Genomic DNA, 70,785 nt, shown 5'->3' on the forward strand with positions numbered 1-70,785 from the left:
AAAGCCACACACACCTGCCTCCCTTGCCGATTACATAAGTAGCCCTGGTGATACACTGGTTAAATGCTCAGTAGCTAACCATGAGTTGGGTGGTTGGCCAACCCTACCAGCCACTCAAGGGGAGAGAGATGGGACGGTCTGTTTCCAGCAAGATTCGAGAGTTGGACAGCTTAGAGGGCAGCTCTCCTGTGTCCTATCAGGTCACCAAGAGTCAGATTCAACCCCAGGAATGGAGAGGGTGAGAGACTGATCACATAGGAAGTCCTACTTCTAGTCAACCCTGCCGGGACCCCTTCCAACCACGGGCCTTGACAAAGTCAGCGCATGAAGGAGGGGCGTTCAGAGAAGGCTCCACCAAGGAAGGTCTCTTCCGTGAACCCTTTCAAATTATTGGCCTGATATCATTATTGATCATTGCAGCTGCTCTCTGGTTCTTGATAATTTTGATCACTTCCCTTTTTTGGGAAACAACTGATGTCAGCTGAGGAATATTCCCCAGAAGTTGAGGTTCTCCCCTCCCTATGGCTTTGAAAGATCTATGTCCTGACTGCGTGCAAAGTGGATTGTATAATAACACTAGAAACTGGAAGCCAGAAACCCCCTTGAGGAATTTATGTTAGATCTTGAGCAGGCTGCGCTATTGCAACTGAAAACCACGGAAATCTCAGAGGCTCGTTTGAAAGCTTTTGTGCAAGACTCTAAAAACGTTTATCATCCTCTTCCCACGGTTTTTCCCTTTCCTTATATTGGTTACTGCATAGGGGGTAAAATACGGCATCCCCCTCCAGGAAATAACCCAAAGAGAAATAGAGTTCCTGGCCCTGATTTACCTTATACGGGGGCTTGTAATAAAAATGGCATAAGAATAGTTAACAAAGAAGGTGTACAAGTTCCTTTTAGTAGTTTAAGTTTTATGGAATGGTTAGCAAGAGGAGGGCCTCCGTGATGTTTGAAGTCCACTGACGCAAAGCTACCTATTGTGAGGCAACTCATACCTTGGCACAGAAAGACTTTGGGGAGTTTAATTTATGGGAACTTAGTGGAAAAGTAAGAACAAGAAATGAAAGCCCTAGAGGAACAGCCTAAGAAAGAACAGAAAGACCAGCCAAAGCCTGTCAAGTAATGTTTGATAATGAAATGTATTAATGCTGGATTGATTTCATAGTTAGAGCGATGCGCCCTAGTTGGATGAAGTGTGCTCAGTTATTGTTAGAAGCTTTATGTCTATCACCCTTGTAGCTGAGAAAGTTTTAGTTTCAAGATGTACTAAATTTTAACCAAGAATCCTGATGTGATTTATGTAACTTGTCATGGTCTTGTGGCCTGAGAATTTCCTGATGTATGACCTCAGGCCATAAACTTTAAGCCAAGAAAAAGAATATATAAGTTGAAGCTTTGCATGAATAAAATTGGAACAGTCACCGCAACCTTTGAGTCGTGTGGTTTCTGTCTCCCACTCGCCGACGCCATGACCCACCTTGAGGGACCCCCGGACCTTGCTGCAGCTGGACTGCGACACAACCCCCCTCCAACCTCGCCAGACAAGCAGCCTCCAATTAGGGCTCACAGAAAGCCTTCCCTCTCTTGCTGTAAACCTCGTCCACTTCCCCTGCCTGCTTTTGAGTCTCTACCAAACACCAAACGACCGACCCCTTGCTACCACAGGATCTGGGTAAATAGCGTTTGTGGGACCTTGTTTGGATGGTGCTTTGGTCCATGCTCACACCACTGACGGCCAAGGCCTTGGGCAGCCTGGGGTCTTGGGTCACCAAGCCATGGAGTGCTCGGAAGGAAAGCATGGGGCAGAAGGCCGGCCCTTGAGCGAGGCCACCGGCCAAGGCCTTCCCCTCCTCCCCCATGGTGAGCACAGCTGCCCAGTGGGTAGAATTTCCCCATGTGAAACTAGAAAAGGCAGCTGCCGCCTCCCCCCAAATGTAGGCTCAGGGGCGCACAAAGCTGCGTTCCGGGGTGCCCGTCGTTCCACAGCAGGCTGGCCAGAAGCCCACCCATCCTGCCTCGAGCGGAGCTCTTTCCGGAACATTCTAACGGACAAGCTCATGCATCCTCTGTCTTCCCTCCCGGTGGAGCTCAGTGCTGACCTCCAAACTTGCAACCAGACGCAACTGGCCGCTGTCCTCGGGGCAAAGGGCAGGTCCACAGGCTGACGACACCCTTACACTGGGGGAGAGCAGATAGGGCTCACCTCCTGCTGCGAATCCCTGGCCCTCCTGGCGTGCTCGGAGATGGGGGAAGACATAGCGGCATGGGAACGAATGTTCCAGGAATTGATGCGGGAGGTGAGGCCGTGGCACACGTGGACCCTGACACTGGACAAGAGCCTCCTTCCCAACGTCCTGAAGTCAGGGTGGAAGCAGTACCAGCAGTGGACCTTCGCCAGGTGAGTGGGGCACTCGAGGGGGGAGCTCCCAGGAAACGCGTACTTCTTCCTCGCCCTCTGACTTGGGTAAGGATCCCCCATGGCACAGCGGTGGAGCACTTGGCACAGTCGGTGGTTCGAACCCCGCAGCGCCCCATGGGAGAGAGAGATGGCTTCCGCCCCCAAAGATTGCTGACAGGCTCGGGAACCTTATTGGGCAGTTCCGCTCCGTCCTGTCATGTCGCTATGAGTCGGAATGGCCTGGACAGGGGTGGGTTTGGGTGTGGGTTTGGCAGTATTGTTTACTGTGCTTGGGTGCTAGCCACCCGCCCGCTGTTCCGTTCTTTCCTCCGTGTCTCCAGTCCTATCGTCTTGTACTTTGATTCGGAGCTGTTGGATTATTGCTAGCGATTCATTCATTTTTTCAGAATGGTCTTGGAGAGCATTCCTGAGTCTTGGGATTGCGGCTTCTGGCCCCCCACCCCCACCCCACCCCCACCCTCTACTTCTATTTTTTTTTCTCTCCCTCCAGTTGCTTCAAGTAGTGAGACCATCGCTGTCATCTCCTTCGTGGGAGGATCTATGGTCCGTCCCCCACCCCCTCCAGGAGCTCTTCGGGGTCCACATCTGGTTGCTGCGGCAATTGCGTTGTTTTCTCCTGGTTCTGCGGCAAGGCAGACAGGGATTGACCGCAGCTTCCCAGAGATAGTGTTACTGCTTGTTCATTTGGTTTTTCACATTTGTCTCTAAATACAAAGCGATCCCCCTCCACCCCTGTGGGACCCAGGCAGTCAAAGGTGGCCCTGAAATTTGGTACCTACCCACCCTGAGCAGCAAGCTATGAAACACGGCCTTCCTCCAAGTACTGGTTTCCAGGCTGGGTCCCAAGTGGTCAGGGTACATCTGGCAATGATTGACCAAGCCGGTGTGATGCAAGAGCCCGCTGGGGCCCTCCAGGCCCAGGGCCTCTCAGTCCAGAGCCTGTGAATCCTCCTGGCCAAGTTCTGACTCAACCTCTCCCCAGCACTGTTAGGGGAGCAGAGCTATTAAGCGAAGGGGGGTGTGCTGTCGGCTTACTACTACGGTCCAGGAATCTCGGGCATCAGACCGGGTGTCATAGAAATCCCAGCTTCTGTTGGTCACTTCCTCCCTGCGGATGCTGCCGCACTGGGGGTGATTGGCTGTGGTTTCCAGGGGGAGGCTCTGGAAGCCAGGCTGCTGCAGATCTCCTGCAACGTGCCCGGATTTTCTCCGGAGAGTGATCAAGGGTGGCTGGTGTTGGAAAACAGGATGGGGTGCTGACCGGAAGGTGGGTGGTTTGAATCCACTAGCGGTGCCTCAGGGGAAAGACCAGGCGATCTGTAGCTGAACGAATCAGCCGGTGACAGTGCCATGTGGGTCGCCGTGGTTCCCAACCTTCCCCATGGCAGCTGGTTTGGCTTTGGGAATTCTTGTTGCGATTCCTACTGTATTCCATTCTTGCAAATTAAAAAAAACATAAACAACGACAGGAAGTATAGGACATCTCATTCAAGAAGTTTAGCTTGGATAGAATCGTGTTTCTGATGACAAGGACCCCCCAAAGCCCTTGCAGGCTCTCAGGGCCTGGATCCAGAGAGATGGGGCTGGGAGGGCTGGGGGGGGGGGGGTGGGGACAGCCTGGAAAAGAGAAGGGAAGAGCAGTGCATATCTCCATCAAGCGTCCGGCGGTCCAGGCTTGGCACAAAGCTCTGGGTCTTGGGACACTCGCAGGCCCCCCATGGAGCCATGAGGGAAGACCCACCCCCACCCAGCCACCTCCCTCCTGGGGAGCAGGGGATGCTGAGCCCCCAACAGCAGGCTTTTCCTGAGCTGCCCTGAGCACCAGAAGCTTTCCTTTAAAGGAGCACTCTAAGCGGTCCTCCAGGGAGCCAGGTGGCACGATGGGTTAGGTGTTGGACTGCCACCAGTCGAGTCGGTGGTTCAGACTCATCAGTTCTCCTCACGAGAAAGACGGGATGATTTGCTCCCACAAAGATGTCTGGCCTTGGAAACCCTCTACAGGGTGGTTATGAGGTGGGCTTCATTTGATGGCAGTGGGTTAAGAGCTCACTGGAAGTCTAATACTCTCGCACACAGAGGGTGGGGTGCTGAGACACGCTCCCAGGACCCTGGGGCTCGTGTTCCTGGCTCCCCTGTCGCTCCACTCTGGGAGCAGACCCGAGAGACAGAGCAGAGCTCTCCTGGGCCGGGAGCTGGCATCAGGAGCCTCGGAGGCACGTCTGGGTCCATTCGATTTGAACTCTGCGCTGGCCCAGGAGCAGAGCAGGCTCCCCCAGGGCTGGGCAGGAAAACTAGGCTCCGACCCCTCCCCAGCGCTGCCTCTCTGAGCACCTCCAGCAGGTCATACTCTGGGGGATCACAGCTTGGCATCTTCCTATTTGATCCTCACAGTCCCCCCTTGGAGGTGGTGCTGGGATCCTGATACAGGGGTGAATCAGCACGGACCAGCCCCCTCTGGCTTTCCATCCCAGCCTTCAGGGTACCCATGCATTAAGTGTGCAAGGCCAGGCGAAGCCAGGCTGACGTAACATACCCAGGAAGAGCAGTCGCTCCCTCACAGCTTTCAAGGACAATGAGGAGGGAGAGAGAGCCAGAAGGATTCTCACATGGGCTTCTAAGGTCAGATCCAGAAGTGGCATCGATTTCTTCTGCCCACATCCCAGGGACCCACTGGGAATGGTCAGGAGCTGGGACATGTGAGGGCCTGCAGAGGGAATGTGGGCTGCAGCCAATTCTGTCGTGATGCCAATGCCCACCACACCCATCACTCCAGCTTCCCTGCCACCTTCTCCATCGCCGCCCACCTGCCCTTACAGACACCTGTCCAAACCTCTTATCACCTCCCCGGCCGAGTGGAGGCGCCCTTGTCTTCCTGTACCCTGTCTGAGGCCGGGCCCCATGCAGCATGAGAAGTTTCCCGGGCAACCTTGAGCAAAGGCATTGGATGAGAGGGAAGCCAATGGAGAGCAAGCCTGACTCTGTGAACTCCCTGGGGCCCTGGTTATGTCAGAGAGCCCTGGGAAGCCCAGGTAAGGTGCTGCTCTGTTCCTAGGACCCAGCTCTTTTAGGCTTCTCCCCAATCAGTGGGTCTGTGGCACCCACTGGCATGTACTGCTCTGAAGCAACCTCGGTGTGAGGTCGGGAGTGAGAGCGCTCATCTGGCCTCTGCCTCTTCAGCTCCCTGGGGTTCTGACCACGCTGGGTTTCCTGTGCCTGCCTCAGCTCTGCCCTGCCCGGGTGGGATTTTGGAGATGCCCCAGGCTGCCGTCAGCTTGTGACTCACTCCTTTCACGGTAAACACCTGGGAGCCTTCGACTGTACTGGTGGCAGAATAGAGATGGAACAACGGGCTGGGTGATTTCTCTCCTGGCAAACCTAGGGCCCCAAATCAAGCTCTCTCCCCATATTGCTCGAGCTCCCCTCTTGCAGGCCACCAATACCTCAAGCGTTTGGTCACCCGGAGGACAGGTGGTGACGGTCATCTTTTCTGGCCCCTGCAGGTTTCGCTGCTCCTCTTGTTCTCGCGACTGGGCCTCTGCCCAAGTTCAGATCCTCTTCCACATGATCTGGAGCAAGGAGCTGTCCAGGGGGCAGGTGAAGATGAGAGTCTTTGCCCAGAGGTGTCAGAAGTGCTCCGAACCTCCCTTTGAGGTTCCAGAGTTCACCCAGGAGAACATGTCAAGAATCCTGAGCAACCTGGTGCTCCGCATTCTGAAGTCCTGCTACAAAGAAGGATTTAAGTCGGTGGAGGTGATCCCTACGATCAAGGACGTCTCTCTGGAAGGGCCACATGACAGTGGTAACTGCGAGGCGTGTCTGCAGGGATGTTGTGCTCAGAGCAAGTTAGAGCCACGCCTGCGGGCTCCCGTGCAGTCACCACCTCCAGTCCCCCGGCAGGACGCCAAGGAGCCCAGGGTTGCCGCTACAAGGATCGACTTCACCCCCGTACCCCCTAAGACAGAGGAGATCCTTAGGCCAACAGTTGGCCCCAAAGTTTCTGAGTATCCCAAAGCTTCCAGGGCTCCTAAGACTGGAAGCACCTCAAGACCCCCCGTTGTGTCAAGATTGCCAACCCACCAGGTGCCGTGCCTGGGCTCGCCCGTTCCCAAGATCCCCACTCAAGTGCCTTCCTCCACAAACAGAAGCACGCCATGGGGTATGGTGCCACAGAGAGCTAACTGGGAGCGAGGAAAGGCGCTCGCGAGGTCCCCCTCATTTGCAGGGCCCTCTCGGGCTACAAGTCTCCCTGATTCTTGTTGCTCAAGAGCGCACACCAGTTACTTGGTGGAGCCAAGGGAGTATTCCGCCCACTATCCTCCCCCATCCCCAGTTCGCACACACAGGAATGTCTTCAGCTGCTGCTGCTGCTGCTGCTGCTGTCTCATCTTGATTGTGGTGGGGGTGGTGGTGGTGGTGGTGGTTGTCAAAACCAATATGTGAGCCCGGTGAACAGTGTGCTGAGGGAGAGAAGGCGGACACAAAAGGCTGGGTCCCGTAGGATTGCAGCAAGCTGGACTGACCAGAATAAGTGAATCTGCAGGGGCAGCGTGGGGATGGGAGGGTGGAGGGGAGCAGCCGGCTCTTCATCTGTACAGGGCTCTTTATGGGGCGGGGCGGGGGGCAGGGAGAGTGCTGAGAGGGTGGCAGAACTCGATAGAGAAGCTGGTCGCCCAGCACAAGGCAGGTGCACGAAATGCTTCGGCACTGCCCACTCTAGAATGGGGGAGGTCGGATGCCATGTGACCTTCGCCCGGATTAAAATAAAGAAATCTCTCTGTGTAAATCAATGAGGGCCTTTGTCCTTCCTTCTCCGGAGCGCCGAGTCAGTCTGCTGTGTCTGGACCGCCAGGCTAAAACCGGGGTTCTAATTTGGTGGACAACATGGCAGGACCACCCACGAAGGGCAGGGAGCTGTTAGTCAAAGCCCCTTGGCTGAGTGTCCTGTCTCCCCACTCAGAAAGGGAGAGCGAGAATTCTTGGAAAACTCTGAGGATCTCATGAAGGTCGTTAAATTGTAGGGGTGGAAATGGCTGTTCTGGTCCAGGTGCTACTGGGTATGCATGCCCTCAACAGCAACATGGGCAATAAAATGAATTCTGCTCTTCAAGATTTGGGGTGCAATCAGCCTTAGAGATTGTCTTTCTCCAAGTTCATTTTTAATAGACAGGGAGACGGGGAGTAGTTTTCCCTAAGATGTCACAGTCTGTTCAGGAGACGCTGGCCTTGCACGCCTGGTTCATGCGTCCTGCCGGCCAGTAGCAGAGGACGGAAAGGAAGAATGCAGAGTGCATGTGTGTGTGTTTGTGTGTGTGTGTGTGAAGAGGATGAAGACTATGGTGTGTGTGTGTGTGTGTGTGTGTGTGTGTGTGTGTGTGTGTGTGTGAAGAGGATGAAGACTATGGGGTGTGTGTGTGTGTGAAGAGGATGAAGACTATGGTGTGTGTGTGTGTGTGTGTGTGTTGAGAATGAAGTGTTGGTGTGTGTATGTGTGAAAAGCATGAAGAGTATGGTGTGTGTGTGTGTGTGTGTGTGTGTAAGAGGATGAAGAGTATGGTGTGTGTGTGTGTGTGTGTGTGTGTGTGTGAAGAGGATGAAGAGTATGGTGTGTGTGTGTGTGTGTTGCCTCTCTTGCACATGAATCCAGAGAGAGGCTGATTCACAAAAACCAGAAAGGACTCTCCACCCACAAAGAGTATTTTCAAGAACACAGTGACATTGTCAAGAGAATCTCTCTCACTGCCTTTGAGTGGATGCTGCTTCATAGCGACCCACTGGGGGTGACCAAGTAGTAGCTGTTTACAGGAGAAGGAAGCCCAGTCTTTTCCCTCAGAGCTGCTGGTGGTTTCGAACTTCCAATCATGAGGATCGCAATCTAACTCATAAACACTACATCACCAGGGCTCCCGGCAGAAGGATGGAACCAATGAAATGGAAATGAATAAATAAGCTTTTGAACTCTCCACTTCTGGTTTTTTTTTTTTCAATCTCCACTTTTACCTCCTTTTGTCCTGTATCTTTTTTGCCGTAGTCTAAGAAGTACCCCTTGAATTTAAGGCAACAACTACATGAACACCCTTTTACAACCAAAGGGAAAAGGGACCATGGAAATGTCCATCGCCACCCAAACCCCGGGCGGTGGAGGAGTGAGCGGGATGTACACTAGATCAGCCGGACAGTCTTCCCCGGCCCTGCCATGTCCAATCAGCAAACCTGGACAGGCAAGAAGCAATGCAGAAAACCAAAGTACAGGTAAACGAGGCGCTCCACCTACCTCTGATCTCCAGCCAAGAGTCTGGCAGGACAAAGCAGAGGGCTATGAATTCCTTATCCTCGCCAAGCGGCATATGTTTCGATGCATCCCCCTCACACGCAGTTGCCACCCGGCAGGTTCTGACTCAGGTAGATCCCATGTGTGTCAGAGTGGGACTGATGCCATGAGGTTTTAGAGGATGGCTTTGTTTTGTTTCATTTTTAAATATGGTTCCCCTGCCCTCTCTTTTGACACATCTCTGGGAGGACTCCAACCTCCGACCTCTCGCAGCCAAGCATATTAATCACGGGACCCCAACGATCATCAAGTACGACACGGAACAGCATCTAACAAGAGATGTGTCTTTCAAGGAGAAGACTGGAAACATAATTTCTCTGTTAAATAGAGATGTCTCTCAACAGAGACATCTTAGCCTCTCCTCATTTTTCAGGTTTTATAAGACACTGATCATAACAGAGAAAATCTGAAAACTGTTAGCAGTGGCCAAGTATTAATAGATTAGTAGACAAATATGGTGAGGTCTGCATGGATCTATCAGTGTATAGGAAATATTAGTCAATAGATCTGCCTCTTTCACGGCTTCAAAAATGTATATAGATAAGAGATATAGAGAATTCTGTAAGTAGAACCTCCCCTCCGCCCAGGTATTATTTTCCATGGGTTCTTTGAACTTGGATTGTCGGAGCCATCTGAGGTCAACCCTCTTCATGGAAATTAGATAATAATGTTGCAATTCACCAGGGAAGACAAGAGAGGTCTGGCCCATTGAGACAATAACCTGGTCCCTAGGCCACGTAGTCCCCCTGGCAAATTTCACAGTGAAAGCGAGGGTATTCATTTAACTCTGTATCTTCTTCGTTTGATCCCAGTGTTTGGTCGTTCCTTTTGTTGGATGTAAGGGATTTGGGAGAAACGTTAGTTCCCTTCCATCTCCACCAGTGGTTCTCAACCTTCCTCATGCTGCGACCCTTTAATCGAATTCCTCATGGATTTATGGTTGGTGACCCCAACCATAAAGTTATTTTCATTGCTACTTCATAGCTGTAATTCTACTACTGCTATGAATTGTAATGTAACTATCTGATATGCAGGACGTATTTTCATTGTGACAAATTGAACATAATTAAAGCATAGTGATTAATTACAAAACGATATGTGATTCTATATTGTGAAATATTTATGTGTTTTCTGGTGGTCTTAGGCGACCCCTGTGAAAGAGTCGGTCGCCCCCCCCAGGGGGTCGCGACCCACAGGTTGAGAACCGCTGCTCTAATCCAGCCTTTAAGACAGAGTCCATGGTGAGCAGCAGGAAGCAATGAGAAAGGATGGGTGCTTTCATGACCAGCTTCTGGGGAAACCATCCTGCAGGCTACTGACGAGCTTCCTTGCTTTATTTCCGAAGTTACCCCTTCTTGCTTCTGAGATTTAGTCTCCCAGGGGAGCCACGATGCACTCCGCCGGAAGCTGCAGTCAAATGACGCATGCGCCGAGAGTTTCATGCAAACACAGTAGCTAGAGAGGTCAGGGAAGACGTGAGCGCTGCGCCATCAGAAGGCGGTTTGGAGCTGTTTACATTTCACAGGCCTGACTTTGAATCCGAAATGCTTGCGATCAAATGCAGTAAGTCTCAAATCTCCTTTTCACTCAGAAGCAGCAAGATGAGTTGAGGCAGGAAAGACAGAAGTGGACCGAAAGAGGGAGAGAAACCCAATTTCTTGCACTTATTGTCAGCAGTCTTCATAACTTGATTCCGGGTTTGGCAAGCACCCCAGATGGCCCTTCGGTTCAGCTTATTGCTGCTCCTTTGTGCTTTGAGAAATCATGCTTTGGGCTTTTCACTGTGGTGTGGGCATGCTGTGTCTCTAATTGCACCCCCTTCCTCCATTTTAACTGATGTCTACGCCTCGCTGGAGTATCCTCAGGTGCCCAGGTGACGCAGTGGGTAATATACTGGGTTGCTAATCGCAGGGTCAGTGGTTCTAGGCCACCAGCCGTTTCTGGCGAGAAAGATGAGGCTCTGCTCTCGTAAAGACTTACAACCTCGGAAGTCCAAAGGGGCAGCTCCACTCCGTCTTGTCAGGTTGTTATGGGTCAGAATCGACTCCAAGGAAGTTGGTTTGGTTTTCTGTTGAAATCTCATGTAAATGATCAGGAAACACGCAGCTAGCTCTTTCTCTAGTCTTTTCCCTCTAAAGCTCTTTTACAAAGATGAGCGATTATGTGATTTCCTGCTTTCGGGTCATTGGAATCGATAAATAAGTAGCCAAATCTTCAGAAGAAGGTCAATGGAGGTTGGAGTGAAAGTTAAGAAGCTTTAAGACAGAAAACTAGCAATCCGTCTCTCACCACAACCCAAACTCATGGCTGTCGCCTAATTCTGACCCATCGTGACCCCATAGGACAGACCGGGGTTCTTGGGGGAAGCAGGGTGCCACACCCCTTTCTTCAAGGCAGCAGAGGTGGTGGGTTGGGACCACCTCGCTCTCAGTTGACCGCAGAGCGCTTTAACCACCGCCCCACCAAGGCTCCTGCCACCACACCCAGGACCAAACAGGAGAGTCCCTGCCAGGGAGCCAATGCTGCCTCACAGTGACCTTGTCTCAAGCTTCTGAGACTGTGTGGGAGCAGCCAGCCTCGTCTTCTCTCCTGGAGCAGATGATGGGTTTGAACTGCAGACTTTACCGTTAGCAACCCCAACCCCTAACCCACAGCCCCACGAGGGCTCCTTCCACCACCTCCAGTCACGAGAATTATAAAGACCCCCTCTCTGTGTCTCTTTCTGTAAGAAGTTGGGTCCTCTCACAGCTCAAATGAGGAGGAACGTGGGAATAAACATGTCAACAATTGTTACCTTATGACGTATTGGTTTCAGAGGCATGCCAATTGAAACAAAGGAATGTGTGAATGAGAGGGGTGGACAAACCGACCAGACATAAAGTGGATTCCGGTGGGAGCGATATTAAAACTGGGCTCCAGAAAGCTGCTACGATCTTGCTACTGATTAAAATGATATCAGCTAGCTGTCTTTATTTCTAACTTAGGGACAGAATATTATTTTTCTTCTAAGAATTACATTTAAGGTAAACAAGTGGCCACCTAGCTGAGAAGCAACAAAGCCCACATGGAAGAAGCACACCAGCCTGTGTGATCACGAGGTGTCGAAGGGATCAGGTATCAGGCATCATCAGAACAAAAAAATCATATCATTGTGAATGAGGGGGAGTGTAGAGTGGGGCAGGCCAAAGCCCATCTGTAAGGCAACTGGACATCCCCTTACAGAAGGGTCGAGGGAAGGAGAGGAGCCAGTCAGAGTGCAGTGTAGCAATGATGAAACATACAACTTTCCTCTACTTTTTTAATACTTCCCCCACTATCATGATCCCAATTCTACCTTACAAATCTGGTTAGATCAGAGGATGTACACTGGTCCAGATAGGAACTGGAAACATAGGGAATCCAGGACGGATGATCCCTTCAGGACCAGTGGTAAGAGTGGTGATACCAGGAGGGTGGAAGCAGGGTGGGGTCTAAAGGGGGAACCAATTACAAGGATCTACATATAACCTCCTCCTTGGGGGACAGACAACAGAAAAGTGGGTGAAGGGAGACGTCGGACAGTGCAGGATATGACAGAATAATAATTTATAAATTATCAGGGCTCATGAGGGGGAGGGGGAGGAGGGAGGGAGGAGAGCCAGGGGCTTAAGTGGAGAGCAAATGTTTTGAGAATGATGAGGGCAATGAATGTACAAACGTGCTTTATACAACTGGCATATGTATGGATTGTGATAAAAGTTGTATGAGCCCCTAATAAAATGATTAAAAATGAAGAAGAAAGAAAAAGTTCTAGAACTAATTGTAATGATGATTTTACAACTTTTAAAATATGATTGAATTATTGAATTGTATGATATGTGGATTATATGTTAATAAAACTATACTTTTATTAAAAATAATTACATTTAGTGGGGGAAGAAAGGAGGAGCAGACCACAAGGAACCACATATAACCTTCTCCCTGGGGGTCGGACAACAGAAAAGTGGGTGTAAGGGAGACATCGGTCAGTGTAAGACATGAAAAAATAATCATTTATAAATTATCAAAGGTGAGCGAGGGAGGGAGGGAGGGAGGGAAGTGAGGAGCTGATAACAAGGGCTCAAGTAGAAAGAAAATGTTTTGAGAATGATGATGGCAGCAAATGTATAAATGTGCTTGACACGATGGATGGATGGATGGATTGTGATGAGCTGTATGAGCCCCCAATAAATTTTTTTTTCATTAAGAAGAAAAAAATTACATTTATTCTTGTATCCATATTGCTTTAGTGTTCATACATGTATTCTCTTAAGACTTTTCCAAATTATGCACCTGTCTATATGCATAATGTGAAATCTGTGATTACAACTTTCAAATCTATATATGTCCACTAAGATGCATCGTCTACGTTGAAATCTTTCAGCCTTTTTTACATTTACAAAAGCGATTACAGAAATATTCTCACTAAGAGCATTATGTTCAAATGATATATTTGCTTGGGGATTCTGAAATACAAAATAACTCTGTGTCACGACTACAATATTGTTTTCATTTACTTATTTGTAACATCGAGGCAGGTTCTTACACAGACTCAGTTTATTGAAGTAAAGTTTACATCAAAGGTTACTGGCTAGTTTGCATGAAAGTCCACCCTTCTCCCCGTCTCAGAAGCCATTTTTGATTACACAGAATCTATAACGTAGCAAGCACGGAATCAAGTTCCACAGTTGTTCAAGTCTACATTTGAATTACATTTTTAAGGATTAAAAAGGGAAATACTATCATTTAAGATTCAATGAAAATCACTTCCTATTTTCCCACTCTTTTTATTCCCTTACTTGACGACTCAGAGTTTATTTCTCAGTTGAAGCAATCCTCTCCTGACGCTTCGGTCCGGTGACTTACAGAAGGCTCTGACTGGGACACACCTGCCCTTGACAGAGCTCAGGATCCTGCCGAGCCCCCCCCCCCCCAGATAAGCTATTGGGGGTCAAAGTAATGCTTCTAAGGACACACTGGATCTTCAGAGAAAAGAAAATGTAAAAGTCATCGTTGAGCTCTAGCTCAGATTAACTTCTAAAAATCCCAAACCGCCAGCTAGATCTGTGCCATCCGACGTGAGAGTCGTATCCATTTCAATGAAAGAAAATTAAATCTTTCATTACACTCACCACGTTTCAAGTGCTCAAGAACCACACGTGTCTGATCACAACGCTATTGAATGGTGTGGGCGTAGCATATGTCCATTGCTGTGGCAGTTCTAGACGAACACGTAGTCCAATCAGCTACAAATACATCTGAGGTTGCATGTGTCTTTCTTCCTTGCTGATGAAAATGTACTTGGTTAAGCTGTTAGTCAGGAGAGTCCGTCATAATCCTGTTAGTTTCATCCCAAGACCAAATTCATTGCCATCGAATCAAACCCTACAGACCGAGAAGAGCTGACCCTAAGGGTTTTTGAGACTGCACATCTCTATGAGAGCAGAAAGCCTCATCTTTCTCCTGAGGAGCAGCCCGTGGGTTCGAACTGCTGACCCTGTGGTTAGCAGCCCAGCATGGAACTCACTACACCACTAGGACTCCTGACCTATTTATCCGGTTCTTCTAATGCACGTGTGTTGATGTAAGAGTGCAAAGGTCAGTAACAAGCCCCATCTTTACCAATGTAAACACAGTCTTCAGGGTTGCCTCTGCGCTGTAGCATCCTGGTCATGAGCAGAATTCTTCGGATAGGGCTAGGAATTTTTCCTCGCGGGGGATTCATGATCCTGATTACCCTCCATGGCCACTGTGGGGGTGAAATGAGGAGCGGACCCTGAGAACATGACCCCAGCTCCTTGCTCTGAGATGGCTCCCAGGGTTATCTGGAGCAGAGATGGCTCAGAGCAGGACGGCCTTCCACGTAGGCCATGGAAGGTTTGCTGTGGCCATCCATGCCCATGCATCATGGACCGGGGCTGCCAACCATCGTCTGAGCATCACACATTCCAGCCCTTCCTACCTTCATCGCTGGCTTATACGGAAAAACTCTCCTGAGGGCTCTAGGGACAGCCTCCATAGAAATAGTCCTGAATGTACAAATGTCTGTATGGATTGTGATAAGAGTTGTATGAGCCCCTAGTAAAACTATTAAAATTTTTTAACAAAAGAATATAAACACTAAAAAAATAGTCCTTTGTATTAACCTAAGGAACATAATTCTTAGTAAAAGAAATAATGCAAAATAACAAAGTAAAACAAATCTGATTCGTCCAGGAAACGCTCATGTCCAACACTTTCATGCCTTGATTTCTGGACACCAGGCTGCCCACGTCAGAATTCGGTCTTCAAATTATAATTCTGTACGATAGCACATGTTCTCAAATATTAATGGAGCGCTGCTTGGGAAGAATGGTGTCCGGATAAATGAACCTGCGGTTGTCAGCAGGTCAGCCCACTTGCCTGGTCTCTAGTCGACGCAGGGCGGTGTTCCTGGGTTAGAAACAGGAACATCATCTTCTGAGCAACGAGGACTATCATTTCTGGGCTTTTTCCTGAAGCAGCAGCTAGCATCTCTGTACGCCACGACGCACGCACCCGCGTGCTTTCACACGCCCTCTTTGAACAGGTGGTCTCAAAGTTGGAGGCTAAAGGATACTTTGGTGGTATAGCTGGGCACGCTCCCTGTAAGAAAAGGAGGCCGTTTGACTCCTGTAAACACAAATCACGGCCTACGGCAGCACACAAGTTGGCACCGCTCCTTGTTTTCAATGTCGAGCCAATGCATTTGTCGCATTAAGGTGGTCACCTTAATGCAGCCAAGCCAATATTTGCACCTAGGCTACAATGAACTTTTAAGACTGATTTTATTAGCAAGCTTCCCAATTAACTTGAAATGCAAATGAATACAGCTGCACAAGGATCTCAGAAAGTGTCTGACTCTCGGACAATAACAGTTGGCAATACACAAATGGATGACCAAGGACAAAGGGCTAAAGTGGATACAATTTTAAAGTTTGGGAAATTCCTAAACCAAGTGCAATTGATTTTTTTTTAAATTTTTTCACAGTACTAAGCTTTTTTTTTTAACTTTTTGTTGTCAATTAGGTGGAGGTTTACATATCAAATCGATATATTGCAATTCAAACAACGCACCAAGTACCAATTGAAGAAGTAAGATAGTTACTGCCTCCCTTCACAGGCCAAATTTTGTAAGAAAAATATGACAAGCTTTCTTTCTGCATCAGCATCACCTGGGGGCTCACTAGAATGTGCATGCCTGGGCCCCCACCCCAGAACTGCTGTGTTGGGGCCGCCCACAATCCCTAAAGCCTAAAGACCCCTGGGAGCTTCACTTCCCCAATGTTCTTGAATCACAAGAGGTAAGAAGCCCATGGGGACTGCCTAAATCTAACTTTCCCCCTTTTTTCACCATAGATTATGTGTTACATGAGTGACCCGTTTACTAGTATGCTGGGGAGGAGTGATGGAGGAAGGGAAAGAGAAGAGATGCTCATTGAAGAAAAGAAAGAGTTTCCTTTTAATGAAAACACCCTCCTTGCCTTATGAAAGTTAAGCTTTAAGAAACCGTCATTCTTGTAGGTTAAAGCAAGCCAGATACTAGCGATATCATTTGGTTCAACTTCATATGAATAGATGAAAGACACGGTCGCGATTATTATTTCAAAATAAGGGAACAAATTCAAAATTTGTCATCACCGAGCTTAACTTTTAAAAGCAGATTATTTTATTTCTGGCCATCTAGATCCCAAATTTAAAAGCTATTTTCTCTAATTCTCTTAGTCTCCTTGCATAATAGCACTTAACTATAACCAAGAGAAATTAAAACAAATACTAGCAAGTTGCTGGGGTCTTTTTAGAAGAAGAAAATCAAACTGCACACAGATATTTCTATATTTTGGATTCGCTTTAACACCGAATTCTAGTTGATTTCATAATGTTCAACAGCAGATCCTATCACACTCTGACGACCATCAAGTCAATTCCACCTCATCCGAGACCCTGTAGGCTATATGTCTTTAAGAGAGTGGAAAGCCTCATCTTTCTCCCGAAGAGCAGCTGGTGGTTTCAAACTGCTGACCTTTCGGTTAGCAGTCCAACCCGTAGCCCACTACATCCCCAGGGCTCCTATGCAGTCAATACTAGAGACCACAAAATAGATTAGCATTATTTATATAGAATTTTTCTCAACTTAATTTTTTTGTTCATTTCCTTAATGGCTGGCATTTTTCTTCATCTTCACATAGCTGAATGCAGCTCATCAAATTCGGACCCCTAACAAGGTGCATCCCTGTGCCGGGTGAGAGAAGGTGAGAGAGGGACCCTGCCCGCGACGCTCACCTTCAGCAGCAGCAAGGGGGCGCCTGCCCTGCTGCCTCCCTAACCTGCCTGGCTTTTCAAAATGGCGGAAGGGGAGGAGGCGCCCTTGGAACAAGGGCGGGAGGAGGAGGAGAAAGACAAGAGATCACTCTCTGGCTCCCCCAGGCCGAGAGGAGGCGGTGGTGGGAATCAAGGCTGACTTCCGCCATGGCTGTGCTTGGGACCGGAAGAAAGGAAAACGCCATTGCCATCTTGTCCCGGCAGGTGCCATGGCATCACTTCTGACTAAAAATGCTGTCACTCAACTCTTTTAAAAGAGCCCTCTTTTCCCGAGGTACTTCCACTACCTGCACTCCACAACCCGTGGATACCAGAGGGGACCCTCGTGGCCCAATGGGTCAGATATTGAGCTACTAACAGCAAGGGCCACAGTGGCAACCCATCAGTTGCCCCGAGGAGGAGCGATGAGGTGGCTGTCTGCTCCCGTTTTTTCCATTGAGCTTTCTTTTCCCAGTAGCTTAGAAAACTGTTTGGCAAGTGCGAGTCTGGTTAAACACTCACGCCTCGCTTGCATGTAAATGCGCTTCCCAGCCTCTCCGTCAAATAGTGGATGAACTAGCCTATATTCAAGTGCACTAAGGAAATCGGTATTTTAAGAATGTGTCTATTTCTAATAAACGGAAGGGCAATCTATAGAGTGAAGCAACTTGTGCCCCAGACAATTGTGTTCATTTTATTGGTATGAGTGAATGAGTAAGCAGATTACTATATATTCCTTTTTAATAAGAATAACTCACCTCGCTCTTTAAGATCTTCAATATAGGCTTTCATAAATTCTTTTTCAAAATGTTGGCGATCTTGTTCGCTTTCCATCACCTCATCATCATCTTGACCTTGGGTATTGTCGATAGGATTGTCCATAAGACTGACAAATCTATTCAAGAGGAGAGAGAAAACAATGGAACTTAACGATACATGTTTTTACTTAAAAATTCCTCACATAAAAAGGCTAATTGCCTCCTGGGACAATCGCCTCCATTGCCATGAAATCAGAAGAACTGAATGGGGCCAAAGCGCCATTCCTGAAAATCTTGATCAAAGGTCTGTGGAAGAATCCTGAAAGAGAATCATTATTTCCATCCAGCAGAGGAAATCCCATGAGTGGTCTTGATGTGACTGCAGGCCTTGCTGTCCTGGGTGCTAGCATTGCTCTCGTTGGTTTGCGGAAGAGTGGGGGATAGATGGCCCAAATCTGTCACCGTGTAGTATGTATGCATTGTCTTGGTTCAAGTTCCTCGTAATTTTGTTTAAATGGAGAAAGTAAAGATTTTAAATATCTACGCAGACAAATCCACTCAACATTTCCTTGATGCTTTCTTTCATTGGATTTGTTTATAATCCTTACAAATCTGAAAAGAAGAGATCAATCTATATTTCATTATTCTTTGCATTTTTATCAAAATCATTAGTCTATATTTAAATTTTTGACTCAGGCACTAGTAATTTTTTTAAGTATTTCTCCCCATCCCTTTCCTTTCCCAAACTTCTCACCTCCCCCAAAAAGAGAATTATCTAGACTTCTACTTCTTCAACATTTTCTTATAAAAGTCTATCTACAAGCTTTTACAACATTTTATTATGAACATTTTCAAACATCCAGAAAATTTGAGATAATTTTACAGTGAACACCCAAGCCCCCACTGTTTGGATTCCATGTTAACCAATTTACTACAGCTGCTAAATCACATATCTATCCTAGTCTAGACATCCCTCTAGCTCAGTGGTTCTCAACCTCCCTAATGCCACGACCCTTTCATACAGGTCCTCATGCTGTGGTGACCCCCCAACCATAAATTATTTTCATTGCTACTTCATAACTGTAGTTTTGCTACTGTCATGAATCGGGTGACCCCTGTGAATGAGTCATTCGATCCGCAAAGGGGTCGCGACCCACAGTTTGAGGGCCACTGCAGTCTAGCTAAAATGTACTATATTATGTAGTTGAAACTTCTCTCCTGCTATCACTTTTGGGTATCACCAGTAGGCATGTATTTATTTATATTTTTAACTGCTTATTTTGACATTCTTGTAGATTCACAAGAAGCTGCAAGAATAGTATCCAAAGCACATCACAGATATCCTGTACAGATCCCATTCTGATCTATTACCCTACTGTACTTCTCTGTTTTACCTTCAGTTTGTTTGAGTCTACAATTGAAAATCCATCAATGATACTTACGTTTTGGTCACAATGTAAAAACTTTTCTCTTTAAAGGGTGTTACAGCTACACCATCTATGTCTATATAGATTTCCCCCCTATTATTTCAAGGCTTCTATTGACCCCCTTCCCTCCCCTTCTCCCCTCTACTGTATATCTTCCTTGGAGCATCATTTTAAAAATTCTCTCTGCAAGTATATTCTCTGACTCCTTCTCCTCATCCCAGCCTCTCTCTGGGGGTCTTGTCTTGCTCAGTCTCGGGGGAGGCTCACTGGACTGCTGCAATCAGCCATCAGTGAGACACATTTTTGCCCAGGCTTCCTGAACCAGATCCATCGTGCGCTGAAGTTGGGGGTTCCCCCTCCTTAGTTGCTGGCCTAGTGTGAGGAAGCACATCCTCGTCCTGAGTCTCTCTCTATCAAAAAAGCTGAACCGTTTGTCCTTGTGGCTGGTGGAGAAACGAGCTCTGGTGGCACAGTGGGTAAGCACTTGGCTGCTGTCTAAAGGTTAGTGGTTCGTACCCATCAGCTGCTCCAAGGGAGAAATATGTGGCAGCCCACTCAGGATGATACCCATGGAAACCCCAGGAGGGGATTTTACAGCTCTCTGCTGGCATTCAGGGTTATTATAAGTCTGAATCTTCTAGATGGCCCTGGACACTGTTGGTGAGCTGGTCAGTACCGAATTCTAGAATGAAAATATTTCCCGCTGAGAATGCACTGTGCCAACATCTTTCAGCAAACAAGGTCATCAGTTGCCCTCTCATGAGCTCTAATCTGTCTTAAAACTTTAGGGGGATCCTTCTAAAGCTTTCAGTGAGATGTTTTTTAATCCCCCTGGGCCACCACCACCACGACCATCAACAACAACACCATCAACAACAACAATACCCAGGGGGTTCTATGAGTGGATTTTGTTTTTATCTAGACCAGTAACTACTTTGCTTCAGCTCTGGAAAATGATTTTATATTATGTAGTTGAAACTTCTCTCCTGCTATCACTTTTGAGTATCACCAGTAGGCATGTATTTATTTATATTTTTAACTGCTTATTTTGACATTATTGTAGATTCACAAGAAGCTGCAAGAATAGTATCCAAATCCCTTCACATCCTTTCACTTAACTAGGTTTTAACTTTCATGGTTGAGAGCCTATCCCCTTTCCCTTCTTCTCTGGTCTTTTCTCTCCCCCTCCCTTTCCTCTCCTTGAGTTCTTCTTTCTGGGAGCCATCTAAGTGCAGGAGTGCGGTGGGAGAAGGAGAAAGAGCTGTCTCACACCCCTGTCAATCTTGTGCTTGTACGAAGTCCCTCCTCTTCCCATGGTTAGGTTTCTTTATTCTCTTTGCCTTGTGTCTTAATTATGGAAACAGCTAAGCATTTGACTTGTAACTGAAAGGTTGACAGTTCAAACCCGCCAGAGGTACCTAGCAATCTACTTCAGAAAGGTTACAGCTTCGGGAGCGGATAGCAAGGAGTTCGAGAAGAAAGAGAATGTTTGCAACTGATGACGGCAACATATGCACAATTGTGCTTGACACATGGACAGACGGACGGACGGATAGATGGACGGACAGATGGGTGGATGGAGATAAGAGGTGTAAGAGCCCCCAATAAAATGAGTTTGGTTTTTTTTTTAATGTTTTGGAACTGATTGTGGTAGCAAGTATACAATACTGCTTGAGGTGACGGAACTATGTAATGTTATGATATCTGTAAGCTCTCCCAATAAAAGGATTACAACAAAGGCCAGGTCACAGCCTTGGAGACTCGGTAGAGCCGATCCAGCCTGCCACACACGGGGTGACCATGAGTGGAACCCCCGACTGCGGAAGATGCGGAAAATTTAACCTTAGCCTCATGGGGACCACGACTAGAACTGAGAGTCCCGGGGCAAGCGTGCCCCTGGTGGACTTAGCTGCTTCTCTGGACCACGAGGAAACGGCTCTTCGTCTAGTGGCCTCACGGGGAGACTTCTTGGGGAGACTGCAAGCCACTGGGGATGCCAAGGGGACTCAGCAGAGAGGCCAAGGGAGAGCCCCAATGTCCCAAATGCTGCCACGACGTGCTACTCGGGGGGCTCCAGGAGAGGAGCGAGGGGCCTGGAGCTCTCCCCTCCAGCTCCAAATGAGAGAGCCCTGCATTTCTTAGCCCCATCCCACATCGCTCAGCTGCTGTTGGCATTGCCATGGGCAGTTTTTCTGTTTGGGGGATTTTGTTAGTTGTTTGCTTTCTGGGGTTTTGTGTTTGTTTGTTTTCCCATTTCACGAAGGAAATCTCCAGACAGGTGAGGCGACTTGGTGGAGTCACGCACCAGCCACTGAGTCCTCCAGGCCAGCCTTTGGGTGACTGTGCTGTGGTGCTGATTATGACCGGCCAGGGGGTCCCGGTGCCATCACCGTGCCTGCACCCAACCAGCTGTCATCCACTCCGTCCTGACTCCTGCATGGTCACCCGAGGGGCTGGGACTTTCCTGAGCAGACACCAGGCCTGCCTTGGGGCTACAACCCCAAACCCTTTGCAGTTAGCATCCGGCACTCAGCTGTCTGTGCCACCCAAGATCCGTGGGCCTCAAATGATCAGTACCATTGGTCCAGAAATCCCCTGAGCAATCCTTTCCCAGGCCATTTACGAAAGCTTCACGATCCTACCCAGAAAGCACACGGAGACTGCTATGAAGCAGGCCTTAGGTGCTCGGAATAAAACCATCCCCTGAAGCAGTCCCCAGACAGTCGTCCGGACTCCGAGGGCTCCTCCCTCCTTCCCCTGCGTCTGGACGCGTCTCTGCTCGGGGCTCCGGGCTACTCACTTTAGGGGCGTGGAAGCATCGCAGAGGGCAGTGGGCAGCTCCACCAAACAGTCCCCACTGACAACGAGCAGCGTGAGCTTCTTCAGGTTCAGCAAGACGTGGGGGAGATAGGACAGCTTGTTCTTGTACAAGAGGAGGGCTTGCAGTTCTTCCAGCCTAAGAACAAAGGGAGAGAGAGGGAACTGACCAGAAGAGCTCGCTCACGGGGCTTCACCAGCAAGAAGGCGGACTTGAACGACACGTAACTTCTTGTGGGAAATCCCCGCGAGAATACACTCATTTCAAAGTTTAAATAAACTGCCAAGATGACACGAGTGATCTTTTCGGTTTTTACTGACCCCGATACAGCAGCAGGGTCACTAAGCCGTGTGATGCACCTAGAGTAGATCATGCTGAGAGGCACTGGGTCCATGGCAATTTTCCCTTCCCACGGTGGAGACCCAGGTTCGGTTCCAGGTCGACGCACCTCCTGTGCGTCTATCCGTCAGTGGACACGTGCACGCTGCTGGGAGGCTCACTAAACAAGCTTCAGTGGAGCTTGCACATAAAAAGGGACTAGGAAGAAAGTCCTGGTGCTCTACTGCAGAAAACCAGTGGCCCTCACACTGAATGTCTCCCACACACCTGAAGGTCAATAGGGCCAGGGAAAGAAAACTACGCGAGCTGGAGGGAGGATGAACACATTTGGGGGGGCATACCTCCTTTGAGGCATTTTCCTCCCGTATTTCCTAAAAGTTAAAAACAGGAAGGAAGCTGCAGAGGAAATGAACAGAATAGGTGCCAACTAGGCTTTATTTGGCTCCCTGCTGTGTTTCATCTCCACCACCACTCCCCTACAGTTCATCTGTTTCCTGCATTTGCCAGATCTCCCCTGACCCCCCAAAAGCTCACCAAGGACTCCAACGTGGCGTTTCAAATGAACACACTCCCCACTTAGTCTGCCAACCCAGGAGGCATGGAGCCAACCATGTGGACCGGCCAGCGTTCCGACCTAAGTCATTGTCAGGCTCTGCATCCCTGCAGTTGACTTACACTACTTTATAGAGCAGGTTGCGGGCCCCAGCGGGCTAGAGAATGTGTTTCCTGCCCCGCTTTAACCCCCAGCCCATTCACCAGCCCTGCCAGGCAGGAGCCAACCGACAGCTGAAGAATGAATGACTCCCCCATGGTTCTGTGCAATCAGTACTAGGTAAGTCTGAAATAACTACAAAGACATCATCTGAAAATCTCACTAAGCCAATCAATTTTACTTCAAAAGAGTCGGTAGAAAACCAACAAACAAAATGAATATGGTTTTCCCTTGCTGATATTCTAAACAGAGTAACACGCCCCTCTTTCCCATGGAATAAATTCAGGAGCCCTGGTGATTGGTGGCTCAAAACCACCATTGGCTCCGAGAGAGAAAGATGAGACTCTGATCCCCAAAAAGCGTTACAGACGCAGAACCCTCCAGAGGGTTGATATGGGTCAGAATAGATGTGGTGGCAGTGGGTTTGGGTTGTGTGTTTGTTTGTTTGTTTCCTACTTCTGCAGAGTTATTGGTGTCGTCCGATTGAAGATGAAGCAGATGAGAGCCCACCAAGAGAGCAGAATGGTGGTTTAACGGCAGGCACCAGTGCAGGTGCACAATGCGGACTGGAAGCGGTCTTTGTCTGCACAGAACCAAACCAACCTCTGGAAACAAACTCTTGGCAAGGAAGGCTAGTGGCCTATTATGCGTGTTGACAGCGTTAGCAGTGCTTAAGGCGTTAGGAACTAATGCCTTCACCTCACTTGCAGACGGCAAGTAGCTACCTGTCTATATCTTGCGGCAGGTCGTTCAGAAGATTGCTGCTGATATCCAACCACTGCAAATGAGACATCCTCAGGACACAGATCGGGACGCTGGAAAATGCGTTGGCCGAGAGATCTATAAACGTAACTCTCTTCAAATGACTTAACTAGAGAGGAATAGCATGATATTCTAGTTAGGACCGCGAGACCGAGAATTCCAATCTACACGTAATTTTTAGATGGGTGTTTCCTCCACCCCACTGCCACCCCCAAGAAGGCATTTCTATACACAGATGCAAAATAGACCAAACTCCAATGTTATTTTTCCAGCACCCACTATGTGTCATTCACTATGCTGCTTGCAGTACCCACTATGTGTCATTCATTATGCTGCTTGCAGCACCCACTATGTGTCATTCACTATCCTGTTTGCAGCACCCACTATGTGTCATTGACTATGCTGTTTGCAGCACCCACTATGTGTCATTCACTATGCTGTTTGCCAGGGATGCTAAGGGCACAGCAGGTTGTGGCTGCCTTGGGCTTCTGGAACTGAGCCTTGCCATTTTCTGTCGCAAGAACCTGCTGTGGGGCATTTCCACGTGCAATGTTAGGCGACACCGAAGACGAAGTGACCACTCTCCCTGACACTGCAGTGGGTGAGAGTCGTGGTGGGGGGAAGGGACTTAATGATGATATCTTATGTGAGGAAGATGCTACAAATACCTTTCACAGGCCGCAAGTGGACAGGTAGAAGGGGGAGTCACCCCCAGCCGCCAGGGGAAAAGACGAAGCTTTCTACTTCCATAAAGAGTTACAGTCTCGGTAACCCACCAGGGCAGTTCTCCCCCGTCCTGTCACTATGCGCCAGAATGAACGAGATTCTCAGTAAGGAGCCCGCGTGGCATAGTGGTTACAGGCTCAGCTGCTAACCGAAAGGCGGGTGGTTCAAACCCATGAAGCGTTCTGCTGGAGAAAGATCTATGTGGCAGTCTGTCTCCATAAAGATGTCAGCCTTGGAAACCTCTGTCCTAAAGGAGACCTCATGGGCCCATCCGCTCTGCGATGGACCAGAACCGACTCACCAGCAGCGGGTTTCATACAGCTGAGTTTTGGAAAGTCTCCAGGGGAATCACATGTGGGCTTCAAGCGCTGTGACAAAGGACGTGGTATCACTACGGTCCACGCTCTGTGTCTACTGTATGTCGTTATTGTGGTTAATGTTGTTGTTTTTAACACGATCACGAAAACACGTTGAGCAGTACATTTTCATCTCAAATGTAAATCAACGCATACCGAATAAAGTAGGGAAGGCATCTCATGGCTTGGACTGGTGTATGTCAGCTGGTAGTTACGGCTGAGAGATGAGTCAAGCAAAGACAGAGTCCAGTCCACTCGCAGCGTGCCTAGGGGACAGGGCAGCACTGCCCCCTGTGGCGTTCCCTTTACAGAAGGAGGAAGCCTCGTCTTTGGCCTGAAGAGCGGCTGGTGGTTTCAAACCGCTGCCCTGTGGATCCCAGTGCGACCCTTAACCACTACACCCCCGTGCCCCGGGGGAGATGTAAACAGCAGTCGACTCAGGCCTCTGTGTACTCGAGCCCCTTTCCAGGAAACCCAATTCCATAGCGCCGACTCTGCTTTAATGAGACAGGCAACATCCATTCTGCTGAACGGGCACATTCTCATTTTCCTCCACGCTTGGAATGTAGAAAACCGAGCCTGGAGCCAGCGATGTGATGGTGAAGAAGCCACCGAGGGAGAGGTTAGGGACACACCTAATTCAACCTCAAGTTTCTAACTGTGTCTCAGGGTTGTCTGATCATCAGGAAGATCAAGGCCAACTTAGGACCCACCCCTTTTCTTTCTTCTTCCCCAGCAGGTATGAGATCTTGTCCCACCTTTAGCCCAACAAGCTGGTTGAGTTTGAACAGTTAAAAAAAATACTGTGCGCTTTCATCGGCTCCATTTTGCCAGAAAATGATTTGAAATCTTTTTTTCAACTAATAAAGGTTCAACTAAGTTAATTAAAAAAAACTTTAAGTGTATTTCTTAAGTCCTATCTCTGGCGTAGTGGATTATGAGTTGGGATGCTAATTAAAGGTCAGCAGTTCGAAACCACCAGCCACTCTGTGAGAGAAAGATGAGGCTTCCTGCTCCCGTGGAGTGGGACAGTCTTGGAAACCCACGGGGGCAGTTCCACCCTGTCCTGTCTGGTTGCTGTGAGTCGGCATCGCTGGATGGCAGGGAATTAGAGAGGGCAAGGTCTCCAGTCATCTGTAAGTTCTGTTATGAGTACTTTAAAATGTTGTCCCTTTCATTTATTTACAAATCCACCACGACAGATAAATAAATCTAGGTCTGCATTACAGACGATAAGCATGCACATCAAATTAGCATACTCATATCTTGCATGAAATATGATGTTGGGGTGACAGTTCCCTGACAGTATGGGAAGAGAAGCAGGGGTGGGACCCAGGGGGGGGGGGCGAGGAGCTGATCGCACGGTTGACTGTACAATGCCTGTCAAGGAGACTAAACAACAGAATTTTGTGTGAATGGAATTATAAGAATTTTAAGATCTGTCCATAAAACTTCATTAGTTAAGAAAAAAAAAGAGAAAGATAATATGATGCTCCACCTCATTTTCCTTTGGTGATTAGTGTTTCTGAGTTTAACTTCAGTCCCTTGCCTGGCATAGCACATTTTTAAAGGATCTTATTTAGCTAGTATAAGGTGATTCAAGTAATCACCAAAATAGTACGTTTACGACATATTCTTTTTCACTTTCTTCCCCCATTCGATAACCAGGCTGTTACCCGAATAAAAAGAATGCATAGCGCAGAAACGTTTGTCTCTTACTTCAAAGGGAAGCTCAGTCAAGTGTAGGTTTCCGGAAAAATCCACCTTCTCCAGATTTTCACAGTCTCCCACTTCCGGAGGAATGCTTTTCAGGTGGTTGAAGCCCACATTGAGCTCCTTCAGGTTCTTCAGACAACCTGAAAGAGTTAAATATCACCGAGACCGTCCTTCAAGACCTTTAGGAACAAGACGCCACGACTTAGGTGTCACGCATTTGCATGCATACTGATGGGAACGGCAGTGAGTGGGCATGTTGCTTACATTTGTTGTCCAAGGGTTCTTTAGTAAATGTCTACTTATCTGTGTCCTGAAGATTTTAGCCCCCATCTCACTCAATTTAACCATTCACAAAACCTTCACTGAAGTGAGTACCGGGGATCTGACCCCAGTGCCCAGAGAAGGCAAAATGCAAGTCGCTGCTAAGTTACCTGACTTAAATAACAGGCTTTGAAGAGTGGCATAGCTTCTAGGAAACACTGTGCCCAGTGGGGCTCCTGGTGGCCTCTAGGTAGATTCAGAAATTCGCATCACACTATGTAGGAGGCAAATGATTGGAAGGATCAGACTGCGTACAGAAGGCATGTCACGTACCATTTATCTTTGGTTTCATGTTGGCCTTGATTCAATTACAACGCATCATGCTTCATGAAGAATATGCCCTAAGTCTCTCAGGCAGGACGTGAACAAGCTGAGAACAGCAGGCAATCATTTCATCTTTAAAAGCAGCTGTCACTCTACCCAAAGATTCCGCCCAAGAAGCTGACCAAAGCGGGGAAAGTGCAGGACAGAATTTCGAATTCTCCTGGACGCTACGCTTGCTGGAGCCATGGAAAGCGTAGATGAGCCCCCTGAGATCACCTTTCAACCTTAAGCCAGCTATATCCCCTGAAGTCTTCTTTGTTTTAAAAAAAATAATTTTATTAGGGGTCATACAGACATCAATTGTGTCAAGCACATTCGTACATTCATTGCCCTCATCATTCTCAAAACATTTGCTCTCCACTTAAGCACCTGGCATCAGCTCCTCATTTTTCCCCTCCCTCCTCACTCCCTTGATAATTTATGACCCTCCGTCATGACCCCTTGATAATTTATAAATTATTATTTTGCCATATCTTGCCCTGTCCGACATCTCCCTTCACCCGCTTTTCTGTTGTCCGTCCCCCAGCCCTGAAGTCTTCTTAACACCAGTCAACAGCCTAGCTTAACCAGTAGAAAAAGCCTGCCTTGAGCATCATGCTCTTTTAAGAATGATCTATTTGGAATCAAAATGAGTCACAACACCAAATATGTGAGATGAGCCTTAGGAGGAAGTGAGTGTATGTCAAGGAGGGAGGAACAGCTCAGCAAAGGGGGTGGGGGGGGGCTGCTGCGTAACTCTAAACTGTGGTCAGTGTCATGAATTATACACAGAGTGTTGAATCGGTGTATTTTGTAACCGTTTTATTCAATAGGTTAATCATATCAGGAAGAGTTGTCCAATCCTAACCACAATCAACTTTAGAACACTTTCTTTCCGCCCACCCCCAAGGAGTCAATCACTTTTAAAATGCGTGTGTAATCACAACTAGTTCTGGTGCTCCCTCCCCCCTCCCACAGACACTGTTTGCTCTCACACCCCTGCCCCCTCACGCTCCCCATCCCTGCCTCCCCTATAACTTCATCAGTTCTTAGCATCTCTAGGCATCCACTCCTTCTGTGCTTCACAAATAGAAAGCCCAACAGGAGCAGTAAAAAACAGGAACAAAATAAAGTGGACAGGACAAATTAATAACAATACAACGGTGAAAATACACGCAGTGAGTAAGAAAGAAGAGACCCCTGAGAATATTTAAAATGCCAGGGAAGAAAATTTTGTTTTGGAGCTAGCAAGAAATACTTGCACCTAGAAGCATTTTGGGTGGGGTCAAGAGGGGAGTCAACTGACCAAGTATCCAGTTCGATCCAGTATAATCACAATTACAATGATCCCAACCTGATAGTCCAGCTGGGGTCTGCCAGTGGCTGAATCTGACTGGATGCTCTGCAGAAGGTTTTTGGGCCCCCACTGTCCTCCACAGCCTGCTACAGATTGGGTGTTTACAATTTAGACTCTGATACTTCTCCCTTTGTCATATTTGAATGTTGTTATTGTGAGTGGGTGTCTTGTTTTACTGTATAGGTTTCCAACGACAACAATTTTTCTAAAAGCTACTGTGGGAGGTCATCGAGTTACTGCTAACTTACAGGCAGTGACCTGACAGGACAGAGTAGAGCAACCTCTCAGCCGTCATCTTTACAAGAAGCAGGTTGCCAGTCTTGTCTCCCACGAAGCAGGTGGTGGTTGGAGCCACTGACCTTTTGGTCAGCAGCTGAATGCTTAACCCCTGAGCCACCAGAAGGCTGGCACGGGCAACGTGCTTGTTCTGTTGTCAGTCTACATTCGGTAGGTGGCTGTGTTTCAGTAGACGCCACATGGAACCTTAAAAGGCTAGTTGGTTGAGTCAATTGCTATTATTGTGAAGTGCCCTTGAGTTGGTTCCAATTCATCGTGTCCCCAGGGACAACCGAATGGAAGACGGCCTGGTCCGGTGCCATCCTCACAATCATGCCTAGGCTTGTGTGGTCACAGTCACTGTGCCCATCATAGAAGGGACTAGTCCGTCCGAATAACACGTCCAAAGTGCGTGAGGTGAAATCTTAGGAGCAGGGCAGGAGACCGCTCCCAGGACAGATCTGTTCACTCTTCTAACGGCCCGTGGCTTGTTTCACACTGTTTGCCAACCCTGGAATCTCGTTGAACACGCTTATCTCCGCAGATGAGAGCCAGCCATCTCTGTCAGGGAGCTGGGTTGACACCATTGGCTGACAGGCTTCTGAGTCTCTTCAGACGTTCACGTTAGTCTTTTCTTTCTTTGTTGTCTTTCTAATGACGTTCTGGGGTTTTCTCTCCCCCACACGTGTGTTCTTGATGCATCCCACAGCTTGTCGGGCCGTAGTGTTCCATCTATTCCGTTCATATTTATTCATTTACTTACTTGTGGCCTGCCTTTTGCAGTGCCAGACACACCGGTTGTGCTCTGCTCTGTGATGCCTAAAGCTGACCGAGCGGCAATTGCTGTGTGCTCCGAGGAGGGTGGCTGCCAGCAGAGGCCGCCAGCAGACAGCAAAGGCTTGGGGGACCCTGTACAGGCGTTTTCCTGCCAGTGACATGAGGCCCCATGGCAGAGCAGAGCATTGCACGGTGGGCTCCAGGCAACGAGCCAGCGTCAGTGACGGGCTGCAGACAGTGTGTGTTCTAAATCATGGTGTGTGTGTGGTAGTTCTATAATCGTTTGTCAATTTGAGGACTAAGAATGAAGGGGTGGAGTCTAGCCTGTCAATCAACATACAACCAATGAGGCCTCTGTGTGGGCATGGCCTTCTCCTGAGGATTATGGGAACTCCTGATTTTCCTCCTTGGAGGTGGGAGACACTTCTCTCTCTCTCTCTCTCTCTCTCTCTCTCTCTCTCTCTCTCTCTCTCTCTCTCTCTCTCTCTCTCTTTCTCTCTCGGCTCACTCCGAGAGATCCCTGTGGAAAAGACACATGGAGCGAGGCTGATGGAGCCCATGCCCTGGGGCTGGATGAGCCACGTGGAGCCTCACACCAGCACTGAGGGGCTTCCACTGCCACTGGATCCACAAGACTCGCCACCCACTGGCCTGTGATCTTCCTGCATTCGGCGTCATTGCCTGTTGTACGTGAATTGGAGAGGATTGGTATAGATTGGTATCAGACATATGGGCTAATATCGGACCTGTGGACTTGATTTGGACTGGGTTGGAATGTTTTCTCAATGTTCAATTGCTCTTGTATATAAACCTCTTTCTTATACGCATATCAGTGTCCATGAATTTATTTCTCTAGTCTACTCAAACTAACACAATAGGACAGACAGCCCTGCGCCCACAATAGGGTGCAGTGGGGCAAACAAATAAGGGCAAAGTGGGGTACAGCATCTAGGAATGTGCATAAACATAAAATTGATGGCAGGTTTGGGGGTCCCTTGTCAAGATTTCTCTTTCTGAACCTGAAGAGACAAAGCATTAATGGGGTTCTCAGGATAACACATAAGCAAAAGACTTGAATGCTGGATCAACCCCTCTGATTAGAGTGGAATGAGGAGCTCTCGGGGCAGCTGAGACTGGGGCTCAGGAAAGGGTAATGTGTGAATCAGTTGCCATAATTAGGTGAACCCACAGCTCTCTTTCTGATGGTACCCTATGTGGATTCCACGTCCTGAGCCCAAGGCTCTATCAGAGCAGTCTTTGGTGTCTCTGGGATCTAGCATCACAAACACTAAAACACCTAGGGGGTCAGAGGTCCAGAGTGCCACCTTTTAAGCAACTGGCCCATTCCTTCATGGAAATCCCCTAGGATCTTTCCCCCCTAAAACAAAACTTAGTGCCCAGTCTTCCAGGGTCCTCAGAACTAATGTCCAGGAAAGGAAATGTCATCCAATTAAAGGGATAAATCGTCTCGTTTCTAGAGCCCCAGGACCGCTTAAGTAATCACAATACTTTATGATACTTAGATTTGTAAAAACAATGTCAATAACTGCTACATCATGCTATTCTTAATGACTTGATGAGCCATTAATGACAAGATCAAAAAATCATTGCCCTGACAAGAGCAGGGAGGATAAGGAGAAAACCATTGTCGAGGTAGCACTGAGCTTTTGTTTACGGGGATGGAAAATTCAGCCGTGGAAACTGGGGGTGGTCGCACGGTATCGTTGATGTAGTTGGTCTTATTGAATCGTACACATGGGGAAAAATGCGGAATTGGCAAAATTTGTGTTCTCTGTACTTTTACAACAATTAAAAAAATACAGTGATCAAAAATATAATAACTGTCCTAAAAGTGGGGAAAAGGATATTTTTGTCTGTTGGCTGCCTTTCCCCAACTCCTCCCTTGTGGCCTTCCCCCAGGCCTCAGAAGTTCTGTAAGGCGGCGTGGCACGAGATCGAAACTCCTTCAAAAAATAAGGAGAACATGCCTTTAAAATTACAGATAAAAGAGGTGGGAGAGGTGGGGTGGGTAGGGAGAAGGCAGCCACAGGATCTATGTGGTAATCAAACTGAAACGTGGAATGGCCAAGGGGGTTGAGCACGTTAGGTGACATAGCTGTATTCTGCCGAGGAATCTTAGTGTGTGCAAAGCCACGTTCCTGAACACATGACCCCACCAGGCTGTGTCACCACAGCAGAGAGCCTGAGCCACATACCGATTTCCGCTGGCAGAGCTGAGATTTGGTTTTGGGGCAGATCCAGAATTCTCATCGCGGTGAACAGCTCGATGTAGGTGGGAATGGTTTGAATCAGGGTACTGTCTATGTGCCATTCCTTCAGGTGCGTCTGCTCCTTCAACGAATTTGGGAGCTCCTGTAACAGAGTGACATTTCCCCAGTCAGAACCAGTTCCCGCTCCTGTGGCAGCTAAGGGGCAGTGGGTGCCCAGCCAGGCCACGCTGCACATCTATTACACTAACAAGGAGGGCCTTTAGATGTAAAAGCCAGCTGCGTTTGCCATTTCTAAAACGAAGTACAAATCCTTGCATCCACAGTGCATGCACCATTTGTTTGCCTAATCTAGCATCTTCTGAAAGGAGAATCCATCCATGCTTTAGATTTTAAAGGCCAGGCTGCGGGTCCCTTATTCTAAGGATACTTTTAGAGATACTTGACCCAGCCCTTGCATGTGCGGTGCCAGATTGCCACGTGTTTCTGCGCCTTTGTTGTAAGGAATACAAAGGAGCCCTAGAGGGGCTATAGCTAAGCACTCAGTGTCTACCTGAAGGCTGGTGGCTTGAACACACCCCGTGGTTCCTGAGGCTCAGCTCCTGTAAGGCTCCCAGCCTAGAAAATTCTCTGGGCAGCCCTGTCACATGGGGTCACTCGGAGTCAACTATTCACTCAATGGCAATAACTAGGGAACCAAGAACAAAGGAATTCGAAGCTGATGAAATTGAGGCTTAGGGGGGGGTCAAGAGAAGAAGGTGCAGATTTTTTTAAAAAAGCTCAAATCGTCCTTGAAAGAGATCACACCAAGGTCCATCTGAAAGTTGGTCAAACCAGGGCCCAGGACCTGGGGTGCTCCTGGCTCATGACTGGGGTGATGGGTGACAGTGACACTGCTCCCCTCACGTCTGGCCCTGTGGTGGCAATGCACCACCCAGGAGCTGCCCTAAGCTGCTAAGACCACATTCCCAAGGGGCAAAGGTAGATCTCTCTGCGCCGTCCCCGTGGAAGCCCCACAGCCTCACCTCCTCGAGACGCTTTCTACAGGAGCAGTGCTTGAAGTTCAAGGCCCGAACCCCCTTACCAAGCGGGCCCGCTATGATGGACTTGCTCACGCCTCACTTGCAGAGGTAAGGCTGGGACACAACCTCTGGAATTAAAGTCATTGAAGTGCCCTCTAGAGACGGGTCCCATCAGGATAAGGCAGCCAGATTGGGGGACTGAGTAGGGATAACAGGTAGTGTGGTGGTTACATCATCTCCTGTCAACTTGCGAAGGGGTGGAGTCTAGCCTGTCAATCAGGTTGCAGCTTGATGACCTCATTTTTGAGGCACAAAGGATGCAAATAGTTCACTGGAGACCAGAGACACACTCCCTGCTTCAACTCTCTGTGCTTCCCCTCCCTGCTGACAAGCCAGATGTGCTACGCCCATGGAGCCACAGCTCTGGGGCTGGACAAGCCACGTGGAGACTCACGCCACTACTGAGAGGCTTCCACTGCCACTAGATCCACAAGACTTTCCACCCACTGGCTTGTGCTTTCTTCCTGCATTCGGCGTCATTGCATGTGCTGCGTGCGTCTGAAGAAGAATTTATAGATGGGTAACAGAAATACAGGCTCATATCGGATTTATGGACTTGACCCGGGCTGAGCTGGGCTGTTTGCTCAATATACAATTGCACTTTTATATAAAGCTCTTTGCTTTCTCTATCTTTTTTAGTGCCTCTGCTTTGTGCAATTTTTTCTAAAGGCAGCGCTGCAAGGCAGGCTGGTATTTGTTCACGCCTAATTACAAATGTCTGGCATGAAGACGGTACCTTCCAAAGCCCATCATCCATCACAGCACCTTTCTTCCTGATCCCTTAAAAGACCTCAGGTTCCGACACCTTGAAGCTCTTTCTTATGCACACGAGTCTCCCTCGATTTGTTTCTCTAGCCTACCCGGACTAGCACAGGTAGCCGGTTCACAACGGGGCCTCCCACCAGCCTGCTGAGTCAGCTCTGTGTCCTTCCTCTTCTTAGCCCACTAACCTAGCGCACGCACACACCAGAGAATGTTGCCTTAGAATCCGCTCCACCTCTTGGTCACCCACGTGCATCAGAACAGAACCAGGCTCGAGGATTCTCGGGGGTTGATTGTCCAGAAGTAGGTCAGGCACCCACGGGTGGGCTTGAGCCTCCAGCATTGCCGCCAGCAGCCTCGAGCCCACTCTCCATCTGCACCACTTGCACAAGGCACTCCGCCTTTCCATCGGAGGCATTCGCGAGATGCACTTGGAAGGAAGAACTTTCCAAAGGAAGTCTGTGAGCCAAGAGGACGCCTGGTGGTTTAAACTCTCCAGGTGGACTGCATGATCCCCTACGGAGCAGGTGCTGGGGGCCCAACACCATGCTGGGTGATAGCACGTGACAATGAGTTACCCACAGCATTTAATTAAAAATCCAGAAATGTCCTGCTTCTGGCCCCAGACAAGACGGTGCCCAGGGATCCACTGAGCTCCACGTTGGGGATGAGAGAGAGAGTAGACCCAAAAGGCTGCCCCCACAATCAGCTCAACCGGGTTCAGCAGGCTGCGTGGCTGACAGGTGAGGCTAACAGGTGAGGCTCGCAGTCTGTCCTTAGAAAGCCCTCCGCTTCATTTTACCATAACGGACAGGGAAAGAAAGGCATACGAGGAAAGCATGCCGGTCACACAGCGCCCAACAGGACGGCCTCAGAATCACCCCAGACGTTCAGTGCCCGGGGCCGCACAGGGCCACGTGAGAGGAGATGGAGGCCAAGTCCCAACAGCCTCTCTGTTCCGAGCTGAAGAGGCTTCTCTGAACAAGCAACTCGCCCGTCTCTCCCTGCTGCCCTCCACCCAGAGACAAACCTCCCACTAGCGAGGGGAGGGCGGGCAGGGTGCCCTCAGTACAGCCTAAGGGATCAAGATCCGATTCCAAGCCTGCCAGCTGTTCAGCAGAGCGGGAGGTGGCCATCTGCTCCCATGAAGAGCTGCAGTCTTGGACACCCTGAGGAGCCGGTCGACTCAACGGCCAGGGGTCCAGTGGGCGGGTGCATTGTGGGGGGTGCATTGGGGGTCCTGGCCTCTGAATCTCAGCATAGAAAAACCAACGGGGGGATTTCTACAGCATGGTAACAAGTCAGCAAATGCATCATCCATGGAAGGGAGTTCTGTAAAGGCAGGTCCAGTCATGGTTAAGTAAGGGCTCTCTGAGCCCCAGAGGGAAAACAGCAGAATTAAGCACGTTCCGTCTGCACTGAGACTCCTGGGGAAGGAAGGGCCGGGCCGGTGGGGTCCCAGCTCTTCCCTGCGGGGAAACCAAAGGGAGCCGGCTGCCCTTTGGGTGGCTACGAAGATTCAGGCAGCAGAGAGCTGACAGGCCGGCTTGACGCTCCTTCCACTCCGCAGGCAAGGCCCATTCCGCCCAAAGCCAAGGCTGAGGGTGCTCTCTAGCGGCCACCAGCCCGCTGCACTGCGCAGTCGCTGACTGCAGATGGCGCCTGCCTCCACTTACCTTCCACTGCGGTCCCGAGAGCTCGAACACAAACGGATTACGCCTCTTCTGTCTCTCCTGGGAACGGGAACCCGGCCAGACCCGAGAATGCCTTTGGATCTTCTCCAGAAGCCTGACCCTCGTGTCTACGTGGCCATTCTTACAGTACTCCGCTTGGGGGATTCCTTTGCTCCTGCACTCGGCCACGAAATTCCACTCTTCCTTTATCCTACACCCAGGCAGAGGGAGGCAGCAGTTAAAAAGAAGGATTTGAAACTGATTGTATTAGCAACGACACAATACTGCTTGATGTGATTGATCTATGCGGTGATCTATCTGTATTAGCCTCCCCAGAGACGGTTTTGAAAATCAAATAAAAAATGAAAACATGCAACAGTTTAACAAAACTCAAAACCAAACTCATTGTCATTGAGTCAGTACTGACTCATACAGACCCGACCAGATGGGACAGGGTCAAACTGCCTCAGTGGGTTTTGGAAACTGCAACTCTTTACGTGAGTAGAAAGCCTCATCTTGCCCCTGGCAGACTGGCGGTGGTTTCAAACTGCTGACCTTGCGGTTAGCAGCCCCAAGGCAGCTCAGGGAAAGTGATCTTCACCCACCAGCAGCTGCCCATCCTGCCACCTGGGTGCAGGCGCTGTCCTCATGGTAGGGCATGATTTCCGTGGGCGGCAAACATGATTTGCTTTCCACCCACCTCGAGGTTGGCGGTTCAAAGCCCTGCAGAGCACACTGGCAGTCAGACCTGGGCACGAAAAACCCAGCTCTTCCGTGAAAAGTAGGGGGCCCACACCAGCCCCTGGACAACAGGTTTGGTTTGGTTTTGGGTTACTGTAGAGGAGAATTCTAGGATCGCGCTTAAGCACAGCACGTGAGCTCTGAAGTCCAACCATGCGCTATCACACCCCAGCTCCCGCTCCCTCCCCAGACCCTAGTCAGGAGAAGACACACACTTCTCCAAGGCACTTCTCTCCAGCCTGTCTGCCTCCTTCTTCTGCCAAGCTCTGTGCTTCCGGACGCGCGTTTCCCACAAGCCTCGGATGGCAGCGATGTCGAACACAACCACTTTATGGCCCATGGTGGGGGCATGGGAGGACCTTCTTAGGAGAGAAACGGAAACAAGATAGGTTTATCAGTTTCACAGACACACAGGAGAAGCCCTTTAACGTGAACTTGAAAATGACACATGGAGTGGGGGGGCAGGGCGGGATCCTGGCTTTGGGGGGAGGGGTGGGAGAAAACGAACGCTATTGTAGCAAATGGTCTAGAGCAGCGTTCCCAATCTTCCGATTGTCGCGACCCTTTCATACCGTTCCTTGTGTGGAGGTGCCCCCCCCAACCATCACATTATTTTCCTTGCTACTTGTTGCTGTCATTTCGCTACTGTGATGAAATTGGCCGACCCCTGTGAAAGGGTCGTTTGACCCTCCCCCCCAAAGGGGTCGAGACCCACAGGTTGAGAACAGCTGGTCCAGAGAAATAATGTTCAACATCCTAGTTGGATGAGTAACAACTAGGGTCTTTTAAAGGGCTCCTGGGCGGCCGTGTGAGGTGTGAGCCTTGTTCTCTCGCTGTGGGAAGACGAGTGGTAGATTCATGAACTCCGCCAAGCGCGGAGCAGAAGAATGAGATGGCTCTTGTCACCAACTACTCTGGAAAGGATCGCAGAGGCCCCGGATAGCTTGGGAGAAATAGGCGAATCAAAACTCAAAAGTGTGAGAGAGAGAGAGAAGGCATATTGCTCCTAAAAGTTATAGGCGAGACCTCTTGGCCCAGGGCTCCTGGTCCCCCCTTTAGGTCTGGAACTGAAGCAACTGGAGTTAGGCTAGTCATCCGTCCACAATCCGAAGGACCAGGTGTGGAGGGGTAGGACAGGAGGAGGAACGGAACTGGGGACACGGGGAGAAAGCAGAATAAATGACGGGACCTTGAGATGACTGAACTAAATCGTGTTTGAACCGCTGACTGTATCACTGTGATCTGCTCCGCAAATCTCCGCCTAGCTCACCATAAAACGCTTTTGTTTTCTAAAGAAAGAAAAATAATGATACAATTAAAATGGGGGGGGGGTGGGAAGCATAAAGGAATCTCTTTTCTTAAGGACTCAGGAAGTGTCTTATCGCTAGGCTGGCAGCCTGCTTATGTTCTTAAAGCTCCAACACTAGCCCTGGGCAGGACCTCTCCCCTTCAGAAGATCTCACCTGGCTTCCTGGCCTCACCTAAACTGGGGGTTCCCTAAATGTTCCTCACACTTCACAACTTAGTTCCACGCTCTTGAGTCTGTGTACGCAGCTACGCTCCCAGCAGGCTTAGGTCTGTGAAGCTGGACATGGACGACCTATCATTTTAGTCATCTGAAGAGCTGAGGATGCTGACACCACCCCATCTACCCCACTGCCACCCCAACAAACCCACCAGCCGCTCCGAGGGAGAGACAGTGTGGCTGTCTGTTTCTGTAATGATGTACAGCCTCAAACCCCCATGGAGGGACAGCTCTAGTCTGTCCTGGGGCGTCGGGTCACCTCGACAGACGGACAGCAGTGAGCTAGTGGGCTCTTTTCGTCATTTTTGGGTGTCCAGAACTGGCTTTCAGCCCCCACCCCTTAAATCGCCTCTACCTCAAATGGGCTTTGCGTCTATGATCATTAGCGGTTATCTCTTAGGGATTTGCCCTCTTCGCTTCCCCTCCCGCCTACACACACATCCGATATTTTTGTTCAATAAGCAAAAACAAAAAGACTCACTGTCGTCGAGTCGATTCCGACTCATAGCGACCCTACAGGACAGGGCAGACCGCCCCTGGGAAGTAGAAGACCTTCCCGTTCTCCCGCAGTTGTTTAATAAAGGGTTCTATAATTTTGCAGTAAGACCTTTTTTCTTTTTAGAAAAAGAACATTGATTAAAGTCCTAAACGGGACAAGGACAAGCCTGAGACAATGTGTCACCACATTAGCCCAGTGTCACCCGTCATCCAAGGAGCGTGAAGGTGACGGCTGGTACCTTTTAGTGCCGTCCTGTGGACGCAGTGCTTGGAGCAGCCAGTGTGGAAACCAGAAGGGCAGTTTGAACCCACGGCCGCTCCCCGGGGTGAAGAGGTGTCAGGAGGGGCAGTCTTAGAAACTCTGCTAAGCAGGTCTGTGCCATCCCGGGGGGCTGCTCCCAGTTGGAACCAAGTCTCTGATGATAGGCTTTGGGCTGTTCAGTGCCTACAACTCAGTGTGGTCATTGACTGTAGTCGCTAGTCCAGGCTGGAAAGGTGGCCCCTTGTTCCATGCCCTGGAGGCTCACCGAGCTTACGGAGTTTTCCCAGGGTCACACGGCTCATCTACCGCCCTGCTTGTACTCCATGCTGCCCCTGCCGCTACGGTTTCTCTAGAGAGCGCCCCCCCCCCGAATCAGGGAAGCAGGTTCCCATATGTACCCTATGTATGAATTGACACAACCATGTCAGGACAAGTTCCTGGCAAATCCGGTAAGGCAAAGAGGAGCATTGCCTCATCTCCCCATGAGGGAGACTGACAGCTCAGGATAAGCCCAGTCTACACAGCAAGGCACTCACTTGAAACCTCCCTTCAGCGACATCCCCCAATACACGTCTTCATTTCATACATTTGGCTTTTATTTTCTTTTTCTTTTTTTCTTTTTAGCATGACGAGCCCTGTAGCACAGTGGGTTAAGGGCCGGGCTGCTACCCAGAAGGCCAGGGGGATGGAACTCACCCACAGCTCCTCTGGAGAAAGGGGGCGCCTCTGCTCCCACAGAGGATTGTAGCCTTGAAAATCCCACGGGGAAGCTCCACTCCGCCCTGCACTGACTCTTAAAGAGTCAACTGGAAGGCAATGGGGTCAGGTCTGTTACTGTGAACAACGGGCAGATTTGACTTTTGGAGGCGGGTGGAGTTGTGCCAATTCTTGATCGGTGGCAGATCAAGCTGTCACAGCTGCAGGACGGACAACAGAAGCAACAACGGCAGGAGCAAAGAGTTGGGTTTGTTGCGGAGGGGTGCGGTTGGTGAGTCGGGTTAGACTCAGTGGCAGTGGGTTGGCTTGGCTTGATTTACAGGCCACTCCTTCAGTGCAGGAGGATAAAGCGTTCCTGTCCTTGCCTCCAAGTTCTCAGTCTGCGGGGGGGGGGGGGGGGGGGGGGGGGAACAGTGTGCGCAAAGGGATGACCTCCCCCCAAAGCAGCTGATGAGCAATGCAGGAGCCAAGAGAGCTGTGGGGGGGGGGGGTGCTCTCAGGAGGAAGTGAGTAAAGGGAAGGGACGGGGGTGACCCCACTAAGGGCCCTCCAAGGGCAAAGAACCACCCATGGAGCTTTGGGTGAATCATTTCCAGCGTCCCTCACCTCAGCCCAGAGGTAGCAAAATCCATGTACAGAGCCATCCTCCACCCTGAGCCAGTAGGCGTGACTGGAAAAACGTGTCCCTTGGCACCAAAGCACGAGTCCACTCAGAGGTCAGATGCCACAGTCCCGGGGGGGCGGGGGGGGAGTGGAATTTCTTACCACTCCATCCCTGGTTTTCTTGTTAAATGACAGACCGGACCGGGATGGGAAAGCACAGTACAGGGCCAATATCTCCAAGGATTGTGGTAAGAGTTGTACGAGCTCCCAATAAAATGATCTTTTTAAATCTCATTGAAAAAAAACAAAAGAAGGTAGTCTGAGAGTAGAACGGTGCTGGCCGGTGTCCTTCTAACCCCCCTGACCAAGTGCAGGCCTCTAGCCTCTCTGAACCTGGCCCTCCATGGCCCATGTGAATACAGTGTCAGGAAGCAGCTCCTACAAGGCTGAGGAGGGGATTGGTTATGCAGACCATGTCTGTAAAGTCCTTAAAACAGTACCTGGTACCTAGTGAAGCTTTTTATGAAAAAAATGAATAAATCCGTTATTTATACCAGAGAATTCATTAACCTGGGACTGCATGTTACCAGCTATCCAGAGAAGATAGCAAGAGTTATGTGAGGAGCTGAGGAATTTTCTCCACCCCACAGGCAAGCGGGGGCTCCCCATTAGATGGGTGGGAGAAGGTCCCATGTGTGAGTTAGGGGAGAGGGTTTTTTCAGAAGTGCTGGGTGCACAGAGGAATGGACACAAAGCAGACCCTGGTCCCACGGGTCTCCAGTGTCCGGCGGCTTCTCCTAGTCAGGAGCCATGAAACCCTCTGGGACCATCCAGTCCCTGACAAATGAAGATAGTTCCGTAACTTATTTGATCTCTTCTTGGACCCGGGGCACTGCCTTCCCCATTCAGCTCTGGCTCTTGACTTTAAAACAAAGGTGAATACAGACTCCTCAGCCAGGTTTAGCCCCAGCGGGGATAGTCCCTGTCACCTGGGCTGGCTCCATCCTTGTGGGTACAAACAACTGTCCCTACCCCCACCCCACCCCCACCTCAAGTTCTAGAGCCCCCCCCTTTCGTTTCAGGAGCACCCGCTCCCGTGACGGCCACCTGAAAGGGGAACCTCCAGGAAATCACCCCTTACCGTGACTGCGCGACGTCTGCAGACCCTGCACGCTGCCCTGCGGGGTGTAATCCCAAACCGCAGAGCTGTTTACACCGCCGACAGGACCAACACACTTGAGCCGGAAGGGCTTGAACTGCACCGTGCCAGTGTGCTAATGGGCTATATTTGTAAACGGATAACATGATCTGTAGACCATGTGCCGATAAACTCACTATCTATTCTATGTGACTCAGCCGGCCGTGAGACAAAACAGATTTCGTTGGAGAAGGCGTGGCATCGTGCTAAAGCTCAGCCCACTGCCGCCTGGGGCCCTATAGCCCAGGATATCTACAGGTGATTGACAGGTGGCCAGCTTCTTGCAGAGAATCCTGAAATTCCCTAACACAGGACTGCCAAATGGAGAGCATTCTGGGTTCTGAGCTCCATCCGAAAGACAACAAACTAACCAGGATAAGAAAAGTCAAGGGGAGTAGCCATACCAGGAGGGGAAGGGGAAGATGCGGGGAGAAAGGGGCAACAGATTACAATGATTTACATGTAACCCCCTCCCAGGGGGACGGACAACAGAAAAGTGGGTGAAGGGAGACACTGGTCAGTGTAAGACATGAAATAATAATTTATAAATTAGGGGGCATCATGGGGGAGGGAGGGGAAAATGAAGAGCTATTAACAAGGGTTCAAGTGGAAAGCAAATGTTTGAGAATGATGATGGCAACAAATGTACAAATGTGCTGGACACACGGATGGATGGATGGATTGTGATAAGAGTTGTGTGAGCCCCCAGTAAAATGATTTTAAAAAAGAAAATTCCGAGGACCATTCTTTGAAGGAGCAGATGTCTAAGGTCTCCATTTCCTCCTTACATGTTTTCCTGGGACCTGTGTGGGTTTGGGGCTTCTTAGAGCTGTTACAACGTGTAACCACTTGACAGTCCCAGTGGGTGGTCCGTGTTGTTGCTATTGTTAGGGGCCATCGAGTTGGGTCCGATTCATAGGGACCCTCAGGGCCACGAAAGGAAGTGCTGCGGCATGCTCACAATCGTTCCTATGCTTGAGCCTATTGTTGCAGCCACGTGACAGTCCGTCGTGCGCAGGCCTTCCTCTCTGTCACGGCCCTGTGCTTTACCCAGCAGGATGCCCTTGCCCCGACATGTCCAATCCATCGGCCGCTGTGAAAGCAAAACCATTTGGATTCAGAGCAACGCTACAGGGCAGGGCGGACCTACCCTGTGGGTGTCCGAGACTGTGACTCCCGCGGAAAGTAGAAAGGCCAAGCATCCATCCTCGTTTGACGCTCCTCGTCAAACAGACCCAGAGAGACATCGACAGAAGGATAGAATCCAAAAGTTTGTTTGTTTGTTTATCTTGATTTGTTCTGTAGTTCGAGTGGCATTTATCTCCAATTTGCAGGGTCCCGAGGAGTGGTGCAAACCTCCTGTGCCTTCTAGAACCTTCTACTCAAAGTGTGTACTTCAGATGAGCATCACCTGAGATCTGGTGAGAAATGCTGAATCTGAGGCCTGACCCGGAACTATTGACTCCAGATGCTGTGGTTTTAACATCTCCAGGTACATGATAGTCTGAGAAGCAACGTTGTAGACGTCTATAGCTGATCAAGACAAAAGTGACCAACTTGATAAAAGCTAGCACCGTACTGCGTGTGAGACCTACCAACCAGGAATCTTCTGATTTGTCTGTACACTGGGAGGTGGGGGTGGGGGTGCTGCAGTGCACACTTGCTTTGAAGGGCGGGAGAACACATTGACAAATGGATGTTCCAGACAGCAACTGTGGCAGTTACCTCATCTCCTGTCAACTTGCGAAGGGGTGGAGTCTAGCCTGTCAATCAGGTAGCAGCTTGATGACCTCATTTGGAGGTGCGGCAGAGATAAATAGCATCCTGGAGGCCAGACACACACGCTCTGCTTCATCTTCTTGCTGACAAGACACATGGAGCTACGCAGGGCTGGAAGAGTCACGTGGAGACCCACACCAGTGTTGAGATGAGATACTTCCACTGTCACTGAAGCCACAAGACTTTCCACCCTCTTGACCTGTGCTCTTCCTGCATTCTGTGTCATTGCGTGTGCTGCATGAGTCTGAAGAAGAATTTAAAGACTGATAATGGACATATGGGCTCATATCGGATTTATGGACTTGCCCTGGACTGGGCTGGGAGGTCTGCTAAATGTACAATTGCTCTTTGATATAACGTTCTCTCTTACACACATATGAGTGTCTATGAGTTGGTTTCTCTCATCAACCCAGACTAACACAGCAACCAGGAGGAGAGCATCTGCAACCAGCACCCCCATGGATGGATGGATGGATGGATGGATGGATGGATGGATGGATGGATGGATGGAGTACTTATCCACATCCCCCTTGGTAGCAACACTGTAACCTTTGCCCTAAAATAGAAAAACACCCTTGTCTAGTATATACATACTGATTCTCATTACAAAAAAAATAATCTGATGTTCCAAGGTACTTTCTAAAGGAAAATTTTTTGTTTGTTGACATTTATCATTAAATTATTTAAAATGTGTATATGCTAACTTGCTAGCGGGGCTCAAGACAATCTGACTGTATGAAATCATTCAACGCCACCAGTAACTGGGAGAAAGACGAGGCTGTCTGTTCTCCTAAAGATTGACTGCCTCTGAAACCTACACAGGATAAGGTTGTTATGCCTTAGAATCGACTTCGTGGCAATGGATCCATATTAAATTACAGTCATGTGAACCTTTAACACGCTCAGCTGCTAACTCCAAGTCTGGAGTCTACCCAGAGGCATCAGGGAGGAAAGTCCAGCTGGTCGACTTCCAAAAATCAACTATGGAAAACCATAGTGAGCACAGTTCTGCTGGGAGCTCACGGGTTCCCAGGTGTCAGAATCGACTCAGCCGCAGTGATCACGTCTCATTAGTGATGGCACTTTGAGACCATGTGTGTATGCTTCAGTGCCCTGACCAAATTAAAGCTTCTGTTAACATTGAAATAAAGAGTGTGGGGGAATTATACATAAATATTGCCCTTGGATAAATGTTGACATTTTGGTCTCAAATGGTTGATTGTCCTGAGCTGTGTCTTGTTCCCCTGGCAGACCTGTCATTTGGCCTGAAGGCTGGGAAGGGCCGTAGACTCGGGGTTTCCACCAGCTGCCCTGCAAGTCTGCCCGTTTTAGGACGTTGGGCTATGCTCTACATCTCCTTCCCTCCCCTGACTATTGACCCGGTTCTGTGGTTCTGTTAGGTAGCGAGACAGATGAACAGGGGTTGTCCCTCCCATGCCTGCAAAGCCCCCTAGAGGAGGTTGGGAAGAAATCAGATGACTTTTAGACACCTATGGATTCCCCCAAACTGAGGATGCTCCTAACAAGCCGAGCATGGAAGCCAGGTGGGAGTTACACCTGGGTGGTCCAATCTAGGCCCAGGGTCATGACCTCACCCAGGTGGGCTCAACCCAGCCAATGGGGCAACCCACACCATCAGCCATGCCTCCCCAGCCAGAGGCTTGGAATATCCTGGCTGTGGGAAGGCTGCTGTCTCTCACCCTGCTCCTGGTCAGTTGGCAGGTTGGAGTGTGGAGGCGCACACGCGCTGCCTGGGTGTGCCCCCTCAGGGTCCGCTCCGGGCCAGCTTGGGACCCACATGCGCCGACTCCAGGCCTACTTGGGGCCCACGGCCTCTCTTGCCACAGCCTCTAGCCTCTGCGGCCTCTTGTCCCTTTCTCCCTCCACCCTCAGTCCCCAGGATCCCTCCCCCAGCTCCACACGTGTGGGTACACTATTTCACAGTTGCTCGTGCTCAATCGTGAACCCTTTTGAGACTGTTAAACCTGAAACGTGTCCAGTCCTTCATTAAAAAACCTCACTTGGATTACAAAACGAGCTTCACCGTGAATTCTTTCATGGTTCGAAGCCAAGAAACGAGTATTACCCACTCCAGAAACCTTCCACTTCTTCTAATACAGGGGTTCTCAACCTTCCTCACGCCGTAACCCTTTCAGACAGTTCCTCATGTTGGGGTGACCCCCCCCAACCATAAAAATTATTCTCACTGCTACTTCATAACTAATTTTGCCACTGTTAGGAATCAGACAACCCTTGTGAAAAGGTCATTCGACCCCAAAGGGGTCATGACCCACAAGTTGAGAACCGCTCTTTGAATGGGATCCTTTTCAGGGAAGTGGGTAGTGGTAGCCAGGTACCGCCTAGTTCCTAAGGGTTCAAAGTCATGGAGACTTGGGTTCCAGCGGTCCATTCCTTAATTGGACTAGTCTCCCAGCATGTTCCATTTTCTTAACTCTCCTTTCCTCCCAGAGGCATAGAGAAATTAATAATTAATTGTACCTGAGCTGGCCACTCACAAGCTTTTAAGAGCCCAGTTACTGGTCACCAAAAAAAATGAAGTAAAGAATGTGTTGAAAGGACATCATGATTCAGAACTTGGCAGCATGTTGTAAAGAATCACCCAAGCACTGCACCCAAAGGAACTGTTCAGGGTTTAAAGTCGGATGATCCAAAAGAAACTCAGGTACATACACACAAGGGAATATTACGCATCCCTGAAAAATGACGATGAAACTATAAAACTCCTCATGATGGGATAGACCTAGAAGCCACTAGGCTGAGTGAAGTTAGTCAATCACAAAAGGGCAGATATTGTAGGAGTCCCCTGCTGTGCGGATAAGCAACAAGACAAAGACAGGTTTCTGTTCTAAGATCAGGTAGTAATCCGGTCTCCCAAGCCATGAGGTAATGTGCCTGCCTGCTTCCCATAAGCCATGCATCGACCCTTATTTGAATATCGACCCTTATTTGAATATCTTAAAACCACTTCAAGAGAGGTTGTTAGGTTTCTCAGGTGGGAAATATCTCGGTCCTTGACTTCGAAAGAATTCACGCTGAAGCCTGGTTTTTATCAAGGACAGAAGTTCAGGAGAGAGAGAGAGAGAGAGAGAGAGACCATGGCACAGCTGAGCAGAAGGCGGAGAGGCAGCTGAAAAGGGGCCAGGGGGGGTCTCAAGGTCCCAGTATTTGGGACCTACTGCTGGAAGGCATGGTTGAAAGGTATTGGTTGACACCAGTGGCTGAATTAAGCCCACCTGGCCTAGTATGGGCCCTCCCAGATGTACTGCCCACCTGGCTCAGAGGGCCTGAATTTGCTCATGCCCTTAGCCTTTCCGGCTTCAAACCTCCATGGGAGGGGGGGGGTGCTCCAGACATGGCGAGGGACACTCCCAGTCCCTGTTTGTAGCTGCCTGACAAGGTGGCCTCACTCCAAATGGGGTCGGATTCCCGTGGTTGTGGGGAGAGGGAGATGATCCATCAAGCCCAGCCAGGTAGCCGCAGTCTGCGGTCATCTCAAATCAACAGACTCTCCTACAAGAGTTTATGGTGAATCTTACTGTGAATACAAATCACGAGGAGGTAGGGGACTTGTCTGTCACACTTCTGAGGATGGGTAAACCAGATAGGGCAACCCACCATTGAGAAAACCCTTTAAAATTACTTACATAGACACCCCTCCGCCCCCTCCCCCCCCCCCCTGCCAAGGAGAAAATATGCCTGGGACTACGTTCCTCACTGGGCACTTCTGACCTCGTTTCTCCCCAGTCCCTGGTGACCCAGACACTGTGCAACAGACAACAAGGACATTAGACCGTCTCCTGAGGTGCACAACCCCCTTCAAGGACCTCCCCAGAAGGACCAGAATTGGAATGCCGCTCCCTCCCCCACTCTGTAAGAGAGCTGGTCTTTACCTTACTTGTAGCAGTTCTAAGGAGCTGAAATTCCCCTTGAACTTAAAGCTCCACTGCCCTCGTGGGAGAAGAAGCAGGTGACCCTATGTCAAAATTAGGGAACTGGTGGTGTGGTGGTGATGAGTTGGGCTGAACCCCTCAAGGTCAGCAGTTCGAAACAACCAGCTGGTCCTCAAGGCTTTCTAGATCCGTAAACAGTTACCATTTCGGAAACTCACCAGAGCAGTTCTACCCTGTCCTATAGGGTTGTGATAAGTCAGCATTGAGTTGATTGCAGGTAGTTTGGATTTGGGGTTTGTGGACTTTGGACCTCTTGCTTTGGGGTCATTGACTAGCAACTCAGAACCAACATATATTTGCCGTTTTCACCCCCTCTCTGCGTTTTTGTGGCATACGTTAGCCTACCAGGCATGGTCCTGCCTTCCTTTGAAGTATTGTCCTATCTCCAACGCTCATGGTTTGTGTAAGTAGTGTCTAGTCACCCGCTTCCAAGCTAGACAAGTCAACAATTCCTATACTGTAGGCTAAAAAGACACCCTACACATGAATGCATTCTTTTTCCCATCTCACTGCCAGCAAGTCAACACTGACTCGTAGGATGCAATTTTTAGGTTTTCTCGACAGTGTTTTAAGTTCTCTAACACGGACTAAAATGACAATACTATTAAGAATTACTTTATGCCCCGTGGGGATGATTTATGATGTACTGCAATACAATGATAATGTCTCTAAAGAAAACCAGGGACAGATAACATGAATGGATTTTGAGCTCTTACTTGATCATAGCCCTGATATAAGAACAATTTGTTTTTGTGGCATGGCCCGCATGGTACTCTCCCTCATGGAAAGATCACTGAAGATATGGATTCTATAGCAAAGCATGGTGAAAAAAATCAGATGGTGCCCAGCAATCAAAAAAAATATATATAGCACCTGGGGTCTTAAAGGTTTGAGGCAAAATAAATAGCCATCCAGGTGAGGCATCAACTCAGTCTGCACAGAAGCACAGCACAGGGACGAAGCACTTGTGTGATACAAGGATTATAAATAATAAAATCATACACTACTTGTGTGGTGCAAGGATTATAAACAATGAAATCCAAGCCCCGCAGAGGGAATGGGACCACAGCCTAAGTTGTAAGCACCTGGCTTTCTTCAGAATGCTGTGGATGATAATCGAAACCCAAATCCATTTGAATTGCATGTGGATTGAGTGAGTCCCCAGTGAATCAGCGCTGGCTGCTGGCTGTAGTCTAGGAATGTGAGGACCCTTCATATCAAAGAGCGTTGTAGAGGAGAGCTCAGCATCTACAGTCCGGCTGGAATGTGACACTTAAACCGTTTGATCGCCCTTTCACCCATTTTAAAATTTATTCTGGTTTTTAAATATTTTGTGCTTTCTTTTTTATTGCAGTTGTCTGTTTCATTTGGCCATTGTTGCAGGGGCCTTTTTTTTGGTGGGGGGGTGTCTTTGTTTCGGATGTTTTCTGCATAGAGACGTCAGGATGGATGGGTCTATGAAGTTCATAATTGGATTAATAATTACTTGGGGGAAGGGGAAGTTGGGAGGAAACGAGGAGTCAGCCCAATGAGTCTAAGAAGAAATAAAATGTTCCAACGTTTATGTGGTGACAATTGCATACCTTTCTTGGTGAACTATTGGATAGAACGATATGCTAATTATATCTCAATAAAACCACCTACATTTTTTACATGATTCAAGAACTTACAAAGAAATAATTCTAATTGGTTGACATTTACAAACCCACGCTTTAATAGAAACCAGACAATGATGAGATTCTTTAAACATGATTTGGCTAATCATAAAGCGTGACCTCTTTAACAGTAATTTATGACTCGCTTGAGAAAGACAGGGCTTTCCTCTCCCATCAGGAGTTAATGTCTGGAAAACTCACAGGGGCAGGAGCATCCTGTGCTATAGGGTCGCTGTGAGCCAGAATCAATTCAGTGGCAGGGAGTTTGTTTGTTAATTTCTTTAGAACAACTTAATCCATAACAATTTAATCTGATAAGAACATAGGTGTTGCATCCCTGACCACCTCCTTCCATTTTGCACGTGATCATTAAAAAAATGATTAAGATCAGTGAAAAATTCCCCTGATGTAATGAAATACAAAAATCCACATGAACACTTTTTAAAAATTAATTTTAAAATTGTGAATTAAGCGGGGAATTTATATTTCAGACCATCACCTCTGTGTTCGACAGTTCACACCTCTCATCCTGCCCCCCGCACTCTCCACACCCCTCCTGCACATAAACACTTTTAAATAAGATTCTTTGGGGTTCATGAAACCCAAGGGGAATCCCAGCTTGCCTTTCTTCCAAATCTGACTTGTGGAAGGAGTCTGTTCACCATCTACGCCTGGACAGGCTACCCTGGACAGGTCAGCAGACTTCAGGGAGTGATCATCTCTCCTAATCTGCAGGTTCTTGATCACATTAACATGGCGCATGGGACAGGGCATGGGGCTAGTTTTAACAGGGCAGGTAAGGAAGGGGCAAGGGCTCAAACTGTCAACCCCGTCTCCCCACTTTGCTCAGCTCAGAGCTACTGGCTCATAAATATATGTTTAACTTGATTTTAAAAAGGAAAACCATACATAACAGAATTCACAGTCATGCTCATGTCTAAAAGCCAGACTTCCCCTGCCCTATCATGGTTTCCAGTGAATACATCAAAATCACTTCATGTTCTGTAAAGTGAATTCTTTTGAAAAAGTCACTCAGAATTCAACATATCAATGATTACTTGGAATACTTAGGTTTGTCTTGATGTCCGTTTTTGTTGGGTGAGAGGGTGTGTTAGTCTGGGTGGACTAGAGAAACAAATTCATAGACATTCATGTGTGTCTAAGAAAGAGCTTTATATGCAAGAGCAGTTGAATATTGACAGAACATCCCAACCCAGTTCAGAACAAATCCTTCAGTCCAATATTAGCCCATATGTCCAATACCACTCTATAAAATCCTCTTCAGACTCACACAACACATGCAATGATGCCAAATGCAGGAAGGTCACAGGCCTGTGGGTGGAAAGTCTTGTGGATCCAGTGGTGGTAGAAGCATCTCAGAGCTGACTGGGGTCTCCACATGGCTCCTCCACTCCAGAGCCCTAGCGTAGCTCCAAGTGGCTTGTCAACGGAAATGTCTCGCAGGGAGCGAGCTTGTGTCCAGCCTTCAGCCAGCTATTTATCTCCGCAGCACCTCCAAAGGAGGTCATCAAGCGGCGACCTGATTGACCGGCTACACTCTACCCCTTCACTCGTAAGTCTCAAATTGACAACAGATGATGTAACTACCACAGAGGGCATGGCTTTGTTACACTCCCAGGCTCAGGCTCCGGGAAACTGCAGCATTGCTCAATGACTTTGTCACCTTATCTTTGTTTCAGAAAATTCCCTGGAACATAACATGTCCGTCTGCCACAGTAAGAGTTACTCAAAATGAAACCAGCCCAGGCCAGACACCGGGCAAGAGACTAAAGAAGGTCAGAATTTCTGGGAAAATTGGTTTCTGGGTCTCCTAACCCAAGTATAGTAGCTAGAAGGAAGGGTTGTTGAAAGACAAGAAAACATGCAGTTTACAATATGTAAAATATACAATATATTGGCAAGATACAATACATTACAGGAGCAAGGCTGGGGGTCCCATGTGGCCGGAAGCTGGAGAAAGGACTATTTCTGGAAAGGTTTCTCAGAGCAAATGACATCCGGACTGAATCTCAGAGGAGTCCGTTCAAGCCAGATCTCAGAAGGAACCATCAGCAGGTCCCATCATTGAGCAATTTCTGCCAAGAGGTTGAAAAAAAAGTCAAATATCCAATAAATAATAACCACAGCAAACAATGCAAATCCGAACAATACAGAAAGCTCTTTTTCATCCGTGGCATTAGCAAGGTTTGATATTCCTGTTGCATGGACAATTGCACTGAAATCCAGCCTCAGGACACCGGTCTTTGAGAAAGAGGAAGCGGTTTTACTGCAAAGCATCGAGCAAGAAGCCAGGAGGATGTCTCCTCAGACCCCACTCCCTGAATTGTGCAGGTAAAAGGGAAGCTGTACATATTCATAAGGAATTTTTAATACATTTCACGTTTGTGGTTTTACAGGGGATCAGGCTCTGCACATAGCAGCCATGCATCCCATGTACAGAAAATGGTGGCCTTAGCATGATGGGTGGTGTGGTAGTTACATAATCTCCTGTCACCTTGTGAAGGGGTGGAGTCTAGCCTGTCAATCAGCCCATAGCCAATGAGGCCTCCATGTGGGCATGGCCTTCTCCTGCGGACTCTGGGAATTCCTGTATTCCTCCCTGGAGGGAAGAGACGTTCTGCTTCATCTTCCTGCTGACAAGACACATGAGCTACGATTGAGCCCTGGAGCTGGAGGAGCCATGTGGAGACCCACGGCAGTGCTGAAATGCTTCCACTGCCACTGGATCCACAAGACTTTCCACACACTGGTCTGTGATCTTCCTACAGTCAGTGTCATTCAATACATTTTGTGAGTCTGAAGAGGACTTTATAGATTGGTATCAGACATATGGGCTAATTTCGGACTTATGGCCTTGATCTGGACTGGGCTGGGTTGTTTCCTTAATATACAATGACTATATGTAGCTCTTTCTTGTGTACATATGAGTGTCTGTGGATTCGTTTCTCTAGTCTACCCAGACTAACACAGGTGGGAGGCTGTGTTCACAGGGGATGCATCCCGTCATAAGTTCTTCAGGTCAGGGCCGGTCCAGCTACACATGCCCTAAGGATGAGAACAGAATGAATCCTGTTTACACTGGTCCTTACAGAAGCTTTTCTGCAAACCAATATCGAGGAAATGAGTCGGGATTGTTGGTATCTGAGTTTCACCTAGTTAGAGCCAGTTTCACAGCCAGAGTGGTAAGGCATCAGGAGTCGAAGAAATGGGCCCTGTCTACACAGATATTGGTGTGAGGAAGGGAAGGAGTGGGGAGAGGTGCAAGCTTCTTGGAGAGTAATTTGGAGGGAATTGCCCTTCGACCAGCGGAGTCATTCTAATGCCAGAAACCTACCAGATAGACAGACTCTCAAGAGTTCACCACACACATGTGCCAAGTGCATCACTTACTGTTTTGAGTGAGAACGGCCCAAAATAACTTCAGACTCCTGGCCCAAGATGGTGGCTATGCTACAGCTCCCAAAGTAACCCCTGCATGTTGAGAATGCACCCCACCCTGTCTGTAACTCTCTACTGTACCCCGAGAAAATGGCTTGGCAAACAATTTCAAAGCGCCCTGCTGGGAGGAGGAGCGGTAGAGCAGATTGGGATTGTGGAACTCCGTTTAAAGGCAATATGACCTTGGGTGGGTGGGCTCTACGCTGGATGTGGTGAGGATAGCACAACTCCCTTGATGGGACTGCATGATTGAACTGTTCAACTGGATCATATGTAAATTATGTGCCAATCAAACTTGGGAGCTCGCCAGGCGTCCTCTTGGGGTGACAACATCTTTAAACCCCGCCAGGCCATCCCTGACGCACCACCATGAAGTCCAGGGAAGACAGGGTGACCTGGAAGGATCTGAAAGTCCAACTACCTCCTTAAAATCATCCAACTTTTGGATGGTTATCCAAAGGGCTTCATCGTGGAGCAGACCATGTGGGTTCCAAGCAGATCCGCAGGTCCCTCCGCAGGCAGGCCCACCACGGTGCTCAAGGCCATCTGAGCGCACTTGGAGAGCAGCCCGGCTCTGGAGAAACTTGCCTCCTATCCGAGGGAATGTGGGGTTTGTGTTCACCAAGGAGAACCTCACTGAGATCAGGGACATGCTGCTGGCCAACAAGGTGCCAGCTGCCGCCCGTGCCGGTGCCATCGTCCAGGTGAGGTGACTGTGCCGGCTCAGAACCTGGGCCTGGGTCCTGAGAAGACCTCCTTCTTCCAGGCTTTGGGCATCACCACGAGGATCTCCAGAGGCCCCATTGAAATCCTGAGGGACGTGCATCTGATCAAGACTGGAGACAAAGCGGGTGCCAGAGAAGCCACCCTGCTGAACATGCTGAATGAGCTTCTCCACCTCCTCCTTGGGGCTGATCACCTAGCAGGTGTTGACAGCGGCAGCATCTACAACCCGGAAGTGCTTGACATCCCAGAGGAAGCTCCGCACACCCGCTTCCTGGAGGGTGTCCGCAATATTGCCAGCGTGTGCCTGCAGATTGGCTACCCAACTTTCGCCTCTGTGTCCCATTCAACCATCAATGGGTACAAGCGGGTCTTGACTTTGTCTGTGGAGACTGAGTACACCTTCCCACTGGCTGAAAAGGTCAAGGCCTTCTTGGTCGATCCGTCTGCATTTGTGGCCACTTCCCCTGTGGCTGCCGCCACCACTGCTGCTGCTCCTGCTGCTTCGGCCCCGGCCAAGCAAGAAGCAGAGGAAGAATCGGAAGAGTCGGACAAGGACATGGGATTTGGTCTCTTTGACTTGTCAGCAAAGAGCAACCAAAGCAGTCAGCTTTATTTGTGAAACAAGGAATTAAAAAGGCTAAGTTGTCTCAGAAAAAAAAACCTTGGGAAAAAATAAACAAAAATCAATAATCATTAACATTATGTAACTGTGTTCTGTTAGTATTTGTTGTGGTCATGGTTATTAAAAACAGTGAGAAAAAATATGTCCTGCTCAGTAAAACCAAGTTCAAAACAAATGCTTATTTACGATAAACTTTCAAATTATGCATGTCCCCCTTAAAGTCAAGCAAATAGGATCTCGTGATTATTTTGAAGCTAAATGCATACAATTTGATGACTATTTTTAACTTAAAAAACTATAAAACAACTTTAGCAATATGTATAATCTATTAGCACCACCCAATTTTGTAACCATGAACGAAATGCCCACCAGTCACTGAATTCTCACTGAATCTCCTTGTATTTGCTCATAAGCTCTCTGAACTGTCTCTCTGAATCACTTCTTCAGAATCCTCTGGGTTTTGAGGGAATGCCCAAGTTGCAACTTACCTTGTCCCAATAAACGTTCTCTACTTTTAAGTTCAACTAGATTGCTATATTACCCCATGACAATTCCTTGATAATTTAATTATGTCTACCTAAATATACATACATACATTTATATATATGATACAGCCACGCACATATACACAAATGGTAATGAAAGACGTCTTTCACATGCTGAGGACCACGCACAACCACATGAGCCGGAGAGCCCACTCACGGATAATCAACCTTCCTCATGCCGTTTCATACAGTTCTTATGCGGTGGTGGCCCGCAACCATAACATTATTTTCATTGCTGCTTCATCACTGGCATTTTGCTACTGGTAGGAATTGGTCCACCCCTGTGAAAGGGTCGGTCGACCCCCAAAGGGGTCACGACCCCCCGGTTGAGAACCGCTGCACTAACCCATCGCCATAAGTCGCTTCTCACTTACGGTGACCCTACAGGGTGGAGGAGAACAGCCTCTTAGGTTTCCAAGGCTGGGACCCCCACAGAGACAGCCTGATGGCTGGCGGCTTCAATGCCAACATTTTAGTAGTCCAGTGCTCCACCATGGCTGCCAAAATACTGCCAAAAAGGTAACCAGACCCCACAACCGCACCCTATTGATCCATCATCTTTTGGGCTGGCACCTGATCACGTGGGTGCAGAAGAAAAGGCTTTCTTGAGGAGGTGGGGGTCCTCACAGACCTCTCTCACACCCTCCTGTGCTGTTTCTGTTCCAGTGTAGCTCTGAAAGGATCCCCCTGTGCACATCTTCCCCACAGAGATGGCGGAGTTTTGAGAGCAGGAATCTTCTTTCTGAAACCCCACACAGAGATCTGTGGCAAATTCAGAATAGATTTCCCGTCCTTGTTTGTCACTTTCACCAGTGAAAACGGAAGGCCCTTAACTTGTTAAATCGACCAGGGCACACTTGAGACAAAGGACTTCAGCGAGGGTGTTACTCAGGAGCTGCTAGGTGCACAGCCTGGTGAGATTGGGGAAGGCCCCACTCACCCTCAATATGTGTATACATACATTCAGGATTCCCCAATCACCTCTCACTTCCCGTCTTCTGACATGCTCGACTGTTCCAAGGTCAATGGCAGCAGTAAAAGACAAGATGTCCTTAGGAGTGGTGTGATAAATGTAGGCTTCCTTGTGATACCCTGTCATTGTGCTGCAGAAATGGCTACTCATTTGATCAGCATTTTAGTTGGGATTTAATTCTTACTCGTGGTTATATATATCTATCTATCCTCTAGTCAGGAAAAAAGGTTGAGTTGGCTGTTTAAAGCTAACAACCATCCCATTCGCCAAATGTCTTTTCTTCCTTGCATTTGAGGACCGGAAGTCTGTCTGAGGACGATGTTTTTGGCTCCACACTTCTCCGCTCGTTGCTGTCGTTGTTGTGTGGTGCCACAGGGTCAGCTGCGACCCGACACACGATGGAAGGAAACACTGCCGGTCCTGCACCATCTCACCATAGTTGCTATGTCTGAATCCAGTGATGCAGCCACTGAGTCCGTCCATCTCGTGAGCCTTCCTCTCTTTCGATGCCTCCCCACTTCACCAAGCATGATGCCCTTCTCCAGGGCCTGGTCTCCCCTGACGATATGTCCAACGCATCTAAGATGACATCTTGCCATCCCTGCCTCTAAGGAGCACTCTGGCCGTACTTCTTCCAAGACAGATCGGTTTGTCCTTTCAGCAGTCACGACATTTTTTTTTGGGGGGGGGGTTTTAAATTTTTATTTCAAAAGCTTGGATAGCTTCAATATCCAGGTCGTGGCAAAATCAGGACACGTGTAAAATACCTTACAATACATTAGATTCCCAAAAAGGTACCAAAAAGTACAGTAAAATTAACACTTCCGTTAACAGGAAATGTATGACACAAATAATATAAAATTAAAAGGTGAAAAAAGGTGACACTGGTTTCCTAAGATACAAGTTTACTCTTTACCCACCAGGGCCTGCAGGCCCAGGATACAGAGCAGCAGCAGGGCGCACACCCACCCCTCGGGTTTGGGGGAACCTGGTATTAAATTAGGCCCACGATGCTGCTCGGCCTCTGATACACCACACGCTGCTAACACAACTAGCTCTGGAAATAGTAAACAGGAGAGTGATTTCCAGGGGGAAAATTTTAAATAAGATGCACATGGGACAGGCCATAGAAAGTTTGCCAAGTTAAATTTGGTACATAATTATGTTCACTGATATCCAAACGGAGCGGCGCGGTCAGCTGTCGTGCCTGCCACGGCCTCAGTATGGCTTGTAGTTATTCTGGTGGCCACCGCGTCGCTGGCTCTTCCCGTAATTTGTACTACCCTGACCTCCACTTCCACCACCACCACCACTGCCTCGGTTCCCTCGGTTGCGGTTTCCATGGCCCCCAGAGCCGTACTGCTGCTGCTGGTAGACCTCTTTGGGCTGGGCCACCTGGATTTCACACTTGCTTCCACTGACAGTGTGAAACTTTTTCTCCAGAACCTTCTTCACAGGTTCCTCTTCTTTATAGGTGATAAAAACAAAGCCTCGTCTTTTGTTAGACTTTGGATCCATGGGAAGCTCAATGGCCTCAATCTCTCCAAATTCGCCAAAGTACTCCCTAATCTTCTCCTCAGTGGCCTCAGGATTCAGACCCCCAACGAAGATTTTCTTCACCGGATCCTTCTTCACGGCCATGGCCTTTTTAGGGTCAATAACCCGACCATCCAGCCGGTGCTCCTTCTGGTCTAGTACCTTCTCCGCGCTGGTTGCATCTTTGAAGAGGATGAACCCAAATCCTCTTGACCGTCCAGTGTTAGGATCCATTTTAGTTGTACAGTCAACGACCTCTCCAAATTTGGTAAAATAGTCTTTCAGATCCTTTTTGCTGGTATCCCAGCTCAAGCCACCAACAAACATTTTTCCCGCGTCCTCCTCGTTCTTGCTGGCGCCATTCTGATTGCCGGCCGGGGTGGCGGCGGTCGCCGTGGTGGCTACAGTCGCGGTCGCCGTCGTGGTCGTGGTCGCGGTGCCGGACCCGGCCGGCGACTCGCCCTCGGGGGCGGCCTCGTGCCCGTTTTCCGTGGCGCCGGTCGTCTCCATTGGCTGCTCGTCACCCGTTTCCGACATGGCTAGGCCGGTGCGCGGCGGCTCCAAGCCGCCGATGACGCCGCGGGGCCCGCTCGCTCCCACTCGCTTGGGAAGGCGCCGCGGGCGAGGCCGCACTCACGCGTGTGCTGCCCGGGCCCCTCTCGACCCTGTTTCCCGCCGCCTCGGCCGCCGCCGCGCGCAGACCCACCGACTCACAGCTTCCCTCCGGCCCGCGTAGTTCCGCCGAGTCACGACATTTTCAATAGTCTTCTCCAGCACCTCCTTTCGAATGAATCAATTCTTCTTCAGTCTTCCCTGTTCCAAGTCCAACTTTCACACGCATCTGAGGCAAGCAAGGAAACCATGGCTTCCATCAGGCCCACCTCAGCCCTTGCTTGGCTGCTTGGAGGGTGGGAAGTCAAAAGCTTTTTGTGCAATTGTTGAGTACACAGTTCTGTCTCCCTAGCCTCAGTTTCCAGCAGGAAAATGTTGGAATGGCCAAGAGCATCTCATCCTGGCTCCCCGTGGGTCTGTGATGCATGGAACTCACTGGCCACAGAGGCTGGGGCAGCCTCTGCCAGTTCTCATCAGTGACTGAACAGAGGAATCTGGTGGCTGTCTCCAAGTCTCGGTTCAATTGCCCCAGGGAGCAGTCGCAGCAGTTTTCTGCCGTTATCATAATTACTACCCTATGACATATACCCTGGTGTCACGTCTCTATGCACCCCAAGTCCGGCTCCTGGCAGGCCATGGCGTAGATTCTCTGAATATCTAGTACACGAGCAGTACATCCCCGGCTGGACAGGTAACTCTGAACGAATCACCACCTCCCTCAATGCAAGAATACTTTCTTCTATTAAATTGGCATTCTATGATGCTCACCTTCCCGGCACAACCGCTGAAGACAAAGTGGGTGCATAAGCAAATGTGGTGAAGAAAGCTGATGGTGCCCGGCTATCAAAAGGTATAGCATCTGGGGTCTTAAAAGCTTGAGGGTACACAAGCGGCCATCCAGTTCAGAAGCAACAAAGCCCTCATGGAAGAACACACCAGCATATGTGATCACAAGGTACCGAAGGAATCAGTTATCAGGCATCAAAGAATAAAAAATCATATCATTGGCTGCACACCTCCATGATACAATCGCTGAAGACAAATGGGGGCATACGCAAATGTGGCCAAGAAAGCTGATGGTGCCCAGCTATCAAAAGATATAGCGTCTGGGGTCTTACAGGCTTGAAGGTAAAGAAGCGGCCATCTAGCTCAGAAGCAACAAAGCCCGCATGGAAGAAGTACACCAGCCTGTGTGATCATGAGGTGTCGAAGGGATCAGGTATAAGGCATCATCAGAACAAAAAAATATTACCATAGTGAATGTGGGGGGAGTGCAAAGTGGAGACCCAAAGCCCATTTGTCGGCCACTGGAGATCCCTGTGCAGAAGGGTCTAGGGGAGGAGATGAGCCAGTCAAGGGGTGATATAGCAATGATGAAAAATATAACTTTCCTCTAGTTCCTAAAGGCTTCCTCCCCCACCCCCTACTACCATGATCCGAATTCTACCTTGCAAGTCTGGCTAGATCAGAGGATGTACACTGGTACAGATAGGAACTGGAAACACAGGGAATCCAGGATGGATGATCCCTTCAGGACCAGTGGTGTGAGTGGCAATACTGGGAGGGTAGAGGGAGAGTGGGTTGGAAAGAGGGAACCGATAACAAGGATCTACATGTGACCTCCTCCCTGGGGGATGGACAGGAGAAAAGTGGGTGAAGGGAGATATCGGACAGGGCAAGATATGACAAAATAATGATTTATAAATTATCAAGGGCTAATGAGGAAGAGGCAGGGAGGGAGAGGGAAAAATGAGGACCTGATGCCGGGGACTTAAGTGGAGAGCAAATGTTTTGAGAATGATGAGGGCAGTGAATGTACAGATGGATGTGCTTTACACAATTGATGTAAGTATGGATTGTGATAAGAGTTGTATGAGCCTCTAATAAAATGATTAAAAACCAAAACAATAAAAAGAATCACTGTTTTCCTCCCTTCCTGCTCTCAGAACCTTGTCCACACTTCATCTCCCCCGGGTCTAGTTAACCTTGCTCTGGAGTAGGGATTTTGCCCCAGGACAAGAAATCTCTCATGACAAATGTTGGCATCAGAGAAGCTGAACTTAGCACAACCCTGGAACGTAGACTCCGCCCTCTGAAAGTGGGCAGGTGGTTTCTAGGGCTCCTAAGGCACTCTGGTGGCACTGTTCAAGGCACTCTGGTGGCACTGTTCAAGGCACTCTGGTGGCACTGTTCCTAAGTGCCGAGCTGCTTAGTCTCAAGGAGGCAGTTCGGAACCCCCAGCCGCCCCGCAGGAGAAAGAGGAGGCTTTCTTTTCTGTAAAGTGGGCAGTTCTACTCTGTCTTGTAGGATCGCTCTGAGCCAGAACCGACTCTGATGGCAGTGAGTTTGGGGTTATGTTTAAGCGTTGTGGGTTCAAATAAATGGCAGTCACTATCATGTCCTGAAATTTAGAAGAGTCTTTATTCGGTTAACCGGACTGCAAGAATCCAAAAGCGATTCCTTAGATGGCAGTCCCGAGTGAAGATGATAACCAGATGATATAGGCAAAAATCCCTTTACCAGGGACTTTCGAGCAGGCATGGCGAAAACATTCTTTACATCAAAGCAGGGCACATCTGTTACAAAACCGTAACAGCAGAGCAGGATTGCTGATAACATCCTGGTTAACAAAATTAAAATCGTAAGATTAATGACAACATCCTGGTTACAACGTCAAAAGGAACAATATTTTTAAAAAAATAAGATTACCATGTCCTGATCTTGGGAACAAAAGAGTACATTCCGAAATCAATCACTAGGGGGACTTTCCGAGATGGGGTGGGTGGGTGGGGGGGGGAGGCAGGTCCTTCAGCAGGCAATGAAATGGCGCTGCAGTGGCTGGTGCTAGGTTGTCTCCACAGCAGCCCCTGCAGATGTAGAAGTGACAGCTCAGAGGAAGCATTCCCTGCCCCGCCCCTTGCACACAACATTCAAATGCCCAAAAGGGATTAGGTGTCTATAAAGCGGAACTAATCAGGTCACTCAATTGATCTACTTAGCACAGTGGATGGTTGAGGATTGTGATGTAGAGCTGAGCCGGAGCCACCCCTCCACCCCCCCTCCCCCGGCTGGTGATGGAGCGGATTTTGCCTCCTACAACCCTGTTTCTGAGGTGACTCCTGTTAGGGGCCAGAAAGCCTCATCTTCTCTCAGAGCCGCTGACCTTTCAGTCACAGCCCAACAGCCTCACCCACAGCGCTACCAGGGCACCTGGTGACGCACAGAGTGCTCTACGAATGTATTAAGTGGTCTCTAAGTCAGCGGTCTCCAGGGGTCGAACGACCCTTTCACAGGGTCGCCTAAATCCATCAGCAAACACATATTTCCAATGGTCTTAGGAACCCAGACACCATTCCTCTGTCCTCTCCAGGTGGGTCCGCACACATGCAGATAGGTCCACCCATGAGTACCCGGCTGGAAGATTGTCACCCATGCTACACCATGCTTCAAGACATTTATTTGTCATTAGAAAAAATACTTCACAATATATCATTATGTATTGTTTTGTGATTAATCATTGTGCTGTAATGATGTTCAATTTGTAACAATGAAAATACATTCTGCCTATCAGGTATTTACATGACGATTCATCCCAGTAGCAAAATGACAGCGATGAAGTAGCAACGAGAATAATTTGATGGTTGGGGCTCACCACCACATAAGGAACTGTATGAAGGGTCGAGGCATTAGGAAGGTGGCGACCCACTGCTCCAGCTCTAGTCTCCCGGGCCCTCCCCCACTTCCGGCTTCCTAAATCTTTGCTCCCCAACGTACGAGGACTTCTCAGCACGTGACTTGAAGTCCTTAGGTGGAAAGGCCACACAAGAAGCGGCAGAGGCGGCGGGAATTCAGACTGGCTGCTGCTGTTCCGCTGGGAACGTCGCGCCTTATCGGCCCTGGACTACATCCCACCAGGACTGGGAGGAGGCTCGGTCCCCAGCACCCCGCCCCACCCCACCCCCCACCTCCACCCTAAATTGAATTCTCCCAAGATGCAGGTGGAGGAGCAAATAACGGCTCTTCTCGGCGCCTGCGGACCCCGTTTGTACAAAGGTAGGGGCAGCGACCCTGGCATGGCCTCGAATGTGGCCGATGCATTCTGCCCCCCAAAACCCAATGCGAGCCGAACCATGGGAGGTATTGGGATGTGGGTAGGCCCTAATGGATGGGTCAACTCCAGGCTTTGGTGTCAGGGATTGGAATGAAATTAGACTCCGAGGCTACACGTGGCTTTAGATGTATTTAGTCCCACAGGACAGGTCTGAGACAGGAGGTCAGGGCTTCAGCTCCCAGACGCGCCCTCTCCAACTGGGGGGCGGGGGGCTGTTCGGAACCCCAGCATAAACGCTTCTAGGGGCGCACAGGCCACGGTGACTCCAGGGTTACGTGCCGGGTGCCGGAGAACGCGGGGCTCCGCGGCCGGCAGAGACAGCTCTCTGTCTGCGAGGAGACTGTCCTGAGATCTTTGAGCAAATCAGCCGAATTTCTAGAGCTTTTTCAGGGCGCAGGCCTGGGTGGCACCCGGCTTTCCTTCCCCACCCCCAGCCCCGGCACACTCGCGCCTCCCCCAGGTGCACCTGGCGCCGCCTCCGGCTTCCTGCCGGCCGGGGACTGACGGGCACACCGGGTCTGGGGACCCCCGGGACCTCTCCTGGCCCACGCCAGCCAGAGCGCTCACGCGCCACACACCCTGCAGCCCCCGACCCACCGCGGGCGGCGCGCACACCTGTGCAGGCCGGAAGGCGGGGCTCCGCACACCTTTCTCGGGCGGGGGCAGTGAAAGCAAATGCCAAAAAATGAATCGGGGCAATAAACTATCAAACTCCTCGAAGAACACCCCCCCGCCCCCATACCTGGGGTTCAGGTTTCCCAGAGTCCCTCCCTCCACCGCTTCTCCCACTTTGGAATCAACTTGAAGGGGAAATGCGCGTGTCGTTCGTTTCCAGAGCAATTCTGCCATCTTACCCCTCCTCCAGCGACCCCGGGGGACCCCGGGGCTACTTGGCTGCGTTTACAGACTCCGCCTTCTCTATTATCTTGCATTGTTTGTCGGTTCCCCGAGGCCTCTCACCTCCGCGCCCGGGAAGTCTGGGCTTTGTAATGGGCGTCGGCCTCCGGCCCGCCCCACCCCCAGCCCACCGGACAGGCTGCCCGCCGCCCCGGGGGGTCCTTGTTTGTTTCCCCCGGAGGCCGAATCCCGGGCTCAAGGTCAAAGCGTTCCTTGGAGCCGGAGAGTGACCAGCCTCGGGTTTCTCTGGACGTCCGGCCTCCTGGGGAAACCGGTTTCTTCTATGGGATGGTCCTTTCTCTTTTCCTCCAGTGGTTGAAAGCCGTGGACCGCAGGAAGATGGCGCGCTGCGCTTCCAGGTATGAAGTCCCGATTCCTCCAGAGCGCGGGTTAAGAACCACCGCGTTGCGCTCCGGCGCTCCGACCGGCTGAGCTCGACTCGCGCGGGCCGTCGCGGCTCTGCTGCGCTCTGGGCTCAAAGACCAGACACTTCACCCAGCTCCTTCCAATTTTGCGCTTGCTTTTTATACGTCCCCATCGTATTAAGGAGCCTGGGGGCCGACTGAGCTGTGCGTTGGGCTGCTAACTTCAAGGTCAGCAGTTCAAAAACGCTCCGAGGGAGGATGGGACTTGCTGCTCCCCCTGAGGTTGACAGCCTGGAAAGCCCACGGGCAGCAGTTCCCGTCTATCCTTGAAGTTCAGGTTCAGGTGGTTTGAGATGCAGCGGGGTTGATGCTCGTTTCTCTGAAGCGGCTGGGGGTTTCCTTCGAGCATGCTCAAACCAATCTTACAACCCAATCCCCAATCTTCTAATTAGAAGTGTAGAGGGATGCAGTTTTCGCAACACCGTTGAGTATAATGGGGGAAGGGGGTGGAGTTTTAATAACCTGTAGACTTTCATTTTTATTTTTTAATTAAAAGATCATTTGATTGGGGCCTCTTAGAACGCTGATGACCCACACATCAATTGTAGGAAGCATATTTGTACATTGGTTGCCATCGTTCTTTGCCAGACATGTACTTTCTATTGAGCCCACGGTATCAGCTCCTCTTTCTTCCCTCCCTCCCCCACCTCAACTTTTCAAAGATAGATTCGAACAAAGTCATCTGTAGCAGGTGATCCTCAGTCGCGTGTAGGGTCGCAGCCATTAAAGAAATCTCGTTTGAAAAGTTGATTGAGGAGGGGAACTGTGAGCTAGAGCCCCACAGATGGATAACTTCTTACAATGACGTACGCCTGCGCGAGGACAGAGCCTGGAAAGAAAGGGATGCGCACTGGAAAGAAGCGGCCCTCAGGGGACATCTTTTCCAGCATCGTTCTTTACGGCGTTAAGGAGACAGGACCGACGTGACTCTCCCTCTGAGTGTTTCTTCAGAGAGTTTTGTGAGCTGTGTTTTGCTGACAACTGTCTGATTTCTTCCTAGCGTGATTTTCTTCGTGGCCTTTGAACTGGGAGCCGCTGCCGGTGAGAGACATTTTGCTCTTTTGGTCCCCAACGGTTCATGTGGCAGGAAACCCCCACGCCAGGCGTTGGCTTTTGTCTTTAAGGTTTGGGCCACCTGGACACCGCCCACCCCTGGCAGAGAGAGGCCGGCCTTCGCTCCCCGGAGGAGCCTTCCATTCGGCTTCAGGCTGGGCGTTCAGCGAAGAACCAGCTGATGCCGTTCACGGGCATCCAGGACAGTAAGGCCTGCTTATTCCTCGCCGTTCCCGTTCCCCATTCTTCCGACCCCTGGGAGCCTTTTCCACTCTTTCACTTGTGGCGGAACAAAGTAGTTGAAATGAAAAGAGCTTTTACTGAGAGACGGGATGATTTTCAGATAGGGAAGCACAAAGTCCAGAAGATTCTCAGCTCAGTGATCCAAAGAAGTTCAGTCAGTCAGTGTGTGTGTGTGTGTGTGTGTGTGTGTGTGTGTGTGTGTGAGAGAGAGAGAGATGATATGGAAATTCACTTAGAATTTTTAGTGGTTGGTTGATATTTAGGCAGGGGTTACAAGACTGGTTGGTAGGTGGTTGGTAGTAGTACCCTAGGATTGGAACACTGGTGGCAGGGTGGGTATTGCGTCCGGCTGTTAGCAGTTCTACCCTGTTCTACAGGGGTCATCATCCAGTGGGGCATATGAGTAGATGGCCTCAGAACCTCAGCGCCCGTGTTCCAGCCACCAGCCACGCTGAGAGAGAAAGATGAGGCCGTCTTCTCACGTAAGGATTTATTACGGCCTCAGAAACCCTGTGTGGCGTTGCTAAGAGTTGGAACCCACCTGAGGGCAGTGGGTTGGTTTGGGCTTGAAAAACCATCTTGAGACCCCTTTTGTGTGACTATCAGGAGGACATGAGTAATCTTAGTTTGTCTCGGATGAGTGAGCAAGGTTCTGAGACTTGACTTTGACCCTGTTTTTCTGAGCAGGGTGTATTCTTCAGCTAGCCAGCAAAATCACATTGCCCTTTTTGAAATTGCTTACCAAGTCATTTTCTCTGGTGTCAGAATGGGCTGGGCTGCTATCTGCAAGGTCAGCCGTTCAAATCCACCAGCCGCTCCTTGAGAGAAAGATGGGGCTTTCTGCATCTCTCAAGATTTACGACTTCAAACCCCCAGGGGTGGACAGTTCTCCTAGGGCCACTGTGGGGTGGGATGGACTGACTAGCAAGCGGTGAGTTTGGATTTCTTCTGGGGTATACGGTGCAGTTACAGAAATGGCAGGTGGCTTTCGCAACCCAAGAGGCTGCTTTTGATTCAAAATGCAGTTTTAGCCTCAGCCCTTAGCATAGGTGTTTTCTTGATTTGGGTGTCTTGAGTTAAGTTGGACTGCTCTCACTCCCACCTGAGAGAGTGGGTACTTCATTCTGGCAGGTGGGTTGTGGGACTGGTTTGGGTTATGCAGATGAGACTGGCACCAGGTAGTTCCTCCTCTGATCCCACTGAGGGCTGTGCCCAAGAAAGCTTTCTGTCTCAAAGGCAAGGCTAACCAGGCCAGCCCACTGCCAGACTGCCGTTGTCAATTCCAACTCACAGCGCTCTGTCTCAGGGTTTCCGAGGCTGTAAGACTCTGGAAGCGGACAGCCTCGTCTTTCTTCCTCAGAGCGGCTGGTGAGTCCCACCGTCAGCTTTGTGATTAACAGCTCAGCCCTGCAACTGAGTGTACTACCAGGGCGCCTCACAGGTAGCAAGGGGATGCCTAAAGAGTCTTCCTACGTAGTCAGTGAGATTTGGGGGCATCTACAAACACGCTGAGGAAATGACTTTCTTAAGTGTCCTCTGGGCTTTTTCTGTCCCTCCAGCCCACGTCTTCTCTCATTTCAGGTAAAGAGCTAAACAAGACCTGCTGTCTGAATGGGGGCACCTGCATGCTGGGGTCCTTCTGCGCCTGCCCCCCCTACTTCTTCGGGCGGAACTGCGAGCATGATGTTCGCAGAGAGTAAGCCATTAGGTGGATGGAGGTGGGGAGCGGAGGGGCTGGGAGCTGGCGCGGAGGGAGGCGGAGCCTCATCTGTCTGTTCTCAGGAACTGCGGGTCTGTACCCCATGACACCTGGCTGCCCAGGAAGTGTTCCATGTGCAAGTGCTGGCATGGCTGGCTCCGCTGCTTTCCCCAGACCTTTCTGCCTGGCTGTGGTAAGCGGACAGTCCTCTTTTTCCCTCAGTCAGTTACTTTGTTGTCTGTGAGCACCTAGTTAACAGGGTCTTTCCTCCTGCCTCTCTCGTGGGTGGACAGAGGCCAGCGCCTCCCTGCAGAAGATGTCCACGTCTGCTGGGGAAGCCTCTCCTCCAGATGGGTGGTCACATAGGCATCCTGGATCGTTGCTCCTTTCAGATGGAGAGCAACTCCTACCCTGGTTAGCATCCTGTTAGAGCAGCGGTTCTCAACCTGTGGGCCGCGGCCCCTTTGGGGGTCGGATGGCCCTATCACAGGGGTTGCCTGATTCATCACAGCAAAATGACAGTGATGAAGTAGCAAGGAGGATAATGTTATGGTTGGGGGTCACCACCACATGAGGAGCGGTCTGGAAGGGTGGCGGCATGAGGAAGGGTGAGAACCGCCGTGTTAGAGGCCGTGAGGAGGAGCCCCTGTGGGGTGCAGCTGGCTAAATGCTCCTTTTCCGAAACCGCCTGGAAGTCCCCTTTGGAGAGGCCACAGCCACCACAGAGCACAGCTCGATTTAGAAACGTGGCATTACCAGGAGGCGGAATCAATCCGATGGCAACTGACTTGGTTTTCCTTGCCACCTGCGAGCGTCTATTGGAGAAAACAACAAGAAACAACTTTATCTCTCAAATCCCACCAAGTGCTCGCTCTCTGGTGCCCCCAAACATGCTGGGAGGACCCTTTCAGGAACAGGCTTCCCATCAGCAGTGCCCAGGGCCCCCTCTCCTCCCTTAGAAATTTGCTCTTGGGCCCCAGGCGCCTCGGTGGTGTAACGGCTATGCATTGGGCTGAAATCTGCAAGTTTGGTGTTTCGAAACCACCGGCTGCTTCCAAGCAACAAGGACAGGACTATTGGTATTTCCGTCAAGAGTTCCCGTCTCTGACATTCAAAGGGGGCAGTTCTACCCTGTCCTTTAGGGTCGCTATGAGTTGGCGTAGACTGTATGGCAGTGAGTATGGATTTGCGGGATGGGGGCAGATTCCCTGCACAGCCCCCGGTGACTGCTCTCGAAATCTCTTGACCTTATTGATTTGAGGAAGAGCAGGGACCTAGAAGAGAAACCAGGGGAGAGAGGACACTCCCCATTCCAACCTGAGCCAGATTGCTAGGGCCCTCCAAGTCCTAACACCCTCCAAAGTTCTGGCCCTTATGGGTATTTGGCAAACAAGGCTCAAGTTCAACAAACAAATGAGAGCCAGCACTTGATGGAGCTCTCCGCCCTCCACGAGGATTCTAGCTTCCATTTGGCAGGTGTGGTATAAATGTGGGGTGAGTGATTGGATGGGTGGGTACCATGGTTTTTTTGCCCCAGAACTTGGGGCTGTCCCTTAAAAACAGAGCCTAACTTTTGTGTGACTCCTATAGTTGAAGTCATCTCGATCTGGGATAGATGAACCCTATCCAGTAGTCATCAACTTGCTGTCCAGCTCATGGCACCCCCATGCGTAACAGAGTTAAACCGCTCCGTGGGGTGCAGGGAAACAGGTGGACTTACTGGGTCGGTGACAGGGGAAGGCAAGCTTGGCAGGACATCTTTGTCCAGGGGAGTCTAAGTCTCCCATCATTGGTCTTGTTGGTCCCACACTTCATCTGCTCATTAAGTGTTGGACCACACCGGATGTTTTGACTGTGTAATGTGCCATGATACTTGGGTTTACACAGCAAGATAATGACCAGGCACCCTCCTCCCCTTTTCAGATGGCCACGTGATGGGTGAGCAGCCAGCAGCTTCCAGGACCACAGAATCCACGCCACCTACATGCACCCCTCTTGTGCTAGCTGGCGCCTGCCTTTCTGTGCTGCTCTGTCCGTTGATATTTGCTGTTTTCTGAATGGGCACGCTCTGATGTCGTGGCAATGTCATGGCCATCAGGGCTGCTGCTCTCATGTGGTAACTGAAAGATGATCATTTGCTAATTGCCTTGAAATCATGGATTTCCAGGAATGTCCTTCCCTCTGTCTCACTCACCCTTCTTCCCCCAAACCCCCTTTTTTTTTAACGTTGACTATTTTGTACCTGAGCCCTATGTTTCTCAATACCTCCAGCTCTATAAAGGGGCTGATGCCACTGTTTCCCTTCAGTCACAGGATTTCTGTCTTGGGATTGTTCAAGACTCTGCCTAATGAGGGATGGGGGGGGGGTATTAAAATTTCACAGAGTTGGCCCAAATCAATAAAGAGAAGGGAAGAAAACTGCTCTAATAGAAGGGAGGAGTCATAGAGGGGTGCTGAGGCCCAGTGGGGGTGGGGGAGGAGAGGAAGCAACTGGAAGGGAAAGAGAAAGAGTGCTTGACGGGTGATGAAGAAGGTGTAGAAAGACAGCTACATTGAAGGACAAATTTCTACCTCTAGAAATTGGCAGAACCCAAGCTGTGCAAGTGGGGCCCCCCCAAAAGTCATGGGAAAATCCCATTATCTTTAACCAGGAAAGTGCTGGAACTCCCTAAGACAATGTTTTGTTGTTTATTTTGTTTTCCCCTCAAAGCATAGTAAGAATAAAACTCCTGGTGGACAAAAAAAGGTCATTTATATTTGCCCTACAAAATTGCTTAGCTTATATTTCTCCTTAAGTATTTTAACTGTTGTAGAAGACAAGGAAAAAAATGTTCACACTCAGCCAGGTAATACAACCATCGACATTGTAAAGGCCATCTTTAAAACATGCTAAGTATGTGTGCACAGTAAAAATCAGAAAGAATTTTAGCCAACGCTATTTTGGTTCTTTCTAAAGGGGCGCTCTGTGTGGCAGTGGGTTTTCTCTTAGCTGTTTTCTAAATTCCCCGTGGGGAGGACGTGCTAATGGCACCTGGATGTGAAGAAGACAGGAGCTGGCTCAAAAATGAAGATACCTGAAAGAGCTATCAGCTCAAGGCGTGACCTACTCTGCAGGGAGGGGTAACATTGGCGCCAATTATGCAAATGGAGCTTGGTCTGCACTAATGAGCCCTGGGTGGTGTCATGGCGGTTCTGTGGGCTGGGAACCACAGGGTGAGCCATTCCAAAACACCAGCCTCCCAGTGAGCAAAGTCCCTGGAAGAGTTAAGCTCCTCAAACACTCTGCCATAAATCACAAGCACATTTAGGACTTTCTCAGAGATTCTCACTCTCAGAATCGGAAGCCATGGACACCCTCTGACCTCAACGTTCCATGTAGGTGGCTGAGCCCAAACCCTGTGGCTGAGGCTGTTCTACAGCACTTTCCCGTTAGAGCGTGGGGAGCTGCTCACCCCACTGTCCGCCGTGAATGTCTACCATCCCCTGCAGTTTGTGAATAAAGGCAAGATGGTGAGATGTCAAAGAATCCTCGTGTGGGGTCCGTGGAAGCTGTTTTAGGGCAGAGGAGGCAGTTCGCCTGGGGTAAATAGAAAGTTCTTTTTCGAAGTGCAAACCCAAGCCAATTGCCATCCGCAAGCCTTGTAGGGCAGAGAAGAGCCGCCCCGTAGAAGGAACCAAGGCTGAGTATTCACGGAAGCAGACGAGAGGGTCCAAGCTGCTGGTCATTGGGTTAGTGGCCAAGTGTGTTTCGCCATCACAGCACTGACGTGCCTGTGTCTGGTCTCCGTTTCCGTTACACTGGGAGCAGGTTGATGCCGTGGTCATTTTGGATAAATGAAGCTAGAAGGCCAACTTAGTTACAAGGTTGATGTCTCAGATCAGGTTCCAGGGAGCCAGCGCAGCCGACAGGTTTCTTAGGGAGGGGTCTTGGGAGCAGCGCTGTCGGCAGCAGCATGCAACAGGGAAGAGTTCACTGTGATGCTTTGGGGCAACCGAGGTCTCCGCTGCAGCCACTGGGAGCTCCAGGGCCAGGATGACCCTTGAGACTCATCGCCAGGAGCCAGGCTTTGTGACTCCGAAGTCAACCAGACCAGAAGCGTAAGCTGTCCCCTGGGGCAGCAACCTGAAGGACTAGATGCCTATGACATCATGGCTACACCCACTCAGAGGACACTGTGCCTTGGTCCCAAAAGAGACCCATGAAGCAGTTGGTTCTGAGTCAGAACCGACCAGACAGCAGCTAGACCTTGGGCTAGACCTCCTAATGTCCAAGGACAGCTGTCCAGAGACAGCTCTGAACCAGCAGCAGCCAAGGAGTGCTGCCTGCCCAAGGACCCTCCTCCCCACACCCCTGCTTTTTCACATTCACCCAATCATAATGAGTGATTGGAGGGCTGGTGGCAGAGTAGGTTAAAGCTCAGTAGTCAAAGCCACCATGAGAGAAAAGGCATTTTTGCCGTCCTCCAAAACCCACAGAACCAGTTCTACTCTGTCCTGTCCCATCTCATGAGCTGGAATTGACTTGCCGTGAGAGTTATTAGCATTGTTACTCCTAACTCCTATATGGTCTCTAATCAAGGCTCATGTCCGTATTCTCCCTGTAGGGACTCTTGCTCTCTAATGATTGAAACAACCACAGACAAAACAAGAAAAAAGGAAGTCTGCCAACCGCCCTATCTTGCTCTGCGCAAATAGCTCAGTACCACGCAGTGGGGACGTCACCCCTGCATGTGGGGCTGCAGAGCAGCAGGAAGAGCCACTGCGGGTCACCCCAAACCTGGCCGGTTGGCAGGGGTCGTGAGAACTACAGACACCTTGTATGAGCAAACAAGAATGCAGTCACATCTGAACTCACTGTGTTGGGGTCGAGTTATTTATTTGTTGTCAGGTACCACCAAATCGGTTCCAACTCATAGCCACCCTGGCACGGGGGACCCTGCCAGATCCTGCACAGCCCTAGTTCTTCTGTTTGGATCCAGAGTCGTTCATCTCCTCGGGCTTTCCTTTCCCACTGCCCTTCTGCTTTACCGCACAGAATGTCCTGACGGCGGGTCCAGTGTGTAAGATCAAGTCTCCCACCTTTGCCTTGAAGGATGCTGAAAGGACAACCTGAGCTGTCTTGGAAGAAGCAATGGCAGAGTGCTCCTCAGGGACCCATCTCTTTTGCTAGACACGAGAGTTTCCAAGATGGTCCAGGGCCCTCCCACTGAGGACTTCAGGGCAAGACTCTTGACATTTGACCCCAATTCTCCAGTCTCCATCAAGGACACCTGCAGGCAACCCCCTAAGGGAGGCTGCCCCTCCCTGACCTGATCTGGGAAGTGACAGTAGCTCCTTTCTAATGCACCTGCCTGAGGGCAAGCCTGTTCACATTCCTAGTTGACAATGGTCCAAAGGAATTCAAGGGAGGCCTCCTCCATACCATAGGGAGACTGCATATGGATTTGGGGCTTTCACT

At 49.6% G+C, this 70,785-nt stretch overlaps 2 protein-coding genes and 2 pseudogenes across 2 annotated transcripts; 2 read left to right on the top strand and 2 right to left on the bottom strand.

The window, feature by feature from the left end:
- The first annotated feature begins 2,243 nt into the window (after positions 1-2,243).
- Positions 2,244-6,859, top strand: RTP3 (receptor transporter protein 3). The gene is made up of 3 exons (XM_075547903.1): positions 2,244-2,398; positions 5,920-6,420; positions 6,763-6,859. The coding sequence occupies exons 1-3, from the start codon at positions 2,244-2,246 to the stop codon at positions 6,857-6,859; spliced, it is 753 nt and encodes a 250-aa protein (XP_075404018.1).
- Positions 6,860-15,253: 8,394 nt separating this feature from the next.
- On the bottom strand, positions 15,254-36,564 carry LRRC2 (leucine rich repeat containing 2). The gene is made up of 8 exons (XM_075548973.1): positions 36,434-36,564; positions 35,481-35,688; positions 31,949-32,105; positions 26,702-26,838; positions 23,864-24,009; positions 22,070-22,225; positions 17,843-17,979; positions 15,254-15,389 (listed from the first exon to the last, which is right to left on the bottom strand). The coding sequence occupies exons 1-8, from the start codon at positions 36,556-36,558 to the stop codon at positions 15,340-15,342; spliced, it is 1,116 nt and encodes a 371-aa protein (XP_075405088.1). The 5' UTR covers positions 36,559-36,564; the 3' UTR covers positions 15,254-15,339.
- A 15,690-nt stretch (positions 36,565-52,254) lies between these two features.
- Positions 52,255-53,230, top strand: LOC142446159 (large ribosomal subunit protein uL10 pseudogene; annotated as a pseudogene).
- A 2,193-nt stretch (positions 53,231-55,423) lies between these two features.
- On the bottom strand, positions 55,424-57,022 carry LOC142445421 (heterogeneous nuclear ribonucleoprotein A/B pseudogene; annotated as a pseudogene).
- Positions 57,023-70,785: the final 13,763 nt, after the last annotated feature.

The sequence above is a fragment of the Tenrec ecaudatus genome, chromosome 4, assembly GCF_050624435.1.
Source record: "Tenrec ecaudatus isolate mTenEca1 chromosome 4, mTenEca1.hap1, whole genome shotgun sequence".
Taxonomy (NCBI): domain Eukaryota; kingdom Metazoa; phylum Chordata; class Mammalia; order Afrosoricida; family Tenrecidae; genus Tenrec; species Tenrec ecaudatus.

Bases quoted from the DNA above. Each gene is read 5' to 3' on its own strand.
- LRRC2 (XM_075548973.1), bottom strand. From the start codon at position 36,558: ATGGGCCATAAAGTGGTTGTGTTCGACATCGCTGCCATCCGAGGCTTG. The intron at 24,010-26,701 runs GTAAGAGACAAA...ATTCCTCTCTAG, and splicing joins TGACTGAGCTTCCCTTTGAA to TTAAGTCATTTGAAGAGAGT. The intron at 17,980-22,069 runs GTGAGTAGCCCG...CCTCTTGAATAG, and splicing joins GATGCTTCCACGCCCCTAAA to ATTTGTCAGTCTTATGGACA.
- RTP3 (XM_075547903.1), top strand. From the start codon at position 2,244: ATGGGGGAAGACATAGCGGCATGGGAACGAATGTTCCAGGAATTGATG. The intron at 2,399-5,919 runs GTGAGTGGGGCA...TGGCCCCTGCAG, and splicing joins CAGCAGTGGACCTTCGCCAG to GTTTCGCTGCTCCTCTTGTT. The intron at 6,421-6,762 runs GTATCCCAAAGC...TCGCACACACAG, and splicing joins GTTGGCCCCAAAGTTTCTGA to GAATGTCTTCAGCTGCTGCT.